Source organism: Mytilus californianus, unplaced genomic scaffold (assembly GCF_021869535.1).
Source record: "Mytilus californianus isolate M0D057914Y unplaced genomic scaffold, xbMytCali1.0.p SCAF_6, whole genome shotgun sequence".
In the NCBI taxonomy this organism is placed as follows: Eukaryota; Metazoa; Mollusca; class Bivalvia; order Mytilida; family Mytilidae; genus Mytilus; species Mytilus californianus.
The window spans coordinates 77007192-77079280 of record NW_026262712.1 but is presented as its reverse complement, the minus strand read 5'-3'; the positions used below and the strand labels follow the sequence as shown (position 1 = coordinate 77079280).

Below are 72089 nucleotides of genomic sequence, written 5' to 3'. Positions count from 1 at the left end.
TAGTGCAAATGTCCTATCAAAAAGCGCAAACGTCCCGCGATGGACCATACTTAATAATCAGAAAACAATATATCTTTTACCAATTGATATACCTGCAACTAATTGAAGCGTGTAATTATTTTAATGATATTAATGCTTTCATTTTTTTTTCACTTTTTTTTAACACTTTTCCTTCAAAGTTATTAAAATAACTAAAACGTGTCTAGATAAGTAGATCTCCAAGATAAAAGGACCTTCAGGAGCGTAAATTTTTGAAAAAGTAAAAGTATATATGTATCTGTAATGCTTAATGCATCCACCCTGGAAGTATATGCATGTGTACGTTTGTTTTTTTTTTTTTTTTTTTTTGTAAGGGATGTGTACTTCAGTTATAAGGAGTATCGTTCATGCGTACATCGTATGACAATATTGGCTAATTTATTGTTTATTTCATGGCTGCGCTGACATAAACTAAAAAGGTACCAAGATAACGTTATTTGTACTCGATTGTTCGATCAGTCTGTTCACAATAGCTATACGTCATTGTACATGCAATAAGTGGGGAAAATTACCAATCAACGTACCTCGCGATCGATTGTGCATGATGCCCAGCTTGAACTGTAATTTAGCCGATTAAGTTCTATTCTCAATCTTAAATTTGTATAAGAAATCAAAACTTATGAAGGACGGAAAATAGGACTGATATTGCTATAAGGCACCTAGTCGGTTTGGTATTATAAGATAATCAGATCCAATGGCATTGAACGATTATAGCTCTATTCACCAACAAAAGAGAACCGGAATGAGTCATGCAAATCCAATATTTGCTATACCAATTAAAAATATAAATTACCATATAATTGAATAATGAGTCGAACGTTTTCGTAACATCAGATCTTTCACGATCCTTTTCACGATCTTCAAAAAGCGGTACACGATCTTTCACGATCCAAAAAATCATTTATTTGTAAATATTCCCAATTTTTTGCCAAAATTCTGATTATGCTTACACAAAATAACTGTAAGAATCATTTGAATCATTAAAATGAAATGACATTTTTCAAAGAAAAGTTGTTAAGTCATTCGAATTATGAAAAAAATCTTGTTTATTTACATATTTAATGTCATTGAAATGTCGAGGAGCAATCTGCATTTTGTAGTTTTGTAAGAACGGTTTACTTTTAAACCTTGATTTTTCTGAGATACTGATCATTATGTTGAACCATTTTGACAGACAGTTTTATTTGTTTGTAAATTTGTCCGTATTATTCATTATATTAGATTAGTAATTGACCTTGCATTATTATGTCCTCTCGATAAGATTGAATTCACGATCCTATACCAGAGCTTTCACGATCCAATCGTAATACTTGACCACCTTTAGGTATTCTTTCACGATCTTTTTTCTCGATATACCGAATGACACCCGTGTAACGGAAATACTCCTATATCAGGGTTGTGAAGAAGAACGACTGAAATCAACATCACGTTTAAAAGGTCTACATCACGCGATTCCCTCGTGTTTTTCTTTGGTTTGTATACTAGTATTCAAAATTGGTTTTGACCATCGGTAAACTAATTTTGCCTTCTACCTATACACATTGTATAGATCGCCTTTTACCTATACACATTGTATAGATCGCCTTTTACCTATACACATTGTATAGATAGCCTTTTACCTATATACATTATATAGATATCAACACTACAGTAGGTTCCAATGTGTTCGTCAATGATCATTGGTTGTGTTCAAAGATATTAATTGCCTGAGCGAAATAATATAGATTGTACTATATTGTACAATGTATCTTCTGAAAAAAAGAACGAATTTACCTTAATGTTCTACATACCAATTGTGTACGCTGCATAAAATTAAATAAACAACACTCATAGCTAACAGTCTAGATAGAACTTTTTTTCCTATTAATATATTTAGGCGTTGTTCAGATTAAGCGTTACATCGATTTAATAGTTATATAGTACTAGAGTACATTTAAAAATAAACAGCCTAATCTTTTTTGTTTACAATGTTTTGTTACATATCAACTGAAAAGTTGATACAAAACATAAAATTGTACGAAATGTTGGATACTAATATCCACAAATATTTTTTCTAGAAATTGAGCTGGTCGAATCAGTGTTATCAGTTAGAGATTATTAGTTATCTTGGTGTAATCAGGGGTGTACAGAATTTTACACCGGTGTGGAAAATTCATACATCCTGAGGCGCAGAGCAACATTTTCGAAACTCTCGCATAACGGTTTTTGTCAGGACTGTCTTATGATAGTATTAGGTAAACATAGGTGGAGAAATTATACGTTTTATAACAAAAAGTGTTTATTGTAGTCTTATCTAAAGAACAATCACAATACCAATAGGACAATCACAATACCAATAGGACAACCACAATACCAATAGGTCAATCACAATACCAATAGGACAATCACAATACCAATAGGACAATCACAATACCAATAGGACAATCACAATTGTAAGTCAAAGCAGGACAAACAACACCATATTCGGAAGAAAAACCGGAAAAAACAAACAGAAGTTCTCGAAATGCAATACAAGGAACAAAAGATTAAGCAGCAAGTACCCCACCAAAAATCGGGAGTGAAATCATGTGCTCTGGAATGGTAAACAGGTTCTGTTCCGCTATTAGACATTTTCAATAACTCTCGACACCGACTAACGACATCTAATGTTTGTTAAAAAAAGGATAGTAATACAATTCAAACTTGTTAATCATAACTAGTTGTGGTAATTTTTAAATAGACGTTTTTATATCCAACTGGATTATCTTACCAGGTTTTTTTTATCAGAAAATTTAAATAACAAATCCACTTTACTCTTAGCTTACTGGTCGTAACCACGGTAACCACAATTTTTTTTCCCATAACATGTAAAAAGATTGTTTCAAAATACTAGTATTCCAAGGTAATGTGCTCCTCAAAATTTGAATCGTATTCACACAGTTCTTAAAGGGGACATAAAAATTAAAAACCTATTTTGTACGTCTGTTTGATTGTTTTTTGTTTGTTTTTGTGTTGTTTGTTTTATGGTTTTTTCGTTTGTTTGTTTATGTTTTCGCTAATTGTAAATTTTGCTTTTTGTTGGTTTTGTGTTTATGTTGTATATTTCATATACGTATATTCGTAAAATGTTAGATACAAGCCATAGTTTATCAATCGACACCTCTTATTTATTTGTCTTCTTTTTTCCTTATGTTGTTTTGTATTGTAATAGACATTTGTTTAGGTACACAATGAAAGTTTACTTGGCATAATGTTTTGACAAAAAGTACAAAATAGTTGATTTCATGATCTTATTTGAAATGGATTAATCGCTACAAAATGGAAGTTGATGAGCTAAGATGAAAAGTTCAAGAACCAGTTACAAAATATGAAAGTAAAATACGGGCGACGACAGAAGAAACATTACAAGTTTAGGTACAAACAGACAAAACAAATGGAAGCAAAACCAATTGCATAAACTCCAAACGAAGACAGACCAGACATGTTGAAAGAGTAAAGAAATACTGATATTATACAATTCCATAGTCATGTTAAAGCCAGGAACATGACACAGTAGTAAATGATAAAGCCAGGAACATGACACAGTAGTAAATGATAAAGCCAGGAACATGACACAGTAGTAAATGATAAAGCAAGGAACATGCCACAGCAGTAAATGTTAAACCCAGGAAAATGACACAGTAGTAAATTTTAAAGTCACGAACATGACATTGTTTCCAAATGGTAGCTTGAGTTTCCCTTGTTTGATTCAAATGAAACATATAAGGAAGGGACAAAATAAAGGATAGACTTTTGGGTCAACAGGTCAAAGATCAAGGTCACTGCTACTAGAAATAAAATTACTGTTTTATACACTCAATTTTTTTTTTCGTGATGGTATCCGTCATGAAATGTAACACATTTATTTAACCGGTGGAAAATTGGCAATTATCGTACATGTTGTTTTGTCTCTCCAAGTATACATGTATTTTGAACTCTTGAGAGTAACAGTGCCAAATTTTAACTTGTTTGGTATTGTTCAGTGAGTCTTACTTGTACTTCAAATGTATTTCCGATAAAAAGAATTTTCGGTGTATTTTTCAATTCATACATATCACCTACTAAAAGCAATTTTTTGGCATAACCACATTTTGAAAAATTTTTACTAAGGGACTGGTCATTTTCTTTCATTGGAGGGGGTGGGAGGAAACATTAGAATTTCTCTTATTTTTTTCAAGTCCCCACCTTGATGAAGGAAAATAAATTCAAGACCCCCACCTTCCAAAGACATGAAAATTTCAACCCCCCCAAAAGAAACACTTTCAATACTGTTATTCTTTATAACAAACATACATGCATACATGTATGACCGACCTGTACCAAGACAACCAGTGTACTAGAGGCTTCTGACTTGGGACAGGCACAGAAAGAATGTGGCAGGATTATCATGTGTGTGAGCACTCAACCCTTCCTTAACCTGGGACAGCGGTGTAACAGCTAGCACAACATAAGAACAAACTGTAAAAATCAGGTGCAGTTTTCAACTCAAAAGATCGGTAAGAGGCACAAAAACAATAGAAACAAAGCACCGAACAAAGAGTACTCGCAGTTACTGGAAGCTATTTCAAAACCCATTGCAATTAATAAATAAATCATGTTTTCTCAGACTAAAGTATCAACCAGTACACATCCAAAGGATTAAGTGTAAAAACGTCATAAACAGTCTGAGAAACGCATGACCTTGTGCAATGACAAAATATAAGTAAACAGTATCTACAGGATGTAGAATCATAAGTTATGATTACTGTACATATATAGCAACATATAGTACTGTTATAAAACAATATTTAAAGATTTAACTTCTGTGTTAAATTGATAATCTTAAGAATAATTGTCATCAAAGGAATAATTAGTTAACATGGAATATGTCTAAATTTTTATTAACAACATCACCGTAAAAATTAGGATAGGATATCCTTTTTGTATTAAAGGGATACAGCCAAACTTTCTAACCAAATTTTTATATCTATGAAATAATTTGGTAAAGGTTTTTATTAATTTGTGGTAATAAAATCCCTGCCTTTAAATTTACTAATTATACATAAATTATGTTCATTGAAATCTAAAATCAACCACAGACATGGGCATAGGAAGCAAGTTGTGAAATATGTTATTACACCGTCAGAAGGGACCAAAGGAATATGCCGGTTATGGTGCCATTGACATTTACCAATCAATTTCAGTACATTGTTCATATATATCCTGGTAAACTAACTTCAGATAAAAATACATTCCTGGAAGAAGATGTTGAAATTTAGGATTTGAATCTTAACAATTGAGTCGAGCGGAGCAAGACGAAAAAAAAATCATCTATTGTGCAAAAAAATATATTTGTTTATTGTATGGGGAAGAGTTGGGTGTGGGTCGCAAAAATTATTCGATGCCCCGCCCCTCTGTAGATTGAAAAATTGGACACCCCCTTTCCATTCCCTTAAATTTTCAAGCCCCCCCCCCTTATTTTATTCCTACTCCCTTCAGGTTACAAATGACCAGACCAGTCCCTAATCCGAAAATATTAGATTTCGCCTTTTAGCAAATTTATGGTAAAACTACATTTATTAAAGATTGATTTAATGTTTTAATGATAAACAGTATCAAGCAAAATAAATTCTGATTTGACTTGTAATTTTGGTATGACGAGGTTTAGGGAATAAAGACATCTATTGGTCCCGGGAAAATATCACGTTCGCACCATCCAACATTTTATGACCTAGAATATTGACTTCCGGTATAATATTTAGCACGTTAGGAAATGCTGAAAAATGTATTTTTACATTCTGTTTGATTATTTTCGAAGCTACAACGCCGCAGATCGATAAGGTAAATATATGCATTGAAAAAACTGGAATACTATCTATAAAAATATGGTCGAGTGAGTAAACGAGGTAGAATACAGGTAGGCATTTCAACTAAAATCTAAATTGTGTGTAAAGTTCAAAAAGGAATTCATGTAGCTGGGAATAGTATACAACCAATATAATTGAGGCAGGTGTTTCCTGTGAAAAAGGACGAAGTACGTATGAATATCAGAATAATTATTTAAATACTGATTTTTGCAAAAATAAAACTACAGTAAATTGTACTACAAAAGTACAAGGCTGTTAATTATTTTTACATTTTACAAATATGACCAAAAAAAACACAAAAAAACTGTATTAAAAATAAACCCGTAACTTTTGAGATACCCTACATCATTGGCTTCAACAAGGGCAAAACAATAAATAACCCTGTACAAAATAACGAATTCCAAGTATATTTTTAATTTCTGATGAAAAAGTAACGGAAATGCGGGTTTACGTTTCCAACGTTGGTCTTGTTGTTAGGGAATTTAGTTATGAAGTAATTTTCAATGTAAACAAATGTACGCTATCTTCAGGTAAAGTTCTTTCAATATTATAGTCTTTTGAGATATAATAATTTACCCCTTTAAACGACAAAGATAAACAGTTGGCTTACATGTACATGTATCATTTATTAATCTTTCTGTATCAGAAATCTGCCTAATTGACCAGGTGACTCGTTTCCCCACAGAATACATTTTGTTTGCTATAAAATCATATGCTGAATAAGCACTTACTACAGTAGTCTCATTCGAAACAATACTGAATTTATTTTCATTGTTTATTAACTGCCAAAATTTCTTTTGGTAATCAGATACATGTACAAAAAGTTTGTGGGAAACCAATTGATATCTTATAGATTACCTTAGCTTTATTTGGCAAACCTCTCAGACTTTTGGGTCCTCAATACTCTTCCACTTTGTACTTTATTTTGCTTTTTAAACTTTTTTGATTTAAGAGTCACTGATGAGTTTTTTGTCGACGAAATGCGCATCTGACGTACAAAATTGTAATCCTGATATCTATGATGAGTTTACTTTTTCAAAGCCCCGAGACAAATAATACTGGAAGAGAGAACCATACTAGAAAAGATTTCTGTGCAAATGCAGGAAGCTGAAAAAAAAAGATTTTGGATTCATTAGTATATTGATTTTTGCTTTTTACTGAATTTTCAACTGTAAATGAGGACTTTGTCCTCATATTACATGTATGTCTTAGGGAATTACATAATGGTCTATCTGCATTAAATCAAAAGTACAAAATGAGAGTGGTGAGTATTTAGGTCGTGTTGTGTTTTTTCTTTACTGATAATTTTAGCATAATAAAGACATTCCCTTTTTAATTTTTTATCAGTTACATGTTACCATTTCTTTAATTATATTTTCATCAGATTATGTTATTACTAGGGATGTCAACGAGTACTCGAGTATTCAGGTATCACTTGGTAGTACCTAGTATCGAATACCAAAACCATACTCGACTAATCGGTTTCCTGTTAGAATATTGCTGTCTTCTTTATATAAAATTGATCTTCTTGAGAACCTCTTTCGGAAAATTAAATAAACATCACTGGTAAATCATACTAGTAAATAAAATGCATTTTGTTTCGAATTCTTGTGCTAAATTGAAAATATGTGGCCTATACCTAGGCTAACACTTTAAACTAAACATGTCAGCCATTCCGTCACATCAGTACCATCAGAGCAAATATTTTCGTCTGCAAGACTGTGTTAGTTACAAAATTGAAAAACCGACTGTCCCCAATAATAGTTGACAAGAAAATGTTTCCAAATAAAATGAATTCTTTGCATCCTCTGGTGACCCTCAGTGAAAAGTTAAACTTCTGATCCTTACGCCTTTGTAAACATTAAATGTGTTTTCTTAACGATTACGAAATACTATTGTTTGATATTAAATAAGTGTTCATTAAATTATATTGATTAGATCATTGTTTTTTTTTACTTAATTAGTACTTGTAGGTAATGAGCTTTTAATTTTGGTGTGTAATTCCTTGTACCAGATACTTATAATGTAGATGGATTTTCGTCCGTTAAACAAAAAACCACAGAATGTAAAATACGTATTCATAAAACCAACGAGTACTCGATTAGTAATTGTTCACCGAGTTAACATCCCTAGTTATTACTGACATGCATGTTCGTTACTCTTCAGTTCCTTCTTCGAGCAGAATTTTCCTAGCATGGATAAATTAATGGCTTACTTCAAGTTCAGCTCTTGTATGTCATTTTAGCTTACTTTTTTTAGAACTAATGATGTGCAAAAAATGTAATATTATTTTAAGCAGTCAATGATGTAAACAGTATGCAAGCTGAAGAATTTGATTCAAGTGGAAAGAGACAAGAAGAAACATATAAAATTCAGCAACCTAACAAGACAGATGAATTACATCTAGAAGAAGCCAACAGAAATCAGCTTTCTAACAGAAATGATGAATCACATCTTATTCAAATCAAAGCTTCCAATGATGAGGTTGGTATTTAGTAGGAAGTCATTATTTGTAGTAAAAAGTAAAAAATAGGAGCAATTTTTATTATTGAGGGAGGACTTCTATCTTTTCATTGAAATGGGGTTTATATGTTGGCTCAGGCTTGCTAATCAATTTCCTTCAGTTCAAATGTTTTCTACCTTGTCATGAGTTTGCAAGATTTTTCCCCCTTTACAAAAGATACAAATTTATCTTTAATATGAATAAAGTGTGGTAGAAATATGAGATTGACACACAGAACATACTTTTATTGAGCATATATCTTTTCTAATACCAAAATTTATCTGGAAAAGTATTACAATTACACATTTTCAGGTGAAGGCAATTTTACTTCCTGTTTACCATATAAATGTTAATGCATGTCCATTTCTATGTAGTATGGTATTAAATACCAAGGAGCTGCCATTAGTACTTGGAAAGAAAAATGTGGCAGTTATGTGAGACTGACACACATGCTGACAGACAAAACCCATTTCATTTGTTACATTCAGATACATTTGGATACAACAGATACAGTTAAGTCTGTCTCATATCTTGACTTACATCTAGAAATTTACAATAAGGGTCAGTTGAAAACAAACTTTATGACAAAGAGATGCTTTCAGCTTCCCAATTGTGAACTTTCCATTTCTATGCAGTAACATTCCAGCAGCGCCTGCATATGAAGTATATATCGCTCAGTTGATACAACATTCCAGAGCTTGTATTTCCTATCATGATTTCCTTGATATAGGGTTGCTGCTCACAAGGAAGTTATAATACCAAGAAATCCAAGTGGTGAAGTTGAAATGATTCCTTCTTAGATTTTATGAATGCCATCACAAGTTGGTTGACTGCTATGGAATATCTGTTTCACAGATGACGACTGGCATGTTCCAATCCTGTCCTCTTTTCCCAGAATGTGACCTACCTAATTAGACTTATCACTGGGTTTATATTTACATGAGCAATAGGACAGGTGCCACATGTGTAGCAGGGTCTACATACCCTTCTGGAGCACCTGAGATTGCCCTTAGTTTTTGGTGTGGTTCATGTTGCTCAGTCTTTAGTTTTTCTCTGTTGTGTTTTGGTCTTTTTCTTTTTTTACCATGACTTTGTCAGCTTATTTCGACTTATGAGTTTGAATGTCCCTTTGGTATCTTGTGCCTCTCTTTTACATGTATCTGTGTCTGCCACCAATTCAGATGTATGTTTGATGTGAATTATTTTATAGATGAATAGAAATTTCCTGGTTCTAAAGAAGATTATTAAACCTATTCCTGTTAAAAGAGTTTCACTGCAATTTTAACAAAATCATAAGCTGTAAAGATAGCATGCTATTATTATTTTATTTTTAAAGATAGACAGAAGAATAGCTGCTTTTATTGAACAGAAAAGACAAGAAGTAGATGAGTACAATAGGAAAGAGTTCTGTTCTGTTTTCACAGATGAGGGTATGTAGTGTTTCCTGCAGCTTTCAAAAAAGAAAGAGTGGCGGTTGTATATTGGTATGACGGCGTCGTTGTCGTTGTCCCAAGACACATTGGTTTTTGCACTCTAACTTTAGTTTAAGTGAATGGATCTCTATGAAATTTTACCATAAGGTTCAATACCACAAAAGGAAGGTTGGGATTGATTTTGGGGGTTATGGTATCATTAGTTAAGGAATTAGGGGCCAAAAATAAGCATTTTTGTAACTTCCAGACAATAACTTGTGTGTTAGTGTATGGATCTCTCTGACATTGTACCACAAGGTTCCATATCACAAAGGAAATGCTGGGATTGATTTTGGGGGTAATTGCCTCAAAATTTAAGGAATTAAGGGCCAAAAATAAGCATTTTTCTAGTTTCCAGACAATAACTTGTGTTCAAGTGTATGGATCTCTCTGAAATTGTACTGCAAGGTACCATACCACAAAGGGAAGGCTGGGATTGATTTTGGGGATAATTGCCTCAAAATTTTAGGAATTAGGGGCCAAAAAGGGGCAAAAAACAAACATTTTTCTAGTTTCCAGACAATAACTTGTGTGTAAGTGTATGGATCTTTATGAAATTGTATTACAAGGTTTCATATCAAAAAGGGAAAGCTTGGTTTGAGTTTGGGGGTAATTGCCCTACACGTTTTGGAATTTGGGGCCAAAAAGGGGCCTAAAAACAAGCATTTTTCTAGTTTCCAGACAATAACTTGTGTTCAAGTGTATGGATCTCTCTGAAATTGTACTGCAAGGTACCATACCACAAAGTGAAGGCTGGGATTGAGTTTGGGGGTGATGAATTTTAAGGGGGTTCAAAAAATTTGGGGGAGGGATTTTTTTTCCTTTTTTATTTTCTTCAAAATTTTCCATTTTAAATTGGTTATTTCTGATTTATATATTAAAGCAAATAATAATGATATGGTTTGAATAGGTAAATTAAAATTTTTTAAGTTCCTAGACCACATTCATTCTGTGTCAGAAACCTATGCTGTGTCAAATATTTAATCACAATCCAAATTCAATGCTGTATCAAGCTTGAATGTTGTGTCCATACTTGCCCCAACTGTTCTGGGTTCGACCTCTGCGGTCGTATCAAGCTGGCCCAGCGGAGCATTTTATTTTATTCAGAGAACACGTGAAGCATGAATGGCAACACTTTAAGGGTTTCTTTAGCGCTTAAGACTACACTTTTAGAGTACCTTAAACTTCTACAAATAAGGGCAGGGCCTCATGGAAATAGGGCAAGGGGCCTCACCCCCTGAAAAACTCTGAGATAAATGAAAAAATTAATCAGGAAACTTTCAGAGCTGGTTTATCATTTAACAAAAGATCAATTCTCAATGGCTTAAATTTTTGCATGATTAATTAATACTCTCAACAAAACTTTCCAGAACTATATGCAGTATTTTGAATTGTAGGCTATCCACCTTTTATTTTTCTTACCATAAATTATTTGATATTGACTAGGATATCCAGTCATTTTTTTGACATACACAGTAAAACTTTTGAACTCGGATAAAAACAGACAACTGAGAAAATATCAAATACATAGATTGGTGCTGAGATTTTACATGGTACAATAAACTGGAACTCATGTTATACTATAATAGTACAGAAATCAAGTGTCTATAGACTACAGTGATGCAAATACATTTTACTACAACACTAAATGACCTAAAAAAAATGGCCATGAAAAATTAACACTTTTATAATAAGTGCATTTTCATTCCAATTATTGTTGACCTTGTTAGCACGTGCTACAATATTGAAGCAGATAAAATATATTACATTGTTTTGCCATAGAGAACAGAGAGTGGAATAGTTGTTTGGGTCTCTCTCTTATCTTTATCTTTTTTGTGCCTTAGCTATTAAAAGCATAATTTCATCTAAATATTATAGATAAATACAACCTAGGTTTGTGTTTTACAAGGGGAATAAATCATCCTATTAACAAATTTGTATCCAATTATATTTAGACCCTGATGACAGTTGTGCCAGGGTAAATGCTGTATTTTTATCTAGACCTGGCGGAAAGAGCCACATTAAAGGTGAGAAATATTTTTTTTGTATGTTTTTCTATCACAGTTTTTCAATATTATAAGGGATACAAGGGTACATACAGTTTTTTGAAAACCAATGCAATCACTTCTTGGTAGAATAAAGTTGAAAAACATCTGTTAATTTTGAGTTATTTCCCTTTGTATAATATGATGACATGAAATCTGAGTGGATACATAATATTATGTTTTTATTGACTTGTATATATTTCATTGGAATGTGTCATTGTAAAATAATGCCATATTATCAACTGTTGTGCCAGTTGTTTAATCACATTAAATATATACATGTATATTATTATATATAATTTACAAAAGAAATATGAAACTTAAACTAAAAATCTTGATAAATCTCATATTTTGAATAATTAATCATTGATTTTATTGAAATATTTCTATTTAAGTTTCTAAAGTAGTAAATCTCTATGGTCCACAGACACAGATCACCAGTCCATTGAAAATTAAGGAAGAGAAACCAGATGATGTTCTTCCAGGAGTTGAAGAGAGGCTTCGTAACATAGAGGAACATCTTAAGATCAAAACAGGTACATGTATTAATATAATATGAGGCAGGTGTTACCTGTGAAAGGGGACGAAGTCCATATAAATTATTTTTTTAATTAAAGCATATTTTAACTCCAGAATCTGTTAAAAAGGAAATGGAAATACTGAAACGTTTCCGATGTTGGTCCTGTTGTTAGGGATTTTAGTTGTGACGTCATTTTCAATGTAAACACAGAAACGCTATGATTTCATTAGTATGTTGATTTTTATATTGATTTGCTTACTGTTATAAGGCACGTCCCCATAATATTTTACTCAAATCCCGAGAAAAACGATACAGGAAAAGATTTCTGCGCAAATGCAGGAAAATAAAAAAAGTTAGAAAAAAAAAGTTAATGATTTTGAGTTCATTAGTAGATTGATTTATTATTTTTTTTTTATTGATTTTTCTACTGTAATTGGGGACTTTATATTATTTATTGTTGGTTGTTTTATTTCCAGTAACCCAAATTACAGAACTTTAATGAGCAAAGATTAATTTTTTATGTAATTTTCATTTTTAAATGTAATTGCAGTTATAAATATCATTATGAAAAATGACAAATATTGCTTCTACCACTACATCCCGTGAGATATGCTAGTTCTCTACTTGACACAGTTAAAAAAACATTTCTAAACATTCAAACATTTAACGACCTTGACTGGCTATAAAGCACGGTCGGCCCTGGCTTGCGCTTTTCTGTTTCTTTAATGATTTTTAGACAATATGTAGGCAAACTTTTTCTTCCCTTTTCAATGATTTGTAAAAAGAAGTTTTTTTCAATGTGAAGTCATCAAACATGCTGCCTTTTTTGGTGATGTGACAGTTGTGACTATCAAATTTCAGAGGATAGCAAGAAATTTAATGGCAAAATTGAATTTTGACCAGTGAAGAACTGAGATCAAACAAACCACTTGTTGATTATAAAATAATAATCAAAGGTTGATTATAAAATAATAATCAACCAGTGAGGGGAAATATAAATCAGTTACAAATTAGAGAAATATATATAAGTAATTTTAGGTCAATTGTTTTTTTGCATTGTGAATACAATGGTTATGTAAAATTTATAATTATTCAAACAACCGGTATTCAAAATCTGATGAATTTCTGAAATTTTTATAGTTTTCATTGGTGTACAATAACTTTGTACTTATATATTTGCTTGAAATGGTAATTTATTTATTGAAAAACAATACCAAAATTTGTGATTTTTTTTCAGGTTGAAATGTGTTTATTTTATGTTTTACTTTTTGCAGGTCCAAAGATCAATAAAACCAATGTATATAGTAGACTGAAACAACTGGAGAACAGAATTTTATACCTGGAAGGAATCTCTCCAGAATACTTTGATCGCAGTGTAAGTATTATATGATATACTGTGGATTCATTTATTTTTGTGGGTACCAATTTTCGTGGATTGAAGAAAATTTTGATTTCGTTCTTTTGCCAAAGTTTGAATACAATCATATAAAAAATTTATACTTCCTTGAACCTTTAAAATTTTGTGGTTCATCGACACCCTTAAATTCCAAATAAAAAAAAATTCATAGTAAATTCATAGTTAGTGTATTTGATTTACCACTGATTAACATTGATGAAACATACATTTGTTTGATAATGAGATTATACTTTTAATCAAAGAAGGAATGACATGTGGATGTACATATAAGTATAGTTATAAAAGGGAAACATTAGACAAATTTAAAGTGTTTTAGGCAACTTATACAAACCTGTATATAAAGGTCACCCTAGAGACCAGAGAAAACTGACTGTATAAGAGAGGTGACCTTTGAATTGAGGTTCAAAATACATAGGTATTAAGAAGAGGGGAACCTGACAAGACAGGCTTTTGCTTAATAAAATATGACCTATATAAAAATAAGGAGATGGGGTATGATTGCAATTGAGACATCAACCAGAGCTCAAATGACGAAGATATAAGCAATTATAGGTTTCCGTACAGCCTTCAACAATGAGAAAAACCTTTACCATATAGTTAGCTTTAAAAGCCTTGATATGAAAAAGTGAAACAATTCAAACAGTAGGTTTGACTTTATTTAAAAAGTTGTCCTCAAAAAGTAAATTTTGCAAAGTGGATGTATACAAACTATAATTAGAAAAATTATAGGCCTTTGACCTACAATATTACCTGTAAATAATAGCTGAGGGCGGTTTTTCATGCCTTGATATACTGTACCTTTCATTTTTGTCGAGCCTGTGACTTTTGTCGCAAAAGCGAGACATAGCTATCCTACATTCTGTCGGCGGCGGCGGCGGCCACAAATATTCACCCTGTGGTTAAAGTTTTTAAAATTTAATAACTTTCTTAAACTATTCTGCATTTCAACCAAACTTGGACAGAAGCTTGTTTATGATCATAAGATAGTATTTATTCATAAAAAAAGGGTGATTTTCCAGTTTTCAGACAATAACTAAAAAATGCTTTCAGCAGTTCAAATGAAACTTTGGTGAATTGTTTATATCTGTTGATGTAAGCTCCCTTTAGAATTTTATAAATTTTAGATTTTATATTTCTGAGTTATGGGGTTTTATTCATTAAAAAAGGGGGGATTTTCCAGTTTTTGGACAATAACTCAAAAATGTTTTCAGCAGTTCTCATGAAATTTTGGTGAATTATTTATAGCTATTGATGTAATCTCCCTATTGATTTTCATAAATTTCAAATATGAAATTGAGAAGAAATTGAACTTTATATAGTCTGACAACAGATTTACTAAGTATTGTGCAACAGCATAGTGTATTGCACAACAGCAAGAAATCTTTAATTGAATATAAATTCAATTCATATAACCAATTTAAGTTCTTTGACTACATTTATTCAGAAACCTATAATATGTCAAATATTTAATTTCAATCAAAATTCAGACCTGTATCAAGCTTGAATATTGTGTCCATTTTTGCCCCAACTGATCAGAGTTGGACCTCTGCGGGCGTATCCAGCTGTGCTCAGCGAAGCAGTTTATTCTGTATTTTACTCATAAATGAACTTAGTTTTTCTGCCAGTTAACATAACATTCACTCTGTGGTTAAAGTTTTTGAAATTTTAATAACTTTCTTTAACTATCCTAGATTTGTACCAAACTTGAACAGAAGATAGTTTATAATCATAAGATAGGATCCAGAAGAAAATTTTGTAAAAAAAAATCCTGTTTATCTGTATTTTACTCATATATGGACTTAGTTTTTCTGCCAGTTAACATAACATTCACTCTGTGATTAAAGTTTTTTAAATTTTAATAACTTTCTTAAACTATCCTGGATTTGTACCACACTTGGACAGAAGCTTGTTTGTGATCATAACATAGTATTCAAAAGTAAATTTTGTTAAATAAAAAATCCTGTTTTATCCGTATTTCACTTATAAATGGACTTAGTTTTTCTGCCAGTTAACATTACATTCACTCTGTGGTTAAAGCTTTCAAAATTTTAATAACTTTCTTAAACTATCCTGGATTTGTACCACACTTGGACAGAAGCTTCTTTATGATCAAAAGCTAGTATCTAGAAGGAAATTTTGTAAAAATTTATTTCCTGTTTTTCCGTATATTACTTATAGATGGACTTAGTTTTATGCCAGTTAAGATTACGTACAGTCTGCAGTTAAAGTTTTTAAGACATTTATAGATTCATAAACCTTCTTGGATTTTTACCAAACTTGAACAGAACTTCTTACAATCAAAAGATAGTATCTAGAGGAAAATTTTTTAATAATTTTTTCCCCATTTTTGTTGAGCCTGCGACTAACAGCAAAAGTAGGCGAGACACTGGGTTCCGCAGAACCCTTACGATTTTTTTAAATGATCAAATTAGAGTTTAATATACATAGGACTATTTAAATTGTCAACTTAATTAAGCTCTAATTTGATCATTAAAAAAATGAAAGGTACAGTTTATCAAGGCATGAAAAAAGGCCCTCAGCTATTATTTACAGGAAATATTGTAGGTCAAAGGCCTATAATTTTTCTAATTATAGTTGGTCAACCTAAAAAAACTAAAGTTTGGGCAAAAATGTAAAATTGTTGTGTTATGGAAATGTAGAGCAGCAGACGAATTTTATGTAATATTTATAAAGGCCATGTTCTTTTGGGGCATAAACGAATTGACAGAAAATGCATAAAATAGGCATGATTTTAACAAATGCCCTCTGAAATAAATTTGAATACTGTGTATTCATTTATTTTCGTGGGTACCAATATTCGTGGATTGAGGAAAACTTGTATTTTCATGGATATTTGATTTTGTGGTTTTGCCAATGTTTGCATACAATCTCATAGAAAACTTTTAATTCATCATGTTCATTTAACATTCAAATTCGTGGTTTGCCTGTAACCATGAAAATTGGTATCCAACAAATAATAATGAATTCACAGTAACACAATAAATTGATATATTTGCAGGTTCCTCCACAAAAACAAAGAAAGGTAGATAGATTTGTGAAACAGGAAACCAGTGTTGATCAGGTAATTCTAGAATCTATTTGTTCTGTTTTAATGAAAACTTATTTTAGTTTTTCTACCCACTTTCAAAGAAGTCAGATATAATGATCCTCACATCCATTTGTCAATCTATTCATTTGTCTGTCACATGCTTGGTGTACAAATAAAGGTATCACTTGACCCAATTTTTAAAAAATAATCATATATATCATGGATATGAATCATAGGCAGGTTTTCAGTTTTGAAATATGAACTCTACTGTCTAAGAGTTGTTTATTCATAAATTGATGTGATGAAGTAATTATTCCATTTAAAACATATAGTGTAAAGTAGGTCATTTTCAGGGGGGCATAGGCGGATCCAGGGGGGGGGGGACCCTCCCCTTTTGAGGGAAAAATTTGGTTGATTATATAGGGAATCACTGAAGCATGACTGGAGCAGGGCCCCAACAAGAAAAGTTCTGGATCCACCACTGGGGGAATTATTTTTTGCTATTTTAACATTTGATCAGGTAAGTTTGATCTTTGAGGGAGTTTATAATAAGGAGAAAAGGGTAAAAATAAAACCTTGGGAACAGATTTGATCCTAGAAATGTGAATTTTGTGAAAATAAACCACTTTAAAGTAGTAAAATTTAACATTTATGTATCCATTAACATGAATCAGTTTTGATAGAGACAACTTTGTGCTCTTGATCCTCGAACATGAATCTGAAGTTGCTCCATTGACACTAATGATGTGGTAATTCCAATAAATAACTGATAATTTATAAATATAAGATGTCTGATGTATTTGTATGCACCAAGGAGAAGGTACCATTTGGTTCTTATTTGGCCCTGTAAATTGGCAGAAAATAAAACAATTAGATGATATAATTATTGGTTACATTTTTAACCTGCAAAATGAAGGCCTTTATGAAAATGGAAATATTAGGTAAGTCTTGATAATGCAATTTGATTGTGACGTCAAAGTGGCAATTTATCCAATTTTAGAAAAAAAGGCCAATTTCATGAACATTGTTGCTAAATTAGTATTGAGCACAAGCGTCACCTAAAATGATTTTAAGTTGAACTACAATGTCCTAACATGAATAAAAAGTGATTATGGGTATATGTAAATGAGACAGAAACCGAATAACACAATAAACTGTTGACACAGAAATATAAAGCACCTGTGGTAACAATATAGGACTATCTTTTAGACTTGGCAAAATGAAAGTATGGACATCCAATAAATAATATATAAGTGTCAAGGTCAATAGACCATAACTTAATTATTATTAAGACACAAAAACAAATAGTCCCCTTGGAAATTAAATGTGCCGATGCTAATACATCTGCATACCAAATATTATTGACTCACCATTAGTTGTTATTCCTTAAACTGACCAAATCAAAAAAATTTAACAGGCTGGACTAGTCACTCAAATGTGTGTTTTAATAATCCGTTTGGGATAGAAAAGCCCAAATATAAATTTCAATGCAAAAAATCTTAATTTTTTATTTTAGCAACAACAAAAAAAGTGCATTTTTTGGCACATTAAATTCATATTCCTTTTCCATTAACTGCATCACTTGAGATTAGGAAGCAGATTGGACAAAATACTTAAAGACAGCTAACGTGACGGTACCCAAATTGAACCTATTTTGACAGTTTTTTCACCTAAGTTTATTTAAGATCCAGACAAAAGTTTCCATTCTGTGTTCATCTTGTAGATGTATCCTTAATTACTATATAGTTTCACACATTTTATTTTGAATCCATACTGAATCATAGAAAAATGGGTTTGAACAGACTTCCAAATGACCCAAGATCCTGTAATGAGGAGTACCTAAATTGCATCCATGCTTAAATTCAAATCAAATAACTGATGTTATGTTTTATTTTTCCACATTTTTAGAACAATAGTACATCCTTATTATTCATTTTGTAGAAATAGATGCTTCAGGCATATTTTAATTGCTCATTTTTCAAAGTTGAATTTTTGTGGACGTTGCCCGCGATGTTTCTGTTCTAAGGACACTTTATCTGTTGATATATAATGTGACCGTTTTGTGCATATTTATTTATATTTTGCTATGTTGAAAGACGTGAATAATGGCAAATTATAAAAATACAAATTATTTAGTCTCTAAAAAAACTTGCAAGATTTACACTGCTATTTTTTGGCAAAATGGGATCAATTTGGGTACTGTGATGTTAGAGGTCAATATACAAGTCTTTGACAATAGACAGGTTGTCTTTTATAGTTGAATTCTTCATGGGTATAAACAAAGGTGTGAGACACACACGTTTTCTCTATTTTAAATATAATTTACAGTTACAGTACTGTTGTATAATTATAGTAGTGTTACACCCATCATTAATCTGGGGTAGTAATTATATGGTTATATTTTTATTACAGGAATTAAGTTTAGATGATATTGATGCCAAGATGTCTACCTTGAAAGAAAAATTAAAAAGAAAGTTTGTCAGTGGAAACCAAACTTGAGTCTGTAGAACACTGTAGATTTAATCCTGAAACATATACATTCTATTGCAATCCTTGATTTTAGTGATTATAACACTATTACCTTGTGAAGCCAGAGCCAGAAGCGAGTTCAGCATTTATTGACAGGAAATCAATTCTTAACACTATATATCATTCCTTGATGCATGAATTTGATTAAATTGTCAATTCTTTAATAGAAATAAAAGTTGTGTTATAAACATATGACTTCACAATCCAAAACAACAAAGAATTTGAAAATAAGGTATGATTGCATCTTATTGCATGATTGATTGATTTATCGTTGGTGTCAAACGCCACTTTCCGCAAAATTGTCTGTTTTGATGTGTCCAGTTTATATTGGTGGAAGAAGCTGGAGTGCCCATAGAGAACAACCTACCTTCGGCAGAAAACTGGCAATCCTAGTCAATTTAGATTCAAGTTGAGCAATTCTCTAAAGAACATGCAGTTTCTAATTGTACAAGTTACTGTATATTTTCCATCAAGTCCAGTCCTGCCATAGATGTTTCAACATTTTCATACATTTTCTGTGGGTGGGTTATAAAATCAAGTCATACTTGTTCGATAATTAACAACAGTGGTCATTACATTACATAACAGCAAGTTTCCATGATTTTGAAAATGAATAAAAAATGTATGATTAATGCCAATAAAACAGCATCCTTAAGCATGTTAAGACACTAAAAGTATTTTCTCGAAATGCACACATCCAATGCAAAACAAAGACACTTGATCTATCTACATTCAATTAACATTTGTACAACACTCTACAAAGATTCATCCTGACAATACATGTTTCAAGGTGATAAAAGAAATGGAATTTGGAGTAAATTGTGATACCTTAATTAAAACAGGTAAACTTTTGAAAAAAAAGTTCTTTAAACCATCATTGTTTTAACTGATACACTGTGATAATGACCATTAAATCCCAACTGGAAATAATTGCTACAAAAAGGAGCAATATTAAGGCCTATGGAGGTTCTCTAGATAAAAGTTAATTTAAAAATATAAATAGCCTTTGTATCTTTGCCCGTCAAAAATGTCACTTTCCCAATCCAATCATCTCTCAAGTTTCAGCATTTCTTGATACATTTAATTGAAAATAAAAATTTGTCTAATAAGTACAAGATTGCTACGCCATAGTACAATACTCCAACAAATGATCAAAGTCCCACAACTCCACTAAATATGAACGGATCAAAGAAGATTATGATCAACAACACATGATGGCAACTAATCATACCAAATGAGAGCTGTCGTCACAATATCCAAAAAATAGTCAAAGTCCCATAGATACAGTACAAATGGTGTATCGTATGGTAAACTACACATGTTGACAAACAATACTATGTAAAGAGCTCTTAAAGAAGTTGCCTTCACAATGTGTTGTTACAATACTCCAACAGACAACAAATGGTCAAAGCTCCTCAACTCCCCTAAACATGTAAATATGGTGGAATCAAAATCATGGTACAATATTGTCAAATCTTACCAAGTATGAGAGCTTTCTGATAACAGACTCCAAGGAGTTGTTTTAACAAGATGTCTTTGTTACAATACTAACAAACTAGAGGCTCTAAAGAACCTTTGTCACTCACCTAGGTATATGTGCATCTTCAACAATGGACTCTCAAACATTGTGGACTAGAACAGAATTCATGACAAAATCACTCCTATATTTTCAACAAAATTTGACTTATTTGTAGATCTTTTCTTGCTGATTATTTTAGCTTTTTAAATCGTATTTCTAACTTTTATAATTTTTAAGAAAAAAGGCAAAAAACCCTAAAGCTTGGTACAAATTGTCATTAAAGAGCAAGAACTCCAAAAAGGAGACGACTGTCGATTTAGGCCATGTTGACTTGTTTGTAGAATTACTTGCTGATCATTTTTGCCTTTAAAGTGTCGATCTATCTAAGAAATAGTATTATAGTTTTCAAGATTATAGGCAAAAAAAAACTAAAGAAGGATAAAAATCATCATTTGAGAGCAATAACTCCAATTAGGAGTCAACTGAAGATTTCAGCAATAAATTTATAAGTAGATCTTGTCTTGCTGATGATATTTGCTAATTTAAGTCTTTATCTTTTATAATTTTTTACAAAATTAGGAAAAATGCCAGTAAAGGGCAATAACTCCAATAAGGAGAAGTAGGAAGATTTTGGCTGTGTTGTATTATTTGTAGATCTTGTCTTGCTGATCATTTTTGCTTATTCAAATTTCTATCTATCTATTAGAGTTTTTAAGATATGACCCAAAAATGCAAAAAAAATGGGTAAATAGTCATTAATAAAGGGCAACTTCTTCAATAAGGGGTCGTTTGACTTTCAGCCATTTAACTTGATAGATCTTTTCTTGCTGATCATTTTTGTTGAGCCTGCGACTTTTGTCGCAGAAAGCTCGACATAGGGATAGTGATCCAGCGGCAGCGGCGGCGTTAGCTAACTTCTTAAAAGCTTTATATTTTAGAAGCTTGAAGACCTGGATGCTTCATACTTTGTATATAGATGCCTTATGATATGAAGTTTCCGTCTGTCATATGTCCATTGTCCTTGACCTCATTTTCATGGTTCAGTGACTACTTGAAAAAAAAGTCAACATTTTTTGTAATGTTTATTTCTTTCTTATTATGAGTAATAGGATAACTATATTTAGTATGTGCGTACCTTGCAAGGTCCTCATGCCTGTCAGACAATTTTCATTCGACCTCAACCTCATTTCATGGATCAGTGAACAAGGTTAAGTTTTCATGGTCAAGTCCATATATCAGATACTATAAGCAGTAGGTCTACTATATTTAGTATATGGAATGATTGTAAGGTTTACATGTCCAACTGGTAGGTGTCATCTTACCTTGACCTCATTTTCATGGTTCAGTGGTCAAAGTTAAGTTTTTGAGTTTTGGTCTTTTTTTCTAAGACTATATGCAATAGGTCAACTATATTTGGTGTATGGAAATATTTTATGATGTACATGTCAGTCTTGCAGGTTTTATTTGACCTTGACCTCATTTTCACAGTTCATTTCTCAGTGTTACGTTTTTGTGTTTTGGTCTGTTTTTCTTCAACTATAAGCAATAGATCAACTATATTTGTTGTATGGAAGGATTGTAAGGTGTATATGTCTGTCTGACAGGTATCATCTGACCTTGACCTCATTTTCATGGTTCATTGGTCAATAGTAAGTTTTCATGGTTAAGTTTGTTTCTTAGATACTATAAGCAATAGGTCAACTATATTTAATGCATACATTGATTTTAAGGTGTACATGTCTGTCTGCCATGGTTCATCTGACCTTGACCTCGTTTTCATGGTTAAGACTGTTTCTTAGAAACTAAAAGCAATAGGTCAACTATGTTTGGTTTATTGAATGATTGTAAGGTGTACATGTAATTCTGGTTTGGTTTATCCGACCTTGACCTCATTTTCTTGGATCATGTTAAGTTTATGTGTTACTTGTAGTAAAGCTTTAAATTTAGGACTATCAACATAAAATCAATGGTTAGTAAAGAAGGCAAGACATTTCAGCGTGTGCACTCTTGTTGCTATTAACAGTATCTCTCAATCTATTATTGTTTTCAAGATTATAGGCAAAAATGAACAAAAACGGTAAAATTCATCATTTTAGGGCATTACCTCCTATAAGAAGTCATCTCGACAGTTTTGATTTAAATGACTTATAGGTAGATCTCAACATAACATCTTTCTTTACAGTTTTTAAAATAATAGACAACCTTGCATTTTACCTTTATGTTCTATTTTTACGTATGTTAGCCCATATTGGTTGGCTGGCAGGGTCATTGGACACTTTTTATACGACCGCGAAGACATTTGGTTTCAGGACAATATCTTAAGTTTAAGTGTATGGATCTCTATGAAATTTTACCAAAAGGTTCAATACCACTAAAGAAAGGTTGGGATTTTTTTGGGAGTGATGGTCCCAACCGTTTATGAATTAGGGGCCAAAAAGGGGCCCAAAACAAGCATTTTTCTAGTTTCAGGACAATAACTTGTGTATAAGTATATTGATTGCTCTGAAATTGTACCACAAGTTGAAGGTTGGGATTCATTTTGGGGGTAATTGTCCAAACCGTTCAGGAATTAGGGGCCAAAAAGGGTCTAAAACAAGCATTTTTCTAGTTTTCAGACAATAACTTGTGTTAAGTGTATTGATGTCTCTTAAAATGTACCACATTTTATAAAAAGAAAATTTTCTTCAAATGTTATTTTTTTTTGGGAGTGATGGTCCCAACCGTTTATGAATTAGGGGCCAAAAAGGGGCCCAAAACAAGCATTTTTCTAGTTTCAGGACAATAACTTGTGTATAAGTATATTGATTGCTCTGAAATTGTACCACAAGGTTCAATACCACAAGTCGAAGATTGGGATTCATTTTGGGGGTAATTGTCCAAACCGTTCAGGAATTAGGAGCCAAAAAGGGTCTAAAACAAGCATTTTTCTAGTTTTCAGACAATAACTTGTGTTAAGTGTATTGATGTCTCTTAAAATGTACCACATTTTATAAAAAGAAAATTTCTTCAAATGTTATTTTTTTTTTGGGGGTGATGGTCCCAACCGTTTATGAATTAGGGGCCAAAAAGGGGCCCAAAACAAGCATTTTTCTAGTTTCAGGACAATAACTTGTGTATAGTATATTGATTGCTCTGAAATTGTACCACAAGGTTCAATACCACAAGTCGAAGGTTGGGATTCATTTTGGGGGTAATTGTCCAAACCGTTCAGGAATTAGGGGCCAAAAAAGGGTCTAAAACAAGCATTTTTCTAGTTTTCAGACAATAACTTGTGTTAAGTGTATTGATGTCTCTTAAAATGTTCCACATTTTATAAAAAGAAAATTTTCTTCAAATGTTATTTTTTTTTGGGGGGTGGGGGGGGGTTTAAAAAAAATAATAAATTTTTTTTCAGGGGGTTATCCTCAAGATTTAAGAAATTGTCAATTTTCCAAAGAAAAATTGGGGGTCACAATTGCTTATTCTTTGTATATAGTCTGAAAACAGATTTACTAAGTATTGCCCAACAGCAGTGTATTGCACAAAAGCAAGAAATCTTCAATTGAATATAAATTCAATTCATATAACCAAATTTAAGTTCTTTGACTACATTTATTCTGTGTCAGAAACCTATAATATGTCAAATATTTAATAACAATCCAAATTCAGACCTGTATCAAGCTTGAATATTGTGTCCATTTTTGCCTCAACTGTTCAGGGTTGGACCTCTGCGGTCGTATCCAGCTGCGCTTGGCGAAGCAGTTTATTTAAACTAGATACCCCAATGATGATTGTGGCCAAGTAGATTACTGTAAATTCATTATTGCAAGGTTTTTATCAATTGCTGCGAATAATGGGACTTCATGAGTTTCGCAATAATAAGAATTTGTATTCTGATAACAAATACATATAACTTTATGTAGCTTTTCCTAAAATCTTGACAATTAAACTCTTCATTCTTCAAAAATCAAAATAATGAATGCACGCAATAATTTGTGAAATGTTTCTCTCAACAAATCAAATACTCAGAATAAGTCTACAATGCGACTACCTATGTATATTCCTAGATTTTTAATTAAAACAAATATGGAAATGAAACAAAAAGTGGTTGTGTGGTATTTTTTTATTAAAGCTCTGATTGTCAATATTGTATAGTGAAGTTATTGTGTAATGATCAATGATAATTAAATCACTTTGTCATATTCTACTCTTAACTTGTGTAAAATGCCCTGCTTATAAGGTTGCTTAATTATGCAAACACAAAGACAAAGGGGAGGTTTGTTAATATATATTAGGCATCCTCACATTGGAGACATTAAAAGAAAAGCATTATTTTTACAAATGTATAACTGGTGAAACACCACCCAACATAATTTTATAACAACCATAAAAAAGTTACTTTCAATGAAAGCAGCATGGATATGACAAAGTGATTCTTCTGCAAATTTATATAATAAACTTGTGACTAATATTTTTTGGTCACAATTAGGTTTTCTAGATTAACTTGTATAATAAAACTGCACTGGTTAAACAATGCAGGATTCTTGCTGCAATTTTCATAAGTCAATGTGATAACCCTGATTGTCTGGTGAATATTGTAGTTCATGATCATTAAATGCCAGGATCTTTCTCTTTAGAAAAAATATTCTTTGCAGAAAGTCTACATGTTATCTTTTTGTGCAACATAATAAATGTGACCTTTGATAAATAAAGCTTAGAAAAATTGAATCAGCGTTTAATATATTCATATGTTATTATTTTTCCAGTTATAATATTTAAAAGATCTGTGTGCAGCAAGGCTTCCAAAACGGTCATATATGCCGGACATTTGTATAATGTCCGGTAAAAGTCCGGCTGGGCAAAGCATGAAACGGTCATCTACTTTTTAGTATTCAAGGCTTTAAGAGACGGTCATTTTAACATAATTCGCGATCTTTTTGACCCAACGTTTTGCCTTTAACAGCCACACATTTCCGATCATAAAAGTTACATGATCATTAAGTACTATCAAAACAACCCCTACTTTAATACCTTCTCATTTTAATCAAGGCTAATTAGTTGTCAAACAGCTGAAATTTACCTGTTCAGGTGACAGGTAAACTATTTTGAACCGGACATTGATCGGTCTATTCAAAGTTATTTTCTTACATTTCAGCGGTTTGCATCTAATTAATTTTGTCAAAAAGATTTAAATTATCAGAAATACGTTTACAAATATGATTTGATGAAAAAATTAAAAAGGTGAAAATGAAAAATCGTCATAACCACGTTGTTTGAACCTAGAGACATGTCTCTGTTCGAACTAGTACACGTACACGTGTGCGCAGGTGTGAAATTTAATTATGCATCCTAATTTCTTAAAAAAATGCTTAAATTGTCATTGATACTGTTATCTCACGTTTATTTCGAATATTTTCTTGAAGAAATAACGTAGAAAGAGCTACTTCCACTAATTCACGCTTTGCAAACGTACACGGAATTTACGTATCCGTCTCTGGTCCAAGTTTTACCATTGTCAAGATAACATCCGATATAAAAACGAAAGTAAAGTTTTTGACAACGTTATTTTGCACAAATAAAGAGTCTAAGGCAGATATAAGTACGCTGATGTTGCACACTTCGAATGATGCACTGCCAATTTAACAGTTTACGTCAGAACTTCGAATTTGAATCAAAGAAAGTTTAATATCGTTTTTTTTAATGTCAATCATTGGGATGGCCGACTCGGCAACTGATTACCATAATTGCCTTTTGTTTATTTAGTCTTAAGGGATTAAAATCGGAATAATATATAAAATGTCCGGCTGGCTAAAAATAATTTTGGAAGCCCTGGTGTGCAGGTAACCTTTAATTTATATTTTGATTAGGAAAATGCACAAGGAACTACATATTACATTTGGTAAACAAACTTGTAGATCAATTTCAGTAACAGGGAAACAAGCAAAAATTAAATTTTCTGAACATTGACACAAATACTAAATTCACCTGATAGTAATGTGTAAAAAGAAATATGTGGTGAATGCTAAATAAAAATGATACAAGTAATTAAGGCAAGTGGTTTCCCTAAATTTTGCAAAATTCAAAACATTGACTTATGTTTAGCAACTATCATTCTGTAAATCAGAATTTATTTTTAGAACATTAAAGATTTGCAGCAAGAATCTTTCATTTGTTAATACCAGTTTATTGTAAAAATATTGGTGTATAAATATCACAGTAAAATATATATAACTCCTGAGACCCTTCATAACCAACAAAACAATAAAACATGGGACTAGTTTGTCACATAAGGCACTGAGAAAAATCACCCTTGTATGTTCCCTATAATCATCGTATTCAATATCACACCTTTCCAAATAGGTTTATCAATCTAATTTTTCTGATTATCACCAATTTCTTAATGCTAAAGTGAAAATGAACCCTTCTAGCATAAAATAACATTTGTAATCTTTTTTTTTTTCATTTTCAGAGTGCTGACATTTTATATTTTCTCTGAAGATAAATCTAAATAATTATTTAGGTCTTTCCACATTTTCCATAACCTATTTGGAATCTCATTTGCATTACGTCATTAATTCAATTATAAACCTTATCAACAATGCACAATTACCTTTCTAATAGAGAATTTGGGGTACATACAATTTCTCAGATAAATGGCACATCATACAATCACTACCTATTTATGGAATTCTTACAAAAATATTTGCACTATAATAACTACTTTGGTAATCAGGAATTGCTAACTATGACAAAATTAAAAGACAAATCTGTGTAATCTAACTGATTAAAATAGATACTTTATCCAATAAATACAGATTTTGTGTGAAATAATTATATTTCAGTGTTATCGTAATGCTAGCAAGTTAAAGGTTTGGTTGGCTTGCTTGCTTTGTTTGTATTAACGTTTGCTCAAGCATTGTAATTAAGATTGACATCTGCAAACAATATAAGTAGGCAGAGTTAAACCTGTATTTAGGTAAATTTTAATATTTGATAATGTCCAATCAAATTTAAATATAATGTATACAAGTTTAACCCCGCCTTTTTATATTGTTTTCATATGTCAATCTTAATTACAATGCTTGAGCAAACATTAATGTAACAAACAAAGCAAGCAAGCAAACCAAACCTTTAACTTGCTAGCATTAGGATAACAGCTGTATTAATGGAGGCTATTTATCCTTTGTATCATATTCTAGTCTCAAAATTATAGTTTTACTAATCTGTATTAATTGGATATTAAAAGTAAATGATAAAATGAACGAAAATCAAATAAAATAAACACCACCACCATTGAAATGATTATATACTATAATATTAAGGTATTGTGTAGACTAAATAATTTGGCAAGAGGTGCAGGCTATGATTTTGTATATACACATGACAGATATGAAGCATAACCATTATGAAAGCATGAATTTATTAAGAAGCAGTCTTATGGAATGATTAATACAACCTAACATCTGGAAGCTTATTTAATTTATATCGTTACTATTGAAATCCTACATCTTATTTGGAAATTAAATTTCTCATATTATTACATTATACTTTGCATTACTTTTTGATACTTTTAATATTGATTATTTTATAAAGCTGTAATTGTATCATTTTTAATTTTATTCAAATACTCAGGCCTTACATACTACATCATAATCTCACTTTTGTCTTTTTAATACATATATTATGCCTTATTTAATCTCTTTAAGTATTGCATCCTTTATACAAAAAGCCATCTCTAATTACTTTATTTTTCTTAATTAATTTTTCTAATTCTACATGTAAATCTTCCTTCCACCTACATCTTGCATTTCAAAATTGCTCCATTATATTTGTAACTTTTAAGAGGTTTAGGATTTGACAAAGTGATTTGATATTTATTTCTGATATCTTTTCTGGCTTTGTTCTAAAATTTACTTCATTAACCGTGTATAAACATAATTTCTATTCTATTTTTCATTAACCATGTATAAACAGAATTTCTATTCTATTTTTTTTAATTTCTAATGTTAATACTTAGAGCAGTACCTGTTATGGAAGACAATCTTTCTATTGTGGAAGAAACATTTACATATCTATGTTGATGTAAGTTTGATTTTAGTTATTACAGGTTAACTACAAACATTGCACATAAGCTCAGTTTTGGTCATACCGAGTCAATTTAATATATAATTTCTTTAAAATAGATTATATAATCATTTTACTATTTTGATTCATTTGTTTACTTAGAATGTAAAATAAATATTCAAGCTAAATTTTCTCGTTATATCAGAATGAACACACTGTGAAAGCATATTACTTGTATTTACAGTATGACCAAAACAATGTACAACCCTATATATGTCTTGTAATTCAATCATAGATACTATCAGTATACATTAATTTTGTAAATATCAAACTCTTAATCCCCCTCCTCTCTTTTCATAAAAATCCTTTTTTTAAACAACAAATTACAACATGGTTTTAACTGAACTTGAACTTGAATTTAATATAATATTGTTATTGGGTCTGAAGGACATATACACACCTCTTTTGAATAAAACATAGTATTTTTTTATGAATCTATAATTAAAATAATCCTCTCAATTGATCTACTATTTAACAGTAATTCACCTCAATAGAACAAAAAAAATTACCGGTCACAGTTTACCCCTCAAGTTTTAAAAAAAAAACGTTTTAATCCTTATTTATGTAATAACATTTAACCTAGCATGATTTTGTATTTTTGCAAGACATTATAGGATTGTGCTGAGCATATCTGGCTAAGAAAGACATTTGGCACCTTAACCACCTACTGTGGATCTTGTATAAAAAGATTATCTTTTCAAATTTCAACAAATCAGGCTAATACATAGGATGTTATTCTTATTATCATTGGTTTATTAAAATGTATCCAATTGTAAGTATATATTATTCTTTTAAAAACTATAAAAAAATATGTCAGAAAAATAGTTCAAAAGAACATATTTTTGTTTAAAATAATTCAACAAAAGCATGCAATATATATATATATATCACTACACAACACCTTTGAGTACCTAATAAAAAATAAAAATGAGCACCAACCTGGGTCATGGCAGAACTATAACTAAGTATAAGGTTCAAACTTTGAAAATATATTAATTATACAGAACTAAAAGTTTGATAATAATGAGACTATGCTCATCCCTTGAAACAACCAACAATTGTATATTAGCCTCCAAGTTTTTAATGAACAGAAATGGTTTTATAAGTACAAAGAAATTCAGAACAATATCAGTTCACATATATCGTAACTCCTTATCAAAATTAAAATTTTTTGCAGTTCTCCATGAGCAACTTTTGAAAACAATATCAGGAACAAAATATTGATGTCTATAAAAAATAACTTGTAAAATTCATCCCTGACATGAGACTTATTTTATGTTAAAACTTAAAGCCAAGATTCCCAAATCTACTATATAATGAAGAATGAATGACGGGATAAATATTTGGAAAGGATGTCAATGTTTCACGAATGTCTATAAACAACAGAATACTCTATTAGGACAATAATATTTAATAGGATAAAAAAATATAAACCTTATTTATGGCAGAAATCTTGTGACAATCTTGGTTAGTCATATATATACTTAAAAGTTCAGAAAAATAAAAATGGCTTTCTTTCGTCTGTAATGCATACTGTGTGCCTACTAGTAACATATAAATAGAAAGAAAATAAGGATGAATGGAATGAGTTTCGCAGTTTGGAATGTAGATATAAAATAATTGATATGTGACAAAAATATAACATTATACATGTAGCAATCCTAACTTTAACAAACACGAGTACTCAATACTCCAGCCTAACAACAAACAGAAGTTACTTGGAATAATCCTACTATTCCTGGATATCTGGATGAAAACTTTTCAAACGTCTAGTTTTCTAAACTTGATTCTTTTAGTTCTTTAAACTTAAAAAAAATTGTCTCTTAAGCATATATTACTAGACTATGGTGTTCCTTATATTTTTTAACAAATAGTACAGTGAACAGTCCTAAAATTCAAAAAAGACTTATAAAGAATGACAAGATAGAAAAATCTTACAAGACAAATACTTCATACTTGTAAAGATGCTGATTTCTCTTCGAAGATTAGTTATTTACTCTAAAAATAATTCAATTTCTACACTAATCTATACATTTTTTATACACCTGACAGAAGCTTTACAAGTATCATCAACTTCACATTAATCACTTTTGTTTTATTCCAGAAACAGTCAGTTATTCAAGTCTTCTTCCAGCAATAACATATAACAAATATATGATCCAAAGCAACCTCATAAAACATTCCAAATAACAATTCAATATATGAATAAAAACAACTTTTGTGCATAGCACTTGTTAAATAAATAACATAACAGCATCATCAAAATGAAACACAAAATTGCATGCACTTTTAAAAGAGACTACTACGGTGGCGAGAGACTAGTGTCAACAACTTGTCCTATCTAGTAATATCGATACAATATAGGTAGAAATTAAAGCATTCTGACAAATATCTTATGTTCAAACTATGGAACTGGTGATTCATTTAAGATATTATAAAAATTATGTTTTTACCTCTCCAATAACACAATATAAGATTTTTAGTTAGATTTTAATTATTATCAAACATGAGGAATATGAGTCCCATTCAAGGATATGTTTCCAATTTTTTCCTAAATAAGCAAATCCTGTTAAGGTAATCTGAAAGTAGTTAGCATTTGAGCTGTAAAGTATACCATACATTTTGATACTTATCTCTTATTTTAACTTTAATTCAATGACGTGAGTCTGCTTATGAATGTTCATAACCTACAGTCTAGTTACATGGAAAAATCATTCTTGTGTGGTTACAACTGTACAAAAATGCATTAAAAAATGTTGGGACTCTTATGGAGTAATACTGTCATATAAAGAAGACAATGATATTCAAATGTACAATGCACTGAATTATTTTCAAACAGAATGTCTCTACAATGTCAATGTACCTCATGGCAGTCTTTCATGCCCCGTCCTAAAAAAAATTAAAAAAATTTAGATTGAAAACATATCCTTGATTATGTGTCATTTCTATTCTAAAATAGAACTGATGAATTATTTTAAATTTTACTGAAAACATAAGAAAATTTCTACAGAAACTGAATTTCTGTGGAGAACTGAAATTTGAAACAAGCCAAAAAATTCCTTTTCTAACAATACTTTATCTTCTTGTAACGCAGAAAAGTATAGACAAATGTAAATGTTAAGCACAAACTGCTGAGAATATAAATGGAAAAAGTCTTCTCTTTTTCTTTATGTTGACACTCCCAGGTTACTTCCTTGACTTTTAACTGTACTGTCCATATTCATAAGGAACTGAAAAGATAAATTGATATAGAACATTCTGATTCCAAAATGTTGTAGGTGTAATATAGCATTGCTATAGGTAATATTTTAGTTGGTAATACGAGAAGACCTTAAGTTAATAAGAAACACATTGCAAGTTTGTAAATAAAAAAAAAATGTGTCCATTAGACATAGATGCCCCCCTTGTGATTTGATTTTTGATTTTTGGTGTTTTAACGCCACTTTTGGGCTATTTCGTGGCAGCCAGTTTTTATTGGTGGAGGAAGCCGGAGTGTCCGGAGAAAACCACGACCTTCGATAGGAAAACTGACAATCCTAGTCAATTAAGATCGGAGTCGAGTGCACCCGCACGAGCGGGGTTCGAACTCACAACCTCAGTGTTGACTGGCTAGTGATTACAGTAGTAACTACTTAGACCACTCGGCCACCGAGGCCCCTTCAAACTTTTGAGCATGGAAATGAAACATTTGGTCTGTACATACAACAGTTAGAGTTCAGACAAAAGAAATTTTTCCAGTTATAAAGAGACATAACTCAAGAACAGTAAACGTGATAGAGCACAAAAAACAGCAAAATTGGCAATTTTCAATTTTTTAAAGGGACATAACTCAAGAATATTGACAGTGACATCACCCAAATTCGAACTTGATCTGTGCTTGGTGGTAATAAGCATTGTGTATAAGTTTAATTATTACATTTGGTTGAGGCAAACTGAAGTTAGAAAATGGAAACCAATTTTGGAACGCACAGATATACGGACAGATGTACAGACGGACATAGGTAAACCTTAATGCCCCCTCCGCCTAGCAGCTGGGGTTTAAAAAATGTTAAAGACTAAAGGGCTCTTAAGAGTCTGTATTGCTCACCTGGGAATTTTACCACTTCATTTGGAATTGTTCAAGAGGAAATAACTTCTAACAAATTTAGCTAAATATAGTTTTGTATTTTATCAATCCCTTAGGATTTCTGAAAATTGCCAATCAGAATAAAAAATTGCCTTGACAATCTTTTTCTTCTTCCAAAAATGAGGAAAATCTGCAGAAGACATAATATACATCATAAATATACAAACAGGTTAAAATCTGCCAAGAAGATCAATCAAAGAAGATGAAAATGTGATATTCCAAAGGGTTTCAATGGAAACTATGTGCCACCAACGCTGCCATGTTTGGTAAAAATTATATAATGACAACTGATTGTGAAGAGTCTTCCAATCATAATGTTTTTCATCTGTTCATAACAAAATGAGTATTATTTCATAAAGGATCTTCCATTTCTTATTCCTGCCATGTTCAACCTGGCTGAGGTGTTTCAATGGGACGATGAAAATGTAAATTGTCTGATGTCAGATGGACCTACATTGGACACAAAATGATGACTATATCAATCAAGAAAAGGGCAGTATAAAATAACATATATAGTGGGTTTGATTGTGTTTGTTTCTTTTACCTCCAGATTTGGAGTTTGACATGAAGATGCATGGACACCAAGTGCTGACATAGTTTTCATTGGAGAGGACCCTATAGGCTTTAGCCTGCTATCCAATCAATGCTAGTTATTTTGTGAATAAAATATGTATGAATTATAGTTTACTTTCCTACAGCTACCTACACCAGCTGTTTCAAGATAGCTTATTTACTTACTTTGAGGTCCTGGTGGTGGAGGCATTGTCATTTTCCCTGGAGCCATTGTACTGACATATGTTGGAGGAGCACTTGTTACCATTGGTATTGTTGCATATGGAACATCTGATCTTGGCAAACCATTTGCTATGGCATAGCCTGCTGGACCTATTGGTCTTCCCTGGTACATGCTTGTGGCAAGATTAGCTGCATCTGGAATACAAGATACATTTTGTACATGTATGACAATTATACGTAAAATTCTTATGTTATTCAGTATTTGTAAACAAAAGTTCATTGTTTGATGTTAAGATATTTTTCATAGCAGAATCTTTTTTTCCTTTTCTCGTGCCACTTGATATAACTAGAAACTTGTTATTTTTTTGTTCTGACCAGTTATTCAATTTAATCTAACTGCACATATATTTTTTCTATCATGATCTAACAATCGACCTCCAACCGATTAAAACTTGCATTTGATGCTAGTGATCAGAACTTTTTTTCTAGGGAGCAGGAGAGAAGGTTAACAAAGTTGCAATATGATGAATGCTTATTGCACCTTTAAATTTACTACAGTTAAAATGTAGTCAGAACAAATGACTACTGCTTTCTATCTTTTTATCAATACCTTCACTTCTTGAGTATTTTTAATTATTTTATCTTGTCTAAGTAATATAGTATTGATATACCGAATATGCTACATATTTTATCGCTCACCTATATTTCAGAGGAGAAGATTTTTAAATGTTAGCAAACTTGATGAACAAATTGTGTAAAATTGTCTTTAAAGGGCAATAACTCCTTAAGGGGTCAATTGACAATTTTGGTCAGATTAACTTTTTTGTAGATCTTACTTTGCTGAACATTATTGCAGCTTACAGTTTATATCTATCTATAATAATATTCAAGATAATAACAAATAATAAAATGCTCCGCAGGGCGCAGCTTGATACGACCGCAGAGGTCGAACCCTGAACAGTTGGGGCAAGTATGGACACAACATTCAAGCTTGATACAGCTTTGCATTTGGATTGTGATTAAATATTTGACACAGCATAGGTTTCTGACACAGAATGAATGTGGTCTAAGAACTTAAAAATTTTAAATTGGATATTCACCTTTTATGGTCCAATATCCAAAATCTAAATACATGGTTAGATTCAGCATATCAAAGAACCCCATATATTCAATTTTTGTTGAAATCAAACAAGTTTAATTTTGGACCCCGATTTTGACCAACTTGAAAACTGGGCCCATAATCAAAAATCTAAATACATGTTTAGATTAAGCATATCAAAGAACCCTAAGAATTCAATTTTTGTTAAAATCAAACTAAGTTTAATTTTGGACCCTTTGGACCTTAATGTAGACCAATTTAAAAACGGAACCAAAAATTAAGAATCTAAATACACGGTTAGATTCGGCATATCAAAGAACCCCAATAATTCAATTTTTGATGAAATCAAACAAAGTTTAATTTTGGACCCTTTGGACCTCAATGTGGACCAATTTAAAAACGGGGCCCAAAATCCAAAAACTAAATACACGGTTAGATTCAGCATATTAAAGAACCCCAAGAATTCAAGAATAAAACCCCATTGAAATTGGTCAAGAAATAAGCAATTTATATGAAGTATCTTCTTTTGCACAATACTGTGCAATTAAATATTTCTTGCTATTGCGCAATACTGTACAATTGACAATTTCTTGCTATTGCGCAATATTGTGCTATTGGATATTTCTTGCTATTGCGCAATACTGTGCAATTGAAGATTTCTTGCTATTGCGCAATACTGTGCAATTGAAGATTTCTTGCTATTGTGCAATACTGTGCAATTGAAAATTTCTTGCTATTGCACAATACTTATAATATAATAATTTAAACATCCTGTTTGGTGTGTATCTCCTACCATATCATTATTATTTGCTTTTAAATATAAATCAGAAATAACAAGAAAAAAAGGAAAAAAAGAAAAAAAAAGGAAAAAAAAAAAATCCCCCCCCAAATTTTTTGAACCCCCTTATGATTCTTCACCCCCAAACTCAATCCCAGCCTTCCCTTTGTGGTATGGTACCTTGCAGTACAATTTCAGAGAGATCCATACACTTGAACACAAGTTATTGTCTGGAAACTAGAACTAGAGGCTCTAAAGAGCCTGTGTCGCTCACCTTGGTCTATGTGAATATTAAACAAAGGACGCAGATGGATTCATGACAAAATTGTGTTTTGGTGATGGTGATGTGTTTGTACATCTTAATTTACTGAACATTTTTCCTGCTTACAATTATCTCTATCTATAATTAACTTGGCCCAGTAGTTTCAGAGGAGAAGATTTTTGTAAAAGATTACTAAGATTTACGAAAAAATGGTTAAAAATTGACTATAAAGGGCAATAACTCCTAAAGGGGTCAACTGACAATTTCGGTCATGTTGACTTATTTGTAGATCTTACTTTGCCGACATTTATTGTTTTTTACAGTTTATCTCTATCTATAATAATATTCAAGATAATAACCAAAAACAGCAAAATCACCTTAAAATTACCAATTCAGGAGCAGCAACCCAACAACGGGTTGTCCGATTCATCTGAAAATTTCAGGGCAGATAGATCTTGACCTGATAAACAATTTTACTTCATGTCAGATTTGCTTTAAATGCTTTGGTTTTTGAGTTAAAAGCCAAAAACTGAATTTTACCCCTATGTTCTATTTTTAGCCGTGGCGGCCATCTTGGTTGGTTGACCAGGTCACGCCACACATTTTCAAAACTAGATAACCAAATGATGATTGTGGCCAAGTTTGGTTTAATTTGGCCCAGTTGTTTCAGAGGAGAAGATTTTTGTAAAAGATTACTAAGATTTACGAAAAATGGTTAAAAATTGACTATAAAGGGCAATTACTCCTAAAGGGGTCAACTGACCATTTCGGTTATATTAACTTATTTGTAAATCTTACTTTGCTGAACATTATTGCTGTTTACAGTTTATCTCTATCTATAATAATATTCAAGATAATAACCAAAAACAGCAAAATTTCCTTAAAATTACCAATTCAGGGGCAGCAACCCAATAACGGGTTGTCCGATTCATCTGAAAATTTCAGGGCAGATAGATCTTGACCTGATAAACAATTTTACTTCATGTCAGATTTGCTTTAAATGCTTTGGTTTTTGAGTTAAAAGCCAAAAACTGAATTTTACCCCTATGTTCTATTTTTAGCCGTGGCGGCCATCTTGGTTGGTTGACCAGGTCACGCCACACATTTTTAAAACTAGATAACCAAATGATGATTGTGGCCAAGTTTGGTTTAATTTGGCCACGGAGTTTCAGAGGAGAAGATTTTTGTAAAAGATTACTAAGATTTACGAAAAATTGTTAAAAATTGACTATAAAGGGCAATAACTCCTAAAGGGGTCAACTGACCATTTCAGTCATGTCGACTTATTTGTTAATCTTACTTTGCTGAACATTATTGCTGTTTACAGTTTATCTCTATCTATAATAATATTCAAGATAATAACCAAAAACAGCAAAATTTCCTTAAAATTACCAATTCAGGGGCAGCAACCCAACAACAGGTTGTTCGATTCATCTGAAAATTTCAGGGCAGATAGATCTTGACCTGATAAACAATTTTACTTGTGTCAGATTTGCTCTAAATGCTTTGGTTTTTGAGTTATAAACCAAAAACTGCATTTTACCCCTATGTTTTATTTTTAGCTGTGGCGGCCATCTTGGTTGGTTGGCCGGGTCACGCCACACATTTTTTAAACTAGATACCCCAATGATGATTGTGGCCAAGTTTGGTTTAATTTGGCCCAGTTGTTTCAGAGGAGAAGATTTTTGTAAAAGATTACTAAGATTTACGAAAAATGGTTAAAAATTGACTATAAAGGGCAATTACTCCTAAAGGGGTCAACTGACCATTTCGGTTATATTGACTTATTTGTAAATCTTACTTTGCTGAACATTATTGCTGTTTACAGTTTATCTCTATCTATAATAATATTCAAGATAATAACCAAAAACAGCAAAATTTCCTTAAAATTACCAATTCAGGGGCAGCAACCCAATAACGGGTTGTCCGATTCATCTGAAAATTTCAGGGCAGATAGATCTTGACCTGATGAACAATTTTACCCCATGTCAGATTTGCTCTTAATGCTTTGGTTTTTGAGTTATAAGCTAAAAACTGCATTTTACCCCTATGTTCTATTTTTAGCCATGGCGGCCATCTTGGTTGGTTGACCGGGTCACGCCACACATTTTTAAAACTAGATACCCCAATGATGATTGTGGCCAAGTTTGGTTAAATTTGGCCCAGTAGTTTCAGAGGAGAAGATTTTTGTAAAAGTTTACGGACGACGGACGACGGACGACGGACGACGGACGCAGGACGACGGACGCAAAGTGATGAGAAAAGCTCACTTGACCTTTCAGGTCAGGTGAGCTAAAAATGTGTTTTTTGGCCCCTTTTTGGCCCCAAATTCCTAAACATTTAAGGCAATTACCCCCAAACTCAAACCCAGCTTTCCCTTTGCGATATGGAACCTTGTAGTACAATTTCAGAAAGATCAATACACTTACACACAAGTTATTGTCCTGAAACTAGAAAAATGCTTGTTTTTTGCCCCTTTTTGGCCCCTAATTCCTAAAATATTGAGGCAATTACCCCCATCATCAACCCCAGCCTTCCCTGTGTGGTATGGTACCTTGCAGTACAATTTCAGAGAGATCCATATACTTGAACACAAGTTATTGTCTGGAAACTAGAAAAATGCTTATTTTTGGCCCCTTTTTGGCCCCCATTCCTAAACGTTTCGGCAATTACCCCCAAACTCAATTCCAGCTTTCCCTTTGTGATATGGAACCTTGTAGTACAATTTCAGAAAGATCCATACACTTACACACAAGTTATTGTCATGAAACTAGAAAAATGCTTGTTTATTGCCCCTTTTTTGGCCCCTAATTCCTAAAATTTAGAGGCAATTACCCCCAAAATCGATCCCAGCATTCCTTTTGTGATATGGAACCTTGTGGTACAATGTCAGAGAGATCCATACACTAACACACAAGTTATGTCTGGAAGTTACAAAAATGCTTATTTTTGGCCCCTTTTTGGCCCCTAATTCCTTTACTGTTGGTACCATAACCCTCAAAATCTATCCAAACCTTCCTTTTGTGGTATTGAACCTTGTGGTAAAATTTCATAGAGATCCATTCACTTAAACTAAAGTTAGAGTGCGAAAACCAATGTGTCTTCGGACGACGCCTGACAACGCCAGACGACGACGACGCCAGACAACGACGACGACGCCAACGTCATACCAATATACGACCACAAAAATTTTTTTGCGGTCGTATAAAAACTGCAAAATTTTGTTAAAACTACCAATTTGGTGGCAGAAACCCAACAATGGGTTGTTTGATTTGTCTGATAATTTCAGGGCCAATAGATTTTGACCAATTGAACAATTTTTATCCCATGTCAGATTTGCTCTAAAAGCTTTAGTTTTTGAGATATAAGCCAAAAACTGCATTTGACCCTTATGTTCTGTTTTTAGCCATGGAGGCCATGTTTGTCAATGGATCAAAACTTCGGATACATATTATAAACAAGATACCCTAAGGAACATTTAGTTAAAGTTTGAAGGTAATTAGCCCAGTAGTTTCAGAGGAGAAGATTTTTTAAATGTTAGCAAACTTGATGAACAAATTGTGTAAAATTGTCTTTAAAAGGCAATAACTAATTAAGGGGTCAATTGACAATTATGGTCTTATTAACTTTTTTGTAGATCTTACTTTGCTGAACATTATTGCTATTTACATTTTATATCTATCTATAATAATATTCAAGATAACAAAAAACTGCAAAATTTCCTTAAAACTACCAATTTAGTGGCAGCAACCCAACAATGGGTTGTTCGATTCGTCTGAAAATTTCAGGGCTGATAGATTTTGACCAATTGAACAATTTTACCCCGTCCAGATTTGCTCTAAAAGCTTAAGTTTTTTAAGATATAAGCCAAAAACTGCATTTGACCCCTATGTTCTATTTTTAGCCATGGTGGCCATGTTTGTCTATGGATCAAAACTTTGGATACAATTTATAAACTAGATACCCTAAGGAACATTTAGTTAAAGTTTGAAGGTATTTGGCCCAGTAGTTTCAGAGGAGAAGATTTTTGAAATAGTTTACGACGACAGACGACGATGGACGCCAAGTGATGGCATAAGCTCACATGGGGCCCTTTGGGCCGCGGTGAGCTAAAAAGAAGAAAAAAATGACTGGTCCGTGTCCTTGTTTTTGAGAAATAATCAATTGAAAATTTGGCGGGAAATGATTCTCTCTAGATATTTCATCCATTTAACATTGGCACCTTTTTTCTCTAAAAAATAACAAAGATTTTATAAGATTTTCAAAAATGTCTTTTTAAACTACTGTGAAAGTACTTTTATTCGTGGGTATCAATTTTGTGGATTGAGCAAAAGTTGTATGTTCGTGGGTTCTTAAATTCGTGGACTTTAATTTTCTGAAAACAATTTCGGGTGAAGAATTTGAACCCATCAGAAACGAAGATTCTTGAAAATAATCATATGATGTTCATTTTCACCTACTTGTTCGTCTTTCATATCTGACAACATTCATCAAATTTTTAATAAAATGAAAGAACCTTAGTGAGCCCGCTCACATACCCCACGTCCCCACATTGTCAATGGAGAAATAAAATAAGTGTAAGAAAAAAAATTGTATCAGAAAAAAAATTGAATCATAATTTCCTGTCAATATGCACATCTACATAGTGTGTCCTTATTATCTACACAGTTTCATGAAATTCTGTTGTGAGGTTTGAGAGGAGTTGCGATGACAAAAGGTTGCAGTAGTATATTGGGCAAATAAGTTCAAAGGGGCGTAACTCCTGGAAAAAAAATTGAATCTTAATTTCCTGTCAACATGCACATCTACGTAGTATGTCCTTATTATCTAAAAAGGTTTCGTGAAATTCTGTTGTGTGGTTTGAGAGGAGTTGAGATGACAAGAAACAGGACTGACGGACTGACGGACGGAGGGACAGACAGACAGGCGGACGGACGGACAGACAGACGGACAGACGGGTCAAAAACATTATACCCTCCGCAACTCGTTGCGTGGGGTATAATAATTGCTTTCAGAAATAAGCTGATTCATCCATGAATACAAATTATCTCGATTGAAGGAAATTGCAAAGTAAAATTTTAATTGTTGCACATGTGTAATCAGAAGTGGTGACACTAATTAACCTGAGATGGAATGATCAACAGATTTACAATCACCAAAGGTGTTAATTGGGCCATAAATATGTCATTTAAAGAAAAAGGTTTGCATAAAAAATGCTACAAATGTACTTTGAATTAATACTTATGAAATAATACGTATGAAATAAAAAAGCAAGCCCAATATGAAATTATTATTTTTTTTCGTGAGAGAGTTATGAGAAGATAAAATGAACACTTCATCATCATATATCATCACCGGAAGTCTGATTTTCATCTTTCAAAACTAATTTTTCATGAGAATTAAAAGCTTAAAAAAGTCATACAACTTAGGTATTTTAAAGATTAAAATCCTGTCTGAAGTTGTACATGCTACACTGGTGGTACGCTCCTGCATATAGTTCATAGTGCGTTTGTTGATATTCAATGTTTTCTCTAGACTATATGCCCGTATCAAAGTAGTAGAACTACAGGGAATCTTTCCATGTCATGATTTGGACAACAGTTGTTACATTTCGTTGGACACTTAAATTCGTGGATATAGCCATCCACGAAAAACACGAATATTGGTACCCCACGAATAAAAGTGCTTTCACAGTATATGTAATAAAATTATGAAAAGAAATGTAGGGGTAAGCTGGCCAATTTTTTATTGGCACCACATGGATAAAACTAGAGGATTCCGAATTTCTGACAAAAAGTCATAAACAAGAGTAGCGAACATTCTTAATCATTTATTTCATACATTGGTCACCATTTTTCCTTGATTTTTTGTGAAGAAGATTACATGTTCATACTATTTTGTTTTGATAATTTAAAAGAATGATTTAAACTATTTCTTTTTTGTGGCTATAGATGTTAATTGAAATCATTACATAATTATAATTTTTCAATTTGCCAAAACATTGCTTTTTTTATAACACCAGTAATTTCATGCAATTCATTGATCACTCCTGTATTTGTTCACAAAAAAACTCACATGGCATTTATTAGGGCTGTTTAAGAATTAAGGGATTGTACTCACCACTGTCATAAGGGATTCCTAACTGAGTTAGGACAAACTCTGCACCAAAGTTTTTGGCTGTGTCAATACTCTTTGATAACTTATTTGGCTGGAATGGTGTGCTGAAAGCAGGAACAGTGACCTAAAAAGAACATTTTAATAATAGTTAATTCATGAATTGAAAATATGATACTAGCATTTAAGTAGGCACATGATCACAATTGTTATCACTTGTTTTATATATTACTGTAAATTCAGAATTTATTGCGATTTTTGAAGAACAGTCATAAATGCGAGATTAATTTTTGCAATTTCAGGAAAAGCTTTGTACAGATACTGTAAATTCAGAAATTATTGTGTGCATTTATTATTGCGATTTTTAAAAAAATGGACAAAAATGCGAAATTAATTATTGCGCTTTCAGAAAAATCTGCATTCATTTACATGTATCAAATATCACAATAAGAGTTATTGTTATTGCAATACTCACGTATTCGCATTAATAAAACCTTCGCAAAAATTTGTGAGTTTACAGTATATGCATCAGATATCAGAATGCAAGTTCTTGTTATTGCAACACTAACCCAGTCACGTTATTCACATTAAAAAACATCGCAATTATTTTTGAATTTTCAGTACCTTATTAGTTATGTTCCTCTTACTTTGCATGTATTTCTTGCCATTTTTCTTTCTTTTATTTTTCATTAGTTAGAGACTTTTCTTTATATGTCAATGACAAGGTTTCTTTAAAAAATATCTAAGTGAAAAGTTGTGGAAGTTGTGACTAGACCAGGTGTAAGCAGAAAGACATTTGTTATTTTGGAAGGTTTCCAGATTGATAGTTACTAGTACAAAAGTGATAGAAAGTATGAAATGTGTCAGGTGAACTTTTCTTAAAAGTTATGTTTATTATAGGAAAAGCGCTGAGACTTGGATAGACGTCTGGTCTCTAATCGACATCTGTTCCTCAAATGGACGTCCAAATCTGATGTCATAATAAAGTAAGAATGCAAATCAACTGCCAATTCTATGCCCCTCTAATCGACACCTTTTATTTTGGTTCTCAAATCAACATCCAATTTATGGCTTCTCTAATCGACGTCCTTTTAAAGGACTTGCTGCAATGACGTTACAACTTTATTTAATAAAACAAACTGTCACATTCCTGATTTGATACAAGCATTTTCCGAATGCAAATGTTGTTTTAACAAATAGACAATTTTAAATCTTGCAGAGTCAAAATAATAATACTTTTCAACAACTGACTGTACTTCTATATTCTGTCCATTGATTGAGACTGTATATTGCCCTCTAGATGTCTTTCAGCTATCTTTGTCTTTGGGTTATATCTCATTGTCATATATCCACAAGTCATTTTTAAATATACATATGAAAGGAATAAGATAACGTAGACCTAAATATTAATATGCATGAACATGTAATATGATGTCAGTGTTTTCTTATAGGCATTAACTGATGTTTGTCCTTTTATTTCTATTTAGTTGATTATTAGGTATGGGATGCTGCCTTCTTTGTTATTCCTTTCATAGTCAACTAAATAGTTGTGATTTGTTAAGTATAAAGATATATGAAATCAATTAGTTTTCTAAAAGCAGCTTTACACAAAGACAAAACGATACAGTTAAATAAACAAAGATTAAATTCAGAATAAATGATTAAAGGATATTGGACATAGATGAGTGGAGACTCCAATCAATCGGGCGTTGTTTTGGGTAATACATGACATCACATTTGATGTCGATTAGAGGGTAAAAATATTGGACACTGATTTGAGAACGTGATGTCATATTGGTCGTCCATTTGAGTAACGGAAGTCGATCTGAGTCTAACATATATACTGTGTAGACAAGTATAATAAGAAATTGTTCAGGTTTGCATGGGGGGTAATCTGATTTTCAGAAAATAATTTTCAATATTTCTATTTTTATTAAATAATAAGTTTCTAGTTTACAACCATGTATTACTATCCATCATATTTTTAAATTAACTTATCATTAATATGACAACTGGTACTTTAACAATTACAATGATATACACATTCAAAATACTTGTGACTAGTCTGAAGGGAAAAGATTGCTTTCATTTTACAATTTGAACTAATATTAAAATATTGAATTGTATTTGGCAATGGAACACACTTAGGTAAATTATATATCTTGAAATGAAGTTATCTTTCTTTGTTTATGATTGTACATTAGTAGTTTAACTTATTTTTATAACAGATAGATTTATATACCATAGGTTGTTCCAGATTTTTTTGTATTAATTTCTCAGGGTCACCAACATAACTCTTAAATGATGATTATTAATGTTTTATTTAATCTATGTTAGACAGCAATGGGTCTTTCACATATTTTTTGGGGACTTTTTTTTAAGTTGCATAAAATTTTCTATTTTTAGTAATGCCTTTATCCTGGTTTGAAGGAGATGGAGTCATTTTCCACAACTCTAAAGAATATCATAATTTGTATTCTAAAACTAAATTCTACAACTGGTCCTTCAAATGATTTTTATATTATTCAGTAAAATTTTCATTTTTTTAGGAGCAGTGGTGCCCAAGTTTGTTCATCCAATAATCTTAATCATATAACCGAAGTTTGGAAGCAATTCGTCTTTCAAACAATTTTTATAGGTTTTTCATTCAATTTGAGGAGGTAATTTTCCATTTTTAGTGAAGATTTGAGTCATGTTTGAAGACAGTCTAATGATTGGATAAACAAGAATGTGTCCAGTGTTCTCCCCAGGCCCTTAAAGGAGCGCGGGCCCGCGATATATAATTTTTTACCGTGGTGGTATCGTTCTTACCGCTATGTATAATTTTTCTCCGTGGTGCTAAAATTTTCAGTTAAAAAATCGTAAATCGGTAAAGTTTTAAACGACTTGTTAAATCTTTTCCGTGCGGTATAAAATTCCAGGTGAAATTTGACCAGTTCAAACCAGTTCAACACAGATTGTTTACACCACGTGATCGATTTAGCTTATGAGGTTAACCTTGTTGATTGGATTTAATCGATGTAATTAACACTTGTAACATGATTCTTTTGTGTTTTAATTAAGAGTTCATAACTTTATGATCACAGATAACTATTTTATGGCTTCACTCTCCACCCAAGCACTGACCTGTGACAAGTCGGCAAATACTTTGTACACAAATAGTTTTTTTGACCCGATAGGTACATTTTTTTGTACATCATAATGGTGGCTCATTACGTATAATGGACAACTATACATTTCCCAATTCTTATATTATAGTATTATATGTCTCTGATTAAACCATGGCCAATCTTATCTTTAATTTTGACATAGTTATTGCATGATAGTCGGGTTTCAAACTGTGTAGGTATCTGTCTGTACATATCACATGACCCAGTTAGTTCACGTAGAATATTCAAGTTTATTTACAATTAATTGCAATCTATTATATTTTATAAGTAAAATGCATGACTGTACCTTCAAACTGGATATCTATATCCATAAATAATGAATAACAGAAGTAATCTTGCAAATTTTATCCATAAGCACATGTTAAATCTATTTATATCTACTTCCTGTCATTTAGGCGGGAAAATAGGGAGACTTAGTTGTTGACATTAAATATGGTTACTTATAGATCTATAGACCAAATATAAATTTATAGATTTAGGAATTCTTTTTAAATGGATCATGACAAATAAAGATTTAGATTTTAGGGCAGTATTAAGTCTGTATCTATGTTTGATTATCACCAAAGACAAGAAAGGTTAATATTTACATGAAATCTATGGCAAAATGTTCAAAAATTTATGAAAAATTTCTTTTTATTAAAATCTAAGATAGAAACTGGTTCAAATAATAAAACAATATTTGCAATTGTTCTTGCTAATTTTATATCTTCTTATGACAGGAATCCTTTCACATACAACAACTTTTTTTCTAGAAACTAGAAAGGTTTTTAAATTGAACATTTTTGTTCTCTTTGAATGATATTTTATTTTTATTGATTTTGGATTTTATAAAAGATTTAATTACTTTAAATTCAGATGAATATTTTATTATGAATCATAATTTATTTATTTTAAAAAAATATTAAAAGTATACAAACTGTTTTTTATTTACTTCTTTTTTACCAATAATTTTCTGAATCAATGTCTACATAACACAGTACCACAGTGTTAAAACAAAACAAGAGACATAAAAACTACAGTAACTAGAGCTAAGCGACGCGACGCGACGCGACACAACTGATTGCATGAAATATTTCACCAAGAAGTCCACACGTGTTACCCTGGTGCTATCCAAAAATCCTGGGGAGAACACTGTGTGTCTATAGTACACGGATGCCCCACTCACACTATAATTTTCTATGTTCAGTGGACCATGAAATTGGGGTCAAAACTCTTAATTTGGCATTAATATCATAGGGAACATGTGGACTAAGTTTCAAGTTGATTGGACTTCAACTTCATCAAAAACTACCTTGACCAAAAACTTTAACCTGAAGCGGGACAGACGGACGAACGAACGGACACAGACCGAAAAACATAATACCCCTCTACTATCGTAGGTGGGGCATAAAAATAACAATTTCTTAAAGTCTGAAATCAACTGGTCCTTCGCAGAATTTTTTAATGAATTATTATTTTACTATTTTTGCAATATTTAGTAATAACATACATGTTAGGTGACAATAGGGTCATCAGACATAACGTTTAAAGTACTGGTAGTCACCCTAAAGATGATGAAAGGTAACTTTGGTTCCAAATGGCCTAGAGTCCCAGACAAGAAAACACACAAGAAACAGGAGGACAGAGGATGAAGGACAGATGCTAAGTGATGACAAAAGCTAGCTAAAATGACAAGGATTCATATGCAGTTTCTTTGAAACAAAGTCATCATGAAGTAAAGCACCTTGTATAAGAAGAGCTGGGAGTTGTCATTTGCAAGGGTAGAATGAAGTTGATAAACTGGACTCCCCCAACCATTCTTCTGACATAATTCATCTAATATCTACAAAAGAAAAGAAAAATCATAAAATATTTTATTCAATACATGTATATTATTTTACACAGTAGATTTAGGACTTTCAATGAATATCATGGCAAATTAGTTCTTTTAAATATTTGTCATGGTGGGATGTCATGTTAATCAGGCAATAAATAACTTGTTTAAAGAGAAAACATCAACTATATTTGCTCTCTAAAACCCATCTGGTAACGGGTCTGTTCCTTTTCACAACACATATAAAAATAAAATAAATGTGGATAGTGTCCACATGTGGACACAGATGATGCCCCCGCTTGCATATCATATAGTTATAAAGGGACATAACTGAAGAACGGTAAAAGTGTCGCTACCCAAATTTGAACTTGATCTGAGTTTTGTGGTAATAAGCATTGTATGCAAGTCTCATAACATTCGGTTGAGGCTAACTTAAGTAGAGAACAGAAACTAAAAATTCAGCAATTTTTCTATTTGTAAACACGCATAACCCTAGAACGGTTGTGTATAAGTTTTATAGCATTTGGTTGAGACAAATTAAAAATATAGAACGGAAACGAAAAATTCAGCAATTTTTTTGTTTATAAAGGGACATAACTCAAAAATGGTAAAAGTGTTGCCACCAAATTTCATACTTAATCTGTATTATGTAGTAATAAGCATTGTGTATAACTATAAGTTTCATAACATTTGGTTGAAGCAAACTAAAGTTAGAAAACGGAAACAAAAAATTTGTATTTGATCTTAGTTTTGTGGTAATGAATATTGTGTATAGGTTTCATAATGTTTGGTTGGGGCAAACTTAAGTTACAGAATGGAAACTAAAAATTTTGCAATCTTTCGATTTATAAAGGGGCATAACTCAATAATGGTTAAAGTGGCACTACCCAAATTCAACTTGATCTGTGTTTTATCAGTGGAAGTCAAAATTAAACATTGCATTGTATAAAGCATTGATTGTAGTTGATTCAACTATAATCATGGACAAAGGAAGATAACTCCAGTTTTAAAAATTACTTGATATCTAGAAGAAAATAAAAATTTTGCAATTTTCCCATTTATAAAGGGGCATTACTCTAGAACGGTTAAAGTGACACCACCAAAATTCAAACTTGATCTGTGTTTTGTGGTAATAAGCATTGTGTATAAGTTTCATAACATTTGGTTGAGGCAAACTCAAGTTAGAGACGGACAAGGGTAAAACTTAATGCCCCCAACACTACGGCGGGGGCATAAAAATGTGGTGTGATTGCCAATGAGACAACTCTGACACAGAAATTAACCACTATAGGTCACTGTACGCCCTACAACAATGAGTAAAACCCATACCGCATAGTCAGCTATAAAAGGCTTGAAATGAAAAATGTAAAACAATCAAAACGAGAAAACTAACAGCCTGATTACATAGTCTTTTTAATTTTACAATATATTAAATACATTGTAAAAAATCTTAATTTAATTCCCAAATAGCTCTTAACCCAATCCTGACCATATGTCTGCTCCTACACATTAGCTGTAGCAAGTTAACTTCACACCCCAATAAAAAGTATTGGAATTATAATGACTGAGTAAGGCTAAATTCTAGCACAAATAGATGTTCTTATTTATTTTCTTTACAAAGATTTTAGTTATCTCCCATGTATTGCCTATCAATTTTCATCTGCTCTTAAAAATGGAAGGGTCCTCATGGTGCTGGTAAGACTTCTAACTTCCAACAGCTTAAACTAGAGGCTCTGAAGAGCAGGTGTCGCTCACCTAGGTCTATGTGTATAATCATCAATGGACTCCTCCAACATAGTAGACAAGAATAGAGTTCATGACAAAAATTTCTTTTTTGTTGATCTTATATTGCTGATCATTCTGTCTGTTTAGTTTCTCTCTATCTTCTTTAGTTTTTGCTCAAAACACAAAAGAGGGTAAAGAACTCCTTATTTAAGGGCAATCACTCCTATGAAGAGTGACAGTCTACTAACTTTTTCTGCAAAATTTGACTTGTTTGATTGCATTGATTGACAGACGACTGACAACGTACTCATAGTGATGAGAAAAGCTCACTTGGCCTTTTGGCCAGGTGAGCTAAAAAAAGCAATTACTTTGATTTGATCTATCGAAAAGTCTGTGAGGTGTCTTGTAATTAATAAATATCAGGTGCAAACCATCCAAAATCAGAATCAATATATACTCATAATTCTGAATAGCATGCTTTATTCATAAATTGGTTGAGCCATACTACTCAATAGTTTATGTTAACCTATAGTCATGTTATTTCAAGACTGCTTCCCCCTTGATTCCCTATATATATAATATTTTGGAAAAAGAAAAGTACCCATTTTCTTATTTAAAGTGATGTAACCTTTATTATAACAAACCATGATTTACTTTGCTTTGGTTTCAAGTAGTCACTAATGTATGACTCCCTAAAAGCAAAGCATATCCAAAATTTTATATGAGGAACCTTACTTTCTCAAAAAGGAAATTTCTACTGCACATACACAACTTTAGATAGAAAACTGATACATATGTTAATAATAAGAAAAAAATCAACATTTATCAGCTTCCATTTGAAAAAAAAATTCTAACCATCATTTTCATTTGATTACAACAGTTTTAAATAAGTATCTGTGTGTTACAATATCAAATATTTTTTTGCACAGTGATCTAGGCATGGATATGTGCAAATAAAATTAGTTCCTTTACACTACATTAGTAGCCCCGTTTCCCCATTATACATTAGCTGACCATTCAATGAAATTTTTGAATTAAAGATTCAGAACTTTTGCTTTTGCCAAGGCTCCGTGTTCAAGGCCGTACTTTGACCTATAATGGTTTACAAATTGTGACTTGGATGGAGAGTTGTCTCATTGGGACTCATATCACATCTTTTTATATCTAAATTAATTCTTTTCAAAATGTTTGGAGATGGTATGGACACCTTTAATATCCAAACTTTACAACATTTTCTTTTTTTCAAACTTTTAGATTTTTTTATCAAGCTAAGTGAAAATCTACAATAAATAGTGGTTAGTATGATTGTTGAGGTTTGAGTTCATCAATTTTGAATCCAAATAACAATCATAAATGAAACATTCCTTTAAACCTTTTCTGCAACTGGCCTTTTACAGGATTCTCAGAATTTTTCTTAAATATTTTGTAAAAGAAGGGGAATTAGGCCCAAATTTTGCTTAAAATCAGTGCAAATTAATATTAACATAATAAGTAAAAGTAAGTGAATACACAAGAAAACTTTGCATTTAGTGAGATTATGACAGTAACTAAAGAGGCTCCCACAAATGAAATATGGATGCAAAATTGCATAAATAAAAGAAGAATGTGTCTGAGGACACAAATGCCCCAACTCAAGCTTTGCAATTTTCTAACTTAAAAAGGAGCACGATTCTAGAATGGTAAATGGCTCACTGCCCAAATTTAAACTCTTTTTGTGTGTTGTGGTTCTTAACATTGTGTATGACTTGGATAAAATTTGGATGAGACAAACTAAAGTTAAGAGTGCAGAAACTGAAAAATTTGCAATTTTCCAATTTATAAAGGGGCATAATTATAGAACCATTGAACGATCAATATCATACTGCCAAAATCTAAACTCTGTCTACTGTTGCGCATAGACCCAAAACAGGATATTTTACATAAAGACCTGTTGATTAGGGAAAACTTATAAAAATGCCCAATTTTTTTTTTCAGTCTGTGCGATTTTCTTTTTTTTATGGGGGGGGGGGGGGGGGGGGGGCCAGGGTCCCTACAGGAGACAATTTCTTAAGATGTTTACAACAGATTACAGTCACACAAGTAGAGGCAATAGATTACTATGGTATGGGCCAGCCGTTCTTATAAGCCAAAATTCAATTTGTTAAAATGAAAAAATCCTGAAATTCAGAGAACACATACAAGATAATAAAAGTCATATCTAAGTAATGAATGTAACTATAGAGTAATGAGACCAGTAAATGGGAAACAATAAAATTGTTTTACCTGGGTTGGTAGTTTATAACTTTGTGGTTTAAGAGTTACTGGGTTAGTAGGTGTCAATTCCATGCCAGGCATTAGATCAACTAGAAGATCCTACAAATGTTAGTGGTTGTTAGTCATGCAAGAATTATAGTGCCACTTCCTCAATTATTATGATTATAGTGTGTTCAGTGAAGCTTTTACAAATATTTTTAAAGTCCAAACTTAAATATTAAATTAATCTATTGTAAATTTTATAGTTAATTTTTGTCTTGTTTGAATTGTTTTCTAATTTACTGAATTCTGATAGATCTAACTCTACAGAATATAAGTTATATTGAATAAAAACATCTTTATGCTTTTGAATGAACAATTCCTACTTAACTAGAGGAAAAAGTCAACAAAAAGTTCTGTTTGTTATTTTTGTGCTTAAAATTTAATATTGTGACTTGAATATAAATATTTCACTCTTTCAACCTTATCGAACATACATGCAATATTTCAAATTACATATACATATAGTCAAATGAGAGAAAAGGAAATGTACATGGATTTTTAAAATTGTTATAAGTCAAATTTGTGACTTGCAAAAATCTAAAAGGATTATATTCTTTTTTATTCAATAACATGCATTAAAAACATTGACTGTAGCTTTCCCAGAGCAGGTAGAATGTCATGACACAAATGTGTCAAATTTCATAATGGACTGCAGTTAAAGAGTGAAACACTTATAATCAAGTTAAAGTGTTAAATGTTCAATATCTATTTAAAAATCACAAAAAAAACCTATAAAACAGAATGTCAACAATACTTGCTGGCCTTTTAGAATCTAGAGTCTACATGAAAGTGCTATTACAATAAAGGAAAGTGATCGAACATTTAAAAAATTAACTAAGAACACCTCATGCCTAACATTAACCTTTCAATATAAAATGGTGGATGAAAAGAAGTATACCTCTGATGGGTATTTCTTGCCAGAAAATCCAGCACCAATCATTCCATATCTAAGGACACCTGCTCCCCTTGCTCCTGCTGCCCCTCTTCCTCTACCTCTCATAGCCCCTCTAATTCCAACAGCTGTTCGACCTGTGAATCCCCTGTAATGAAACAATAAAAACGTTTTAATGAGAAAGAACAATTATTCTGGCTGACATTTAATCCCAGATAAGAGGATCAAATGTGTTATCTTTACCTCTCTATCCTAGGGTTAGCCAGATTTTAAGAAAAGTAACTTACAGGCTTTGCAGTAAAATCGTACAAGAGCAAAGAATTCTTCAACATTTAAAGAATATATTAAGGGTATCCCCTGGGTCAATTTTCTTTTTTCGCACATCTTTTGCCAAAGCGATACGGTTCTGACCTAAAATAGCCATTTCAGGCATACTTTTTGGTCAAAATGTATACGAGCAACAGCTTTACCAAAATAGATATTTGACACAAATTAACATCTTTGTAAAATTCATTTTGTAGCAAATTATCTTTTTACACAAAGCTTAATTGCTCATGTCTAAATGTTAATGACAAGATCTCATACTGAAGCTATTTTGGCAGTTTTTGCTAAAGGTAATGAACCCTAGAGCTTATGTAGAACAAAATTGGCAAGTATAAATAATGATTTCCAGCAGACTACTGTCTCATGATTATATGAAAGCTGCTATTTAGTAAATTTATAATAATTTTGGATCATCCAATTCAGGGGGCAAGTACAACATTACAACCTCAGCGTTCAACAAGTAAAATCAGGTATCAAATCCTGTAACAATTTTCTATTACTTAACTATATAACAATATGTTAAATTTTAGATAGAATTTATGAGATTAATATAAACCTTGCAATTCCTTGTACACCTTGTACTCCTGGAGGATACATTGATCCTAAAACTGATGAAGCATCACCATACATTCCTGTAGTGTAAGCACCGTAAGCCTGTAATGGAAGGAATATAATTAATTTTAAATTCTGTTGGCAATATTCAATTCTTAATTATTCTTCAGTTAAATCATAAAACAAAAAAGCTTTTGAATAATTGAATAACTTAATGTGAATAAAATGATTTGTTCCACCAAATTCATCCAAAAAATATATTATACCTGTAACTTTTTGTAGCATACAATTTTTATATTCTAAAGAAAATGTTCTGAAAGAAACACAAGATTTTGTCCACTTAAATGTCTATTGACTAATTAACTTAAGTGTCCAAGAGCCTTCAGACGCCTCACATGTGACCCTAAGGAATGTTACAACCAATTTCAATTTTGTTTACTGAAAGTTTCATATATCTGTTTAAGTTTTCAAGATATAAAGTCAAAATGTTAAATTGGTTGAAAAAAAATGATTAAAGGGCAATAAATCCTATATTCAGTAGTGTATTGAAGATAAATTTCATATTGACTATATGTAGATCTTGTCTTGCTGATAAATTTTTTCTGCTAACAGTTTCTGTCTATCTAATTAAGTTTTCAAGATGATAGCCATGAAAAAAAATAATAAGAAAATTACCACTGAAGGGCAATATCTCATAAAAGGAGTCAAATTTTGATGTTTATTCTGTCATGTAACTTAGTTGTAGATCTTATGTGGCTGATCATCTTTGCTCGTTACAGTCTCCATCTTTCTATTATAGAAATAAGATTCCAAAAACACAAAAATTGGTAAAAAACAGCTGCATTTAAGGGCAATCACTCCTAGAAGTATAAAGAATTTAGGGGTCAATTGAAGTTTTCAATCATTTGATTTATACATCTTGAAATGCTGATCAAGGTGAACTACCTTAACAAAAAAATCATCACATTTCTTTGATCAGTGTTAATCAGGTATAAATAAGCAACATAATTTTTAAACTAAGACACCTTACGGGTGATTGTAGCCAAGTTAGTCCAGATTGACCCTTTTATTTATGCAGAGAAAAAGTTTGACCCTTTTGTTTATGAAAAGAAAAGTTAACAAGCAGTGACGAAGATGGCAGATGCCAAAAGATGGCAATAGCTCGCATGGTCCGAAAAGAATAGACGTCCATGTTTGTTGACGGACTCCTGGAAAACACACAAACTTTATATTAGATACCCTAAGGATCATTCATCCCACTCCAAGTTTTGTTGAACTTGGTTCAGAAGTTTCAGGGGAGCAGATCTTTGAAAAAATTTAAAACAAAGATGACAGATGCCAAGTGATGGCAAAAGCTCTCATGACCTTATGGCCGGCCAGGTGAGCTAAAAGTAACAATATATTCATGCTTGAAAACATGCAAATTAGTCAATGGAAAAAACAGTACATGCAATACTTCAGACTACCAATTAGTATTTTCATTTTCAGTATTTACACAAGATGATGCAGTTAAAATATCTCTAGCGGTAATTATTCATGATGAATGCTTGTCATTGTTAGTGATTCACTCTACAACTCTATTTAAACAACAACAAGTGAAACTGTGAGCTACTGCTCACTGATGATACCCTGCCCAAATACTTGACCGTAAACAGGAAGTTGTTGAGTGATGAATCTGAAAACGCATCACACAGTATAGCTGACTTATATAAACCCTAATACTAAATTTCAGAAATCCTTTTAGTGTAGTTCCTGAGAAAGATGCGACGAAAAATATTCATGGGACGGATGGACGGACTGACGGTCGGATGGATGGACGGATGGACGGATGGACAGACAGAGATAAAACAGTATAACCCCACTTTTTTAAAGCGGGGGTATAAAAAAATATTCAACAAATCTTTCTAACACAACAGGTTTTTCTCATTAAAAGACATCATGAATACTAGTTTCCATTTTTTGGCCAAAATCTGTAGAAAACAAGAAATGATTGTAACAGGATGCTGTTACGAAGTCTCCCAAACGAAGCTCCCATAATTCGAAATTCCCAGGGTCGCCTGACATTGGGCAACGTCCAGTGAAAATTGGTTTGGTCAAGTAAAGTTATATGCATTAGTGATGCCTGGGGACTAACCTTGTATATCATTCAAATCATCTTGGCATGACAAACCAGAATATATATGGTTTAGGGGTGGAGATCTCAACCATTTACAAGATACAAGAATATTGGGGGTGGGGAGGAACCCCTGGGGACTGGCCCTATACGTCATTCAAATGTTCATTACATGACGAACAGGAATATATATGGTTAAGGGGTGGCGATCTCAACCATTTACAAGATATTAGAACATTGGGGGTGGGGGGAACCCCTGGGGACTGACCGTATACGTCATTCAAATGTTCAAGACATGACAAATAGGAATATATATGGTTTAGGGGTGGGGATCTCAACCATTTACAAGATATTAGAACTTTCTCAAATGGCAGGGGGTCGGGATGACCCCTGGGGACTAACCCTGTCTATCATTCAAACAATCTTCGCATGACAAACCAGAATATATATGGTTTAGGGGTGGGGATCTTGACCACTTAGAAGATATTAGAACTTTCTTAAATGGCAGGGGGTTGGGGTGACCCCTGGAGACTAACCCTGTATTTCATTTGATGTGCTTTATCATGACAAACCGGAATATATATGGTTTAGGGGTGGGGATCTCGACCATTTACAAGATATTAGAACTTTCTCAAATGGCAAGGGGTGGGGGTGACCGCTGGGGAATAACCCTGTATAACATTTGATGTGCTTTATCATGACAAACCAGAATATATATGGTTTAGGGGTGGGGATCTCGACCATTTACAAGATATTAGAACTTTCTCAAATGGCAGGGGGTCGGGATGACCCCTGGGGACTTACCCTGTATATCATTCAAACCAACTCAGCATGACAAACCAGAATATATATGGTTTAGGGGTGGGGATCTTGACCACTTAGAAGATATAAGAACTTTCTTAAATGGCAGGGGGTGGGGGTGACCCCTGGAGACTAACCCTGTGTTTCATTTGATGTGCTTTATCATGACAAACCAGAATATATATGGTTTAGGGGTTGGGATCTCGACCATTTACAAGATATTAGAACTTTCTCAAATGGCAAGGGGTGGGGGTGACTGCTGGGGACTAACCCTGTATAACATTTGATGTGCTTTATCATGACAAACCAGAATATATATGGTTTAGGGGTGGGGATCTCGACCATTTACAAGATATTATAACTTTCTTAAATGGCAGGGGGTCGGGATGACCCCTGGGGACTAACCCTGTATATCATTCAAACCATCTTAGCATAACAAACCAGAATATATATGGTTTAGGGGTGGGGATCTTGACCACTTTCAAGATATTAGAACTTTCTTAAATGGCAGGGGGTGGGGGTAACCCCTGGGGACTAACCCTGTATTTCATTTGATGTGCTTTATCATGACAAACCAGAATATATATGGTTTAGGGGTGGGGATCTCGACCATTTACAAGATATTAGAACTTTCTCAAATGGCAGGGGATCGGGATGACCCCTGGGGACTTACCCTTTATATCATTCAAACCATCTTAGCATGACAAACCAGAATATATATGGTTTAGGGGTGGGGATCTTGACAACTTAGAAGATATTAGAACTTTCTTAAATGGCAGGGGTGGGGGTGACCCCTGGGGACTAACCCTGTATTACATTTGATGTGCTTTATCATGACAAACCAGAATCTATATGGTTTAGGGGTGGGGATCTCGACCATTTACAAGATATTAGAACTTTCTCAAATGATAGGGGGTGGGGATGACCCCTGGGGACTAACCCTGTATATCATTCAAACCATCTTAGCATGACAAACCAGAATATATATGGTTTAGGGGTGGGGATCTTGACCACTTACAAGGTATTAGAACTTTCTTAAATGGCAGGGGGTGGGGGTGACCCCTGGGGACTAACCCTGTATTTCATTTAATGGGCTTTATCATTTAGAACATTTTCAATTAAAAAGTTTGTGTCTATCACGAACGGTTTTCAATTTATAATCATTTGAAAATTTTAAAAAATAAAATCCCATAGGGTTCTATAGTAAAACCCTCTTTTCTTTTTGCCCCTCAAAGTACCCCTTTATAAACCCCATTGCAAAAACAAAACCCTGATTGCACCACTAGACATGTTAGTCTAACATATTGTGAAACCCTAAGTTAATCCGACAAGCGGTTTTGGAGAACGGGTGCGGACAAGTTCAAATTTAAAAGCGGCGGAAGAAGAAGAAGAAGAAGAAGAAGAAGAAGAAGAAGAAGAAGAAGAAGAATAATAATAATAATAAGAACTGAGCAAAAACAATAAGTCTTCCCAAACTTCGTTTGGGAGACTTAATAATGCGATATTGTAAATGTAAACAGCTCTTGCATTCTTGGACAAATTATGTTGCTAACTGTTTTATCCAAACCATGTAAAAACAAGATACAATATTTTTTTTAGTATTTACATACATAGATTATAATATAAAAATAGATTGTTGTAACATTATTTAACAGAGTTTAAATGTTAGATAATCCAATCATATACATAAATGTGATTGTTCAATTCCCTGTATATGTACATTTTATTTGGTTTTATCAACTAAAAAAATATGCATCATCTGCCATACACTGCAAGGCAAAAACAGTATATACATGTGTTTACAGTTGCCCAGCAAAGCCTAATTCTTATCACTGACTCTGAACCATTTTATTTTATTTTTGGAAAATTAATGATTAGGCAATATCTTCCTAAGTGGCATGAAAATCCTGTATAAAAACAATCTTACAGTGGTTCTCATAATGAAAGGAGAACAATCAGGTATAGTTTGGAATCTAAAAGAATTGATGAAAAAGATGAAATGAATTTGTGGAAATTGTATTGAATAATGTAAAACATATAAATAATTTGTTTGAAAATTTCTCTTTCTAAATTAAGTACTTTTCTGCTTTTAAACTACTGTAAACAATGAAATTTGTGATCATGTTATGACTGTATTCCCTGAACAATATAAAATGAAATGACGACCAACCTATAATTTTCATGGATATAATCGTTAACACACATATACATTTTTTGGCCTATTAGTTAAGTGTAATCAATAAGTTCAGCCAGATAAAAAATAATCTGTTATCACATAAAATTAAATTTCAAATGGATGGACTGGACAGATGTATTTAAAACAGCTAGATATATTTATGTTATAAAGACACAAACAGTTTTCCATACTCAGAAATAATTTGAGTTACATGTGATTCTTTCCCTTGCCACATTGTTGAAAGGCAAAGTCCACAAATTCGTTCACAATTGATCAACCAAAGTCAACCTATTATGTTGACCCCAGACTTCAGAACAATTTTCATTCATCTAAGATTGGAATAATTCATTACTTGGATTTATAAGGCTTTAGTAAGGCTTGCTCACAAATACCACATATTAAAATTTGGTTAGTCAAATAAGAAAATCAACCAGTTTTCTTTCCAACATGGTGACCAAGGGAAATAACTCCAACTCATATTATGTCAATGGCAAACAGTGTAATGTCTATCATAGACTTTAAAGCACACTACCTCCATATCTCCTTTTATTCATAATAATACGGACAAATATAATTAAACTTTGTGACCAAAATGTAACCATTCTTTGTGAAGTTAAAACTAAAAGCAATTAAAATATTTAACACCATGCAATTTTGTTAGAACAATAATGCAAAACATAGCACCTGTAACAGAGACAATGCTTCTGAAAGCTCCTCAATATCACTGTCTTGTTCATCCTGAAATATTTACCAAAGAGTTCCCTACTAATTAAATGTATATTGAAAACTTGCAAAGGGAGCAAAGGGGAAATAAAAAATAAATCTAATACAGTACGTTGCAAAATCTGAATGTTTGAAAGACAATATGGTACTACAAAAAAATTTACAAGTAATGCCAACAGCTCAACGGTCCTTTTTAATCTAATTTTAGGAAACCCTAGAAATATACATGTATTGACTGGAAAATACAATAATATTAGATATCTTTTAGCCTCACTGCAAAATTTAAACTGTGTACATTTGTGTAAATTTATGCACTTTAATATTTGGGTATAGTTCCAATTCCAATTGAAATAAATATCAATTCACACAATTGCACATTGATTTCAAATGTTTCACTTATGCAACTTGATTTTGCTTTGTTTGTAAATATGTTAATTGCTTTATTGATACGCAAAGATAACATTAAACTGTGGTTCTTTCTCCCAAACTTGTGTTTGTTCAGTTTATAACTTTATACAATAAACAGTTGGCATGTCTTAACCCCTTTACTGATCTCTGATTAGTGTAGAACAGATGCTTCATGCGCATTGTAACTTCTTCTAAGCATTTGGTTCAGGCTTCAAAGGAATGGTGACTTGGTTATTGGTACCATAGGCCCTATATATTTATTAACAGCAATATACAGGGAGGATGGAGGGGGACAAGTGTTGAAGATTAATCTCTAGGTTTACCTTTTGGTTGCTGTTTTACAAAACATTAGCTGTTCAGTCAACTTCATACAGGTCTTATTTGACTGCACCCTATATAATATTCATAATTATCTCCTGTATTTACCTGTTGTAATGCTGTTTTGCCTCTTGCATAAATCCTATAGTCATTCTTATCCACTGGCTTGGCTAAAACTACTTCCACTTTTGACCCATCAATACTCTGATCTGAAGTAAAAAAAATTAAATAGTTTTGTAACAGATACCCTATACCCTTCCAATTCCAATTTAGTGAAAGATATTGTTCTACAGACAAAGGAAATACCCTTGGACTCATAATACATATGTATCATATTGCAAAACCAAATGCTGATTGTAAAAAACTGATAACTGTTTTATTTCTTAATAATGCAATGCTAAAAAAGGTTAAGACTATGTTGTTATGGGTTGGAAGTATTGGTACTACATGTAGTATAAATTTCATATTTTCTAAAAAAAATATGCCATATACATTTTGTAACTATACATGTATTAACTATTACCTGTACTTAAATATAAAAATAATGAGATGTGTTATGATTGCAAATGAGACAACTATCCACCTAAGTTCAAATGAAGTGGATGTTAGCAATTATAAGCAACCATATGGCCTTCAACAATGAGAAAAAAAGCATACCCTATAGTTGGCTATAAAAGGCTCTGACATGAAAAATGTGAAACAATTTAATTGAGAAAACTAAGTAAATATATTTTTTAACATACTATTTGTCATGTTCAGGGCTTTTAAAGCATCCTCTCGTTCTCTGAAGTGGATAAAGGCATAATCTCTGATTTTCTTTACTCTTTCCACACTGTTTTCCCTCCCACAAGCCTTGGTAAAGACCTGATGCAATGTCTCTTCTGTTGTGTCCAACATCAAGTTTCTAACATACAATATCTTCACCTATATAAAATCATAAACACAAATTATAGCAGTAGTGTTGTTCCGATGATCGGAATAGGTCGGAAATCAGTAGGTTGGGCTTTGCGATGTCGATAATTGATTGTGATTTTGTTCAAATTGTAATAAAAAATATCAGTAGATGACAATAACAATGTCAAACATCCTATAATCAAAGACATAAGCAATTTCTTTCTTTCTAGACGTGGTAAAAGCATTGACTTTACAGTCAGATTGACCGTATGTTATTTAAAATAAATAAATTTTCATGAAATACTTTCTTTCACTTCCAGTACTTGTTACTCGATAGCGTACAAAATAAATTTGTTGCTACATTAGAATGTGCTACAAATTGCCTTTTATTAAAGTTTCATCCATTTGTTGCATTAAAAACGTCAGCTTCCTTTCCAAATTGCTTGTCAAACATTGTTTATTTTTGTAAATTTTACCGGTTTGTACAAATATATTGATCAGATACGGACCAACTATGAAAGAATTCTGTATTCTTATGACTATAAGTACAGACGGACGAGTGACACAGCTGACAGAAGAATAATCCAGGGCTTCCAAAACGGTCGTATTTTCCGGACTTGTCCGATAAATTATACAAATGACTTGTTGTGCTGATGCTGAAACGGACATTTTAACATAGTTCAGAAAAAAAAATTGAAGTTTCTGCGATCTTTTTGACCTGACCTTTTGGCTTAAACAGCCACACATTTCCGGTCATATAAGTGACATGATGAATAATTACTATCAAAACAAACCCTACTTTAAAATCAAGTTTAATTAGTTCTCCGACAGCTGAAATTTACCTGTTCAGGCGACAGGTAAACTATTTTGTACCTGACATTGATTGGTCTATTGAAAGTTATTTTCTTAAATTTCAGCAGTTTGCATCTAATTAATTTAGTCAACAAAATTTAGATTATCAGAAAACGTAAATAAATATGATTTGGTGAAAATTTAAAAAGGTAGTAATAAAAGGTTTTAAGTGAAAAATCGTCAGAACCACGCTGTTTGAACTTGTGCACTCGTGCACATGTGCGCAGATTTAATTATGCATCCCAATTTTCAAAAAGGCTAAAAATATCATTGATACCTTTATCTAACGTTCATTTCAAGTATTTTCCTGAAGAAATAACGCGGAAAGAGTTACTTAAACTCAATCGTGCTTTGTAAACGTACATGGATTTTACGTATCCGTCTCTGGTCCGTGTTTTACCATTGTCAAGTCAACATCCGGTATTAGGAAAATGTACTTTTTTAAAAACGAAAGTGAAGTTATTGACAGCGTATTTTTGCACAAATAAAGAGTCTAAGGCAGATATTAGTACGCTGATGTTGCACACTTCGAATGGTGCACTATCAATTTAACAGTTAATGCCAGAACATCGAATTTATATAAAAAAATCATGTTAAATATTGTTTTTGTGTCGATCATAATTTATATGATGCCCAACTGATTACTGTGGTTGCCTTTTATTACTAAGTCTTAAGGGATTGAAATCGGGATAAGACAAAAAAAAAAATGTCCGGTTGGCTAAAATATTTTTTGGAAGCCCTGGAATAATCATCACAAGGCCACATTTAAAAAAATGTTGGTTTGCCATAGTCCGAGTTCCATAAAAAAGATTGGGTCGGTAGGTAGGGTTTTTTTGTTTTTTGGAAAATATAATGGACTATTTAATCCCTTGGTCCCCAATCCTGCCTGTAGTCGTGATTGCAACCAACCATTCCTTAAGAACTGCCCCAGCTGAACTGTCTTGACAGCAATGAGTGCAATCATGTAATTGTTGGTCCAAAAACTCTTCCCAGATGTTTGTTTATTAAAATATGACAACTGAAAGGCCTTTTTAGAGTTCAAAATCGGAAAAACGTAAAAAGTATCCAAAATCAGGTGGGGTGGGAGTCTTTTGATGGCCACTATGTTACTGGTATGGACTGTAGGTATTAACTATTATCATAAATACATGCATAGGTGGTACAGGAACACAAGGAGGTATAATATAGTCTGTAAAATTTAGGTCTACATTTTGTCAGAAATCTGTATAAACGGACATTTAGGCAGACCTGGCTTGCCAATAATAATTCCCCAGCAAGGCACTCAAGTCACATATACTTCCAGTCAGTCTGGTTAGACTGCTGTAACTATAAGGTAATATTTGAATGACAAGGAAACACAGTTTGGTCAATGTTCACCTCTCAAGGTTGTATTTAAATCGAAAAATAGACTTAAAATGACAATTTTTCAGTGGGGGTGGGTTGAAACCCACCAGAATATAACCCATTTCAAACCAACTGAAACATTTCAATATCTGCACAGACAAAGCTCACACCTTAAAAAGTGTTTTCAAAGGATTTATCAAGGGTGAAGTATTGAGATACATCAGAAATAAAAGCAGCAAACTGAACTTAAAAAACAGTTGGAAGCTTTTAAAATATGTTTCCTCAAACGAGGATGTAAAATATCTGAAATCAACGATTTTTTATCAAACACAAAATACAGAAAGGGAACATTTGCTTATACAACGCCCAACGAAACAGGAACAACCACTAGTAATATTAACAAAATTCAACCCATCTATACAGAAACTAAAAAATAAAATAATGAAACACTGGAATCTTATTTCACAAAAACCCTCAATGTGTGAACATATTTAATCATTAGCCCATTATATCTTATACAAGAAATAAAAATTTACAAGAACTATTATCAAAGCATAAGCTGGTATAGTCCGCTCGACTTTTCAGAACACAATATGATACTGAGCTCGTATAAAAATCAACTACTATCCAAAGACAACCGTTGTATGGTCCAATATAACATACGAAATAAAACAAAAAAGCATAAATAACACACAAATATACAACTTATTGAGTCGACCACTGATGAAACCAGACTCAGGGATTTCCCTCAAACACAGCAGAAACACAGAGCCTAACATTTTTGCTCATCGTCATGGGTGAGCTCGCATTCATTTATTTAAAACAAAGCATCCATGTCTGGACAAAATTTGCAAATGAAACCTCTGACATCCGAATCAATTTAGTGCTTTACACCATGAGTATACACAGGCTTCCAGGTTAACGTTCAAAGCGCCTTTGCGACCAGGACCAAAGTGGAAGAGAAAAAGACGACCGGATACGGAAAAGTAATGAAAAAAATCCAAAATCGTAAAAATGATAAAAAAAAAGACTTCACAATTTTTTTTCAATAAAAACTTTACAGTCGGGAGGGTTTCAATCGGGTTGGTCGGGCTATAGCAAACAAACCATTTTTTTAATTTTGGCCCAAAAGTGAATAATATGCATTCCACATGAATTAACAGACATTGGTTGGATCCCCTTAGTTAAATGTATATATTTCAATGCAAATACATTGTTTTATTTATCATTTTGTTTATTGATTATTTCTAAATTGCTTAAGGTTAGATATTTTATACATCTTTTTTAATGAGAAGCATTCAAATTTTGATACAGCTATGTTTTTGAAATTATAATGTGAGTGATATAACTAAAATTTAGAAATTTTAGTGTCATTGTTGGTAATAAATGTTGCAACTATAAGACAAAATATGTTCAATCTGAATTGGGATTCTAATTGATTCATTGTTGTAATTGCTAAATAAAATATGAAAATGAACATGAACATATAAAAAACTGCAATGATATGGAATATATGCAAAATTAGACATGTACAATGTGGCTGAACGCATGATTTCATATAAAATAGAGCGAAGTATAATGATGCGATTATAACCGATAGTCGGTTGGTTGCTGTCAACAGATAGTAATAGATAATCGGTTGGTAATTTCAACCGATTATTCAACACTATATAGCAGAAAATGCAATAACCACACAAAAATACTATCCTGAAACTTGAATCTGTTAAGTAAAATTGCCAAAAAACACATATGGAAAGAAAAACAAATGTAGAACATAACATATGCTAGAACAAGCATTCTGAGAGTATTGCATGGCAATACATAGTCCCTTACCAGTTATAAATTCATTGAACTGGAACAAAATGCTAACTTGATCTATAACTTGTCATGGTGTAAACTATACAAGAAATATCAAATCAATATCTTCAAGCATGATGAATGATAATACGAACTGAACCAAACATAATTCGAAACTTGATCTGTAACTTATCATGGTAAAACTACATAGTAGCATACCAAATATCAAATCAATATCTTCAAGCATAACAAAATAAAAGTGTGGAAAATTGATTATTAGCATGAATTTTTCTAAGTCCAAGGACCAAAACTCTGCACAAAATCATCAGATCAGAACAAAATTTCAAATTTGATCTGTAACTTGTCAGGGTCAAACTATAAGTCAATTATCAAATCTATATCTTCAAGCATGACGAGAAAAAGTGCAGAAAACTGATTACTGGGGTGAATTTTCAAAGTCCAAGGACCATAACTCTGCACAAAATCATCAGATGGGAACAAAATTCAAACTTAATCTGTAACTGGTCATGATAAAACTATAGACTAAATATCAAATCAATATCTTCAAGCATTAAGAAAAAAATGTTGAAAACTGATTTGCTGGACTGACAGACGGAAGGGGACTAATAAGATACAGTGAGACACTTGCAGCATTTAAGGATTATGTGCTCCTCTTCAAATCTGTGTTGTTTTGAATTTTATTATGCAAGGAAATTAGAGCTGCAACTATTGAAAATCATAAAATGTCTCATCATTATCGACTCATGTTATACATAAACTTTGTTTTATCACTATTTTGACAAGGGTTTTGTTAAAAATTCAGAGGATTTATTACTGATATTTTTGAAGTGGAAATCTCAATAAAGGTAACTTATCTGCTAATTCATGTCATGCTAATCAATGGTTGTCTTTCAGTTTTTTGCCTTGTAGAAAATTTTGTGTTGAAAGTAGATTTTTGATAGTTTCTTTTTAATTTATTCACATGTACAGCTTTAACAGAATCAGGACAATTTAGAGATTGACATAATGTATAGACACCAGTGCTGTCTATTGTTGAAAACCACATGCTGCCTTCTACAAAATGAACATGCATTTTAATTATTTTTGTCATTGGCAAGCTTGCTCTCTCTTTTTTTTTGTAGGAGTGAATTCCTAATATCGGTTTGCTAGACCCATTTTCTCTCATATTTCATTTTTATACTTAATCTATTCTTATACATGTAAGCATATTCTTATAATAAGAACATTGATGATTATGTATGGAATACATATTGTAGTCTTCAAAATTATATGATATATATACATGTATATATACCGAAGGTAATCCTGAATGGGTGTTTCATTGTTCAATCATGCCAAGAAATTGCCTCCGTTGAAATTCTGCAAATATCCCATGGAGCAAATTACATGGATGATTAATATTGACCATTTGGTATATTGCCGTATTCTACACGACACGTACATACATGTACACGAAGGTCATAAATTAATTTGTTGAATGAAATCAAATTTTTAATTACTAATGGTTGCCGTAGGAGGTCGACCGGAATTTTTAGCGAGGATTTCTTGGCATGTAACAGATAGAAAACGCAGGGTTAGAATTCATAGAACAGAAAAAGGGGCAGTGGCAAATATTTCGTGTATACTTCGAACACAGAGAGGATTACCCCGGCACCCTTTGCCAAAAATAAATCCTTCATTTTCTTCTATGTGCCTTCGGACTTTATGTTTTGAATTGTAGTTTCACTTTCCATATTAGGTATTTATTCTAAAGTAAGCTCCGCGTGGTAAAAATCACGTGAATCAGGAATATAGTATCTTGGAGTTGGGCTATTTATTTCTTTGCAAGCGGGGACTCCCAGCAAACAAAATGCATGTGTATAACGGCATTGTAGATTTTCTAATTAAATAAAGAAAGTTGCCTGTCCGGTACATGAATAGATCGGTTAGAAAGCAAGCTTTATTCGAGGGTTTAGAATAGAGAGCACCAAAAAAAGGGGGGAGGTGTTCCATAGGGAATATTTTATCTTATGAACTCTACATATGAAAGATATTTTCTTTTATTTAATTAAAAGAGAGAAAAACAAATGTAAGACAAAGTGTGAATGGTCTTTCTTCCTTTCTCCTGTAACAGATAGAAAACGCAGGGTTAGAATTCATAGAACAGAAAAAGGGGCAGTGGCAAATATTTCGTGTATACTTCGAACACAGAGAGGATTACCCCGGCACCCTTTGCCAAAAATAAAACCTTCATTTTCTTCTATGTGCCTTCGGACTTTGTTTTATTTTGTAGTTTCACTTTCCATATTAGGTATTTATTCTTATGTAAGCTCCGCGTGGTATAAATCACGTGATGGAGGAATATAGTATCTTGGAGTTGGGCTATTTCTTTGTTTGCGGGCGGGGACTGCCAACAAACAACATGCATGTGTATAACGGCATTGTAGATTTTCTTATTAAATAAAGAAAGTTGCCTGTCCAGTACATGAATAGATCGGTTAGAAAGCAAGGTTTTAATTAGATTGGAAAACTTTATTCAGTTTAAAATTGTGAACACAAAAAAAAGGGGGGAGGTGTTCCATAGGGAATATTTTTATCTTATGAACTCTACATCTGAAAGATATTTTCTTTTATTTAATTAAAAGAGAGAAAAACAAATGTAAGACAAACTGTGAATGGTATTTCTTCCATGTTCGAATTCCCATGCCAAGAAATAGCGTCCTTTTTATGAAAATATCCCATGGAGCAAATTACATGGATGATTAATATTGACCATTTGGTATATTGCCGTATTCTAAACGACACGTACACAAAGGTCATAAATTAATTTGTTGAATGAAATCAAATCTTTAATTACTAATGGTTGCCGTAGGAGGTCGACCGGAATTTTTAGCGAGGATTTCTTGGCATGCTTGTGTACATGTACATGTACTTGACTAAAAGTGTAGTTATCACAATTATAATATTATAAAAAAATAACCCATAGATTGCAAAGCAAGCTACATAATAAAGAAAATCAACAGTTTTTATTTGCTACTAATACTTTGGATCTGGAAGTCTGAATTATGGCACAATATGATACATAATTCAGATTTCCTGAGAAAAATATCCCTTTTTCCACAAATTTTCTATTAAAGTATTTCAAATTAAGATTCTGATACAGATTTGAACATGGCCATATAATACATTAATTTAAACTTGCATTCTGCAAATGAATCCTGTTAATAGAATGACTTGGTATAGGCACTGTATATTTTTAGAGTAAGAGTTTAAAATAAGAACAGTGCATAATGAATCAAGTCAATAAAAATTTTGGATTGATAGTTTGTTGCTTAACGTCAAGGATTTATATAGTCTTACTATACAAATCCTTGTTAACGTTCAGTGGCAAATATTTCATGCATGTTCAGGACGAAAAATAATTTGGAAGAAAAGAAACTCTTATCAAACTTTAATTTTATATATAGATTTGGCTCTTAAGTCAGTGAAAAGGTGTGGCAAAAATGCAGATTGCCCATGGTCTAAAATTTTCAATGACACCAAGTGAAACTTCTACATTTAACAATACAATGTCCTAAATTAACACCTACTGAACCCATTGTGTCTTCATCCACCTCTTGTTCTGGTTCAGCCCAGTCTACTGCTATTTGGTGTCCCCAAAGCTGAATTCTACCTGGGATCAATTTTCTTCTGGCCATTGCTGCAGCTCTGTGATTTTCATACTCAACAAAAGCAAATCCTCTGTTTTTCGTTTTATCTACAGCACTTGGATAAACTATAACGTCCACTACACCTTCAGTCACTTTTATCATTTCTTGCAGGATTTCTTGCTGTCCTTTTGTTTTCGGTATGCCTCCAACAAAAAGTCTACAATTATCAACAGACATGCAAACACCTATTAATCTGCCTTTCCTCAATTCATAATTATTTAGTTCTTTAACTGCCCTTTGAGCATCAATGCGGTTTGTGTACATAACAAATGCATACCCACGATTTGAACCACTAAAATCCATCATTAACCTTAGTTCATATAGTTTTCCAATTTTTTCAAACACTGGAACAAGTTCATCTTCAAAGCAATCGCGGGGTATTTTACCTATGAAAATTTCACAACCCCTCTGTGGTGCCGGTCCTTTCCAGTCAGGTGGTGGTCCATATTTTCTCTGTCCATTTTCCTGAAGCATTGGATAATTTGTTCTGTCTATTAAGCATAGAAGATTTTGTTCATTTTGAGCGCCTGCTATTCCCTGTTTACTTTTCTCTAAGGTCTGCGTTGCCATTTTACCGTTACTTTACTCCTTAAAATAGTAAGGACCTTAGCAGACGGATTTCTGATTTTCCAGGGTTAAAGTATGTTGACACATGCGCATATAAATATTATCAATTTCCTGTTTCAGATAACGGAACATACGAACATTTTTCATTGGTGTATTCATTTGCACGTGGTTAAAAGTGATTATTAGCACAAGATCAAAGTCAATATTCACCTGTAAAATTTTATGACAGTTTAGATAACTGTGTGTCTTATCAGCATTGATACAAAATCGTATTCATTTGTAAAAGCTGGTCAAAAGTCAAAGTTTATCTGGTATTGAATTAAACATGGGTAACGTTAAAAGCCTACTTAACCTGTCAGTCAAAAATCGCAATTTACTTCTGCCTACCCGAGCCGGGTTATTGTTTTTATTCAAACAATAAATTACAAGGTAGATCTATGTACGTGAACGGATGACAGTGGTTATTTTTTCTTTTGAATTGGTCTCTCGTTTATCTCTCATATCATTCCTTGACGAGTTATTTCCTTATATAGATCGCCTTCCATGCCGAAAAAAATAAACTAGTACAACAGTACTACAGTACTTTTTAAAAAAAATGTTAAAAAAAAAACAAGGAAAGTCTGATTCCTTGGTCTCTATCTAAATAACTGTCCCAAACAAACATTCCGTGTAATAATGAAATTCACATTTAAGAAGTTTCCGTGGTTTTACTACCGCTAAAATCAAGCCGTCTAGATGCGTATTTATGCAAGCGTTCGCTGCCCATGGGATATTTGAACAAAATAAATCATAGAATTTCGTGTCTTAATTTAAAAGATTTTTTTTTTTTAAATATTCCATGGCTCACGAAATTTTTGTATACATTATTTGACGTCGATCGGAGTGTGTATTAATTCTCCACATTGTTCGGATATTTTCTGCAAATATATCGCAAGAGTGAACACTCAAGAGTAAACACGACTGAATGTTATGCTGAAAGTCTTTAAGATGAAGGTTTTACTACAGATAGCACATAAACATAACATAACCAATGACCAATGAAACTGAGGTCAAGGTAAGATGAGTCCTGTCAGACGGTTATCTACACCTTTATAGCATAATCATTCCCATTCCATACACCAAATAAAAGTTGACATTTTGCTTATTGTATCTGAGCGACGGACATCGACCAATGAACCATGAAAATGAGGTAACGACCAGATGAACCCTACTAGACGGACATCAATTTTTTTATAAAAAATCCTTGCGGATCAAATATAGCTGACATATTGCTTATAGGATTATAGTATCTGAGAAACTGACATCACCTCGATGACCAATCGGAACCAAGAATAAGAGGTCAAGGTCAGATAGACCCCGGCTGCCATACGGCCGTGACATGCATTTCATACACCAAACACTCAAACCTTTCGCTTTAAGTATCGGCAATATTTAAAGTTGGTCAGTGATCCATGAAATGAAGTCAAGAGAACCCTGTCTGAATTACATGCTTACCTTGAAATGATTCTATATACGAATTATAGTTCATAGGCGCTCGGGGAATTGATCCCCCTTTTTCTATATTTTTTTGTTCTTGTGAATTATCCTTAATATTTATCTTATTTTCACCTGTTTAATTTGTTCTTGTTCTTATCCATACGATTTTACAATAACAGTAGTTTATATATGATGCCCATCTATTCTTATTTTCCAACATCAACATCGGCATAAAAATATGAAATGTTAAGCTTTAAACAAATAGTTTACCAAATGATGCCGTCGCCTGTTTAGCAACCCATATGTCTTGCATTCTGAAACTTTCGTCACAGGCGAGACAAACAGCAAGAAGAGAACTGAAGTTTTCAACAAGTCAGTATGAAAAAAATAATCTCGACCAAACAATTTCGATATTTACACTCATGTTTTATTCGGGTACATATCTGAGGATAATATCGTAAAAGGTTTGCAGCGTTAGAGAAAGACTCGTTTTGGGATTTTATGTAAACATTAAATCTTAAAAAAACTTAACATATATGCAAAGAAGGCTGTAAATTTCAGTGTTATTTCTATCTGAAAAACAACTTTTTAATATCATTTTCAAAATTAAAACGTATCACTCACCAAAACCCTCAACAAAATCACAACAAGACATAAAGAACATATGACCAAAGTGTTTGAAGGTTATGAGGATCTTAAATTGTGTCCAGAGTTTGAAGCATATGATCCTTATTATTTCCAGTTATATGGAGTGTTTGTTCATGAGATCATATTTAGTGATACATATAAATACAGCTTCATCATAGTTCAACTTAGGTAAAATTCGTCTATCAATATGAGACATCTATAACTCATGTGTTACAGTTGTTTCAGATACAATCCATCCGTTTACACTGCTCTTTTCAACCTATACTTTGTATTGTCAAAAAATTTTTTATGATGTCTTGTAAAAGAGGGACGAAAGATACCAGAGGGACAGTCAAACTCATAGATCGAAAACAAACTGACAACGCCATGGCCAAAAATAAAAAGACAAACAGACAAATAATAGTACAGATGACACAACATAGAAAACTAAAGACTAGGCAACACGAACCCCACCAAAACCGCGGGGTGATCTCAGGTGCTCCGGAAGGGTAAGCAGATCCGGTAAATAGTCTATAATTCGGTAGGTCACATTCGTGAAAAGGGAAGGGTATTGTAGTTACGACATAAGGAACATATCCGATATCATCTGTGAAACGGTTATTCCATAACGGTCAACCAACTCGTGATGGCGTCCGTAAAATTTACGAAGGGATGATTTCAACTTCACCATTTGGAACTCTTGGTTTAATAGCTTCCTTGTGAGCAGCAATCCTCTATTAAGGAAATCATGATAGGAAATACAAGCCCGGGAATATCGTATCAATTGGGCGATATATACTCCGTATGCAGGCGCTGCTGGAATGTTGCTACATAGAAATGGAAAGTTCACAATTGGGAAGCTGAAATCATCTCTTTTGTCGTAAAGTTTTGTTTTTGTAATTACCCGTATAAAAATAAGATGTGGTATGATTGCCAACAAGACAACTCTATACCAAAGACCAATGTGGGTGTAATCAATTATACTAGTAGCTGATTGTTTTAATTACGGTCAAGAAGTCGCGGGCATCGAATGGTGGAACTAGTCGGGAGACTTCATCAGTATTTAACGTCGGTTGCTTACTGTACTGCTGCAAATATTTCATGTAATCAGGACGATTAGGAATTCAACATAATATAATTGGGTATGTTGGGAAAACTTTTTATATCAATACGAAAATAAAGGCATCTTTTAAATTTCTGTCTTGCAACATGCTTCAGTCGGACACCTGCTGAGTTGTTGAGAGGAGGTTCTTTCTAATTTCACCTTGAAACTTTACTTGATCTCCTAACATGGCCATATAATTTGAAGCCGCCATTCTGCGTAAAGTATCAGTAAAT

The 72089-nt window shown here is 32.5% G+C and overlaps 2 protein-coding genes across 6 annotated transcripts in view; one reads left to right on the top strand and one right to left on the bottom strand.

Moving 5' to 3' along the window:
- The window catches only part of LOC127704877 (MAP3K12-binding inhibitory protein 1-like), a 22476-nt gene extending 2850 nt beyond the window's left edge, over positions 1-19626 (top strand). Inside the window, exons 1-8 of one of the 4 annotated variants that reach the window (XM_052209113.1) lie at positions 5537-5953; positions 8203-8387; positions 9743-9836; positions 11834-11905; positions 12319-12459; positions 13718-13818; positions 16880-16942; positions 19322-19626. In XM_052209113.1, coding sequence (XP_052065073.1) covers positions 8220-8387; positions 9743-9836; positions 11834-11905; positions 12319-12459; positions 13718-13818; positions 16880-16942; positions 19322-19408 — 726 coding nt within the window. In that variant the 5' untranslated portion in view covers positions 5537-5953; positions 8203-8219 and the 3' untranslated portion in view covers positions 19409-19626. Of the gene's footprint in view, positions 1-5536; positions 5954-8199; positions 8388-9742; positions 9837-11833; positions 11906-12318; positions 12460-13717; positions 13819-16879; positions 16943-19321 lie in introns of those variants that run through there. The other 3 variants (XM_052209111.1, XM_052209110.1, XM_052209112.1) reach the window with 3 other exon arrangements.
- An 8874-nt stretch (positions 19627-28500) lies between these two features.
- Positions 28501-68656, bottom strand: LOC127704872 (APOBEC1 complementation factor-like). Of its 2 annotated transcripts, XM_052209103.1 has the most exons (10): positions 67962-68656; positions 60228-60408; positions 59593-59693; positions 52950-53047; positions 52076-52217; positions 51145-51234; positions 47068-47166; positions 42181-42301; positions 33925-34116; positions 28501-32290 (listed from the first exon to the last, which is right to left on the bottom strand). In XM_052209103.1, the coding sequence occupies exons 1-10, from the start codon at positions 68649-68651 to the stop codon at positions 32262-32264; spliced, it is 1743 nt and encodes a 580-aa protein (XP_052065063.1). In that variant the 5' UTR covers positions 68652-68656; the 3' UTR covers positions 28501-32261. The 2 variants fall into 2 exon arrangements, with proteins under 2 accessions (XP_052065063.1, XP_052065062.1); XM_052209102.1 differs by lacking the exon at positions 51145-51234.
- Positions 68657-72089: the final 3433 nt, after the last annotated feature.

Coding starts and splice junctions, on each gene's coding strand:
- LOC127704872 (XM_052209103.1), bottom strand. CDS start 68,651: ATGGCAACGCAGACCTTAGAGAAAAGTAAACAGGGAATAGCAGGCGCT. Junction 52,218..52,949: donor GGTGTACAAGGAATTGCAAG/GTTTATATTAAT, acceptor GTTTCATTACAG/GGGATTCACAGGTCGAACAG. Junction 51,235..52,075: donor GCAAGAAATACCCATCAGAG/GTATACTTCTTT, acceptor TAACATTTGTAG/GATCTTCTAGTTGATCTAAT.